We start from the raw sequence: 60,948 nt of genomic DNA, 5'->3' as shown, positions 1-60,948 counted from the left end.
GCTCATGGTGGATTAGATTGAGTGGAGCTTCAGCCTAAGAGACCAGGAAGACAGAACTGGCAATCTCTTCCAAATATTAGCCAGTGAGAATTCTAAGGCTCCCAATGAGATTTTGACCCGCTTGCTTTGGACACATCATCTGGAGGGACCAGTCTCTGGAGGGCCCGTGAAGGCAAGGAGCCCCTGGGCATGGTGTCTGCCACAACAAACCGATGATCATGAGGACAGGGGCTGTCACTGCCATCCAGCTGCCGACTTAGGGTGACCCTGTAGGACAGGGTAGAACTGCCCCTGTGGATTTCCAAGATCAGTATCTTGGAAAGCTCGTTTTACTCCCATGGAGCGGCTGATGGTTTTGAACTGCGGTCCTCGCTGTTGGTTACCTTGTGTTGGCCACGGGGCCTCCAGAGCTTGGCACAGGACCATGTTGCTATACGCGCTATGTAATTCACAAGGTCACCAGGAGATGGAACTAACTCCAAGGCTATGAACCACAGAACTCACAGCCCCCCTCAGCAGTGAGCAGAGCTGTAGGCCATCAGTCCCCTCAGGTTTCCCTTGCCGGGTCCCCACTAGCACATTTGGTCCGTTTGCTCTGGGCACAGAAATGGCGGTGGTGGCGCTGAGGGGCAGCTCTGACAAGTCGGCAGGCACCAGGTGTTTGTGCCAGCTCATTCAGACACCTACCCTTTCCCTCTTGGCCAGAACCACCCTGCCCAGCTCTGCGAGATGAGTGCAGGCCCGCCCCTGGGCACTGGGGCAGGTCACATGGGGATACTCCTATCTTTGTCAGCCAAGCCACATCCAGGCTGCCTCAGCCAGCTCCCCACTGGGGGAGGTGGAGAGGCATTCAATCCACAATTCGAGGCTGAACACTAGTATCAGTTTCTACAAGACTGTGAGGTAGGCAGTTCAGTGCTCTCCAGTCCTTGCCTATGCAGGTACCTGCCCGACCAAAGGTGTACTCGGTACCTCTTCTACTTCCGGGTGTGAATCTGAGGTTTATAATAGAGTGTGTCTCACAGACTGTGTTTTGCTAACACATGCGATCCCACGTATTACAGAGTAGAACTTCCCTAGAGGAATTTCTTGGCTGTAATCTTTACAAGAAAGTAACCCTGGTGCCACTCTTGGACATTGCTAACGGCGATGTTGGTGGTTCAAAACCACCAGCAGCTCCTTGGGAGAAAGATGAGGCTGTCTGCTCCTATAAAACTGTAACAGTCTTGGAAATCTGATATAGGGTCTGAGTTCAATATATGAGTTACATGGCAGTGGTCTGGGGTAACCTTTACAAGAGGGAATTGCCAGGTCTTTATATCATGGACCCACCAGACACTCTAACCATCAATCTTCGGGTTAGCAGCCAAAGCCTTACTCATGAGCCACCATAAACAATATGCCTTATATACTCATGTATATGCCGAGTTTTCAGCACATTTTTATGCCTTTTCTGTGGTGAAATTAGATGCCTCCGCTGAGATTATTCGGTTCAGCTTATACTCGAGGACATATGGTATGTAAAAGCCTTCGAGTCACATCTGGAAGTGCTCATTACATTCAACAGATGGGGAGGGGGTGGGAGGAATCAGGCGCAGAAATGTTCAAGTTGTTCACATTTTAATGGCTCCCAACTCCTTCCATGATCTTCCAAAGCCCTTGGAACTTGGACCTTGATATTCCACCCCCATGATTATCCTCCAGAAACAAGGGCTTCAAAGTGAGCCTTCCCTGTCCAGTCATGACCAATGAAGGACTCCAGAGTGGACCCAGATTGGTAATGTGTGGGCCTACTGGAATGATAATCAGTATGGGACAAACTAGGGCCCCTACTTTGCTATCAACTTAATCTCCCTCTTAGAAGACAAGCAGACAGCAAGCACATTCCCTGATCGGTAGAGTCAGAACAAGGGTGCCTCTCTCAAAGATGTTGGCGATGGCACAGCATTAAATGTGCGTGGTTTTCTATAGTCCTGGCAACCATCTACTCTCCCACACCAGCCTCCGGAAAGGGCAGACTATGCCTCTTCTGAGTTTCCCCTTCCAGGGCTTCGACCCATCATGTTTCCTGTTCTGATTAGCATTCAGGATTCCCCATATTTTAGAAATTCAGATCTGCTCCAATATCACTGTGTTGGCCTGACTGAACTGGTATAGCCAGTTCAAAGCCCTGCAGAAGCCCACAGTAGGCACTTCCCAAGAACAGTGTACTCAATTACCTTTCAGCCCCACCGCCCAGAGGGATCTCATCTGGTCCCAGCAGCAACAGTAGGGGTGCAGAGGCACTTCACAGTGGTTCCTAAATGAGGTGGGGCTCCAACTGACGGAGAGTTGTGAGGTGTAGAAGCCCAGCCATCCTGACTCTTCCCCTGTCAGTGTCCCATAAAGAGGGCGGCAGGATGGTCTGGCCCCATCACGCTGGGGCAAGGCACTGAGGTCATGCAGCAGACCAGCAGGGGGAGCAGAGTGATGAAACCCCCGGGGAATACCGAAAATAGACTTGGGAGACACAGTGTGGCACCCCATCACACTCAACTGGAAAACACTCATAAAGACCTTGAACTATTTACAGGGGTTTCCATTTTTGTCGGTGGCTTTCTTTTTGTTATAGTTATTTTGTTTTTGTTTTTTAGTGTTGTTTTGTTGGTCTTCACTTCCTTTGTTGTTTTATTTTGGCTTTGCCAGGTTTTTGTACTTATTAATATATCTGCATGTCTATCTTGACGGATAAACAATTCGGAGATGAAAAAAACAGGACCAATGGTTCCGGGGGGATATGGAAGAAGGGGAGATGGGAAAAAGGAAGGTGGAGTGGCTACCAACCCAGGGACAAGGGAACAACAAGTGAACTAAAATCAATGGAAGGAAGGTCGTAGGACACCTAGTGGGGCTCAATCAAGGGCAATGTAGCAGTGAGGAATTACTAAACCCGAATGAAGACCAAACATGATGGTGGGACTAGAGGGAAGTAAAAGGAAATAGAGGAAAGAACCAGGAGTCAAAGGACATTTATAGAGACTTAAATGCAGGCTTGTGCATATGTAAATTTATATATAACGAGAGGGGAATAGCATATATACTCATATCTATATGTTAAGAATTAAGGTTGCAGATGAACATTGGGACTCAACTCAAGTACTCCCTTAACACAGACATTTTGTTCTAACAATCTGGTATTCTGTGGTGCTCACCTTCCCGACACGATCACTGAAGACAAAGTGGGTGCATAAGCAAATGTGGTGAAGAAAGCTGATGGTGCCCGGCTATCAAAAGATATAGCATCTGGGGTCTTAAAGGCTTGAAGATAAACTAGCAGCCATCTAACTTAGAAGCAACAAAGCCCACATGGAAGAAGCACACCAGCCTGTGTGATCACAAGGTGTTGAAGGGATCAGATGTGAGGCATTTAAGACCCAGAATAAAACCATACCCAAGGGGAAAGGGGCAGGGGACATGGAGTGGAGACCCAATGCTCATCTGTAGACAATTGAACATCCCCTCACAGAGGGGTCACAGGAAAGAGATGAGCCAGTCAGGGTGCAATATAGCACCTATGAAACACACAACTTTCCTCTAGCTCTTTGATGCTTCCTTCCCCCCACTATCATGATTTCAGTTCTACCTTACAAATCGGTTTAAACCAGCGCATGCACACTGTTACAGATAAGAGTCTGCCACACAGGGAATCCAGGATAGATAAACCCCTCAGGGCCAACAAGGAGAGTAGAGATACCAGGAGGATTAGAGGAGGATGGGAAGAGAGAAGGGGGGAATTGATCACAAGGATCAACCTAGAACCCCCTCTCAGGGGGACAAACAATGGAAAAGTGGGTAAAGGGTGATGGAGGATGATGTAAGATATGGAAAAAATAATCTATAATTTATCAAGGGTTCGTGAGGGAGGGTGGGTGAGGAAGGGAGGGGGAAGAAATAGGGAGCTGATATCAGGGACTCAAGTAGGAAGAGAATGCTTTGAAAATGATGGCGGCATATGTGCAAATGTGCTTGACACATTGGTGGAACATATGGGTTGTGATATGAGATGTAAAAGCCCTCAATAAAAATTTTTTTTAAGAGGGAGGCAGGAGAAAGGAAGGCTCGGTGCTTATGAGATATAGAGCTTCTTCCGTTAAGGATGATGGTATCATTTGGGAACAGATAAGAATAGCAACATGAAGATAAATAAAGCCACTGAATTATACACATAATGATTGCTGAAATGTAGAGATTTTGTTACATAGACATTGACCACAAATTTAAAATTTCAATTTTAAAAGAAGATATCCAGTGAGCATGCCTGACAACCGACCTGAGAGCCTTTTCCTGCTCCTGTGTGATCAGGGCCGCTTCATGCCAGGTATCATCTGCAACTACTCTGAAGGGGGTCACATTAGCAGGTCCTGAAGAGAGTGGGAGAAAAGTGTCAAACAAAACTCCAAATCACAAAAGAGACCAGGCTTCTAGTCAAATAGAGACCAGCAGGACTCTCCAAGAGTATGGCCCTCAGTCACCCTTTAGGTCTGAAACTGAGCTCACCTCGATGACTCCATTTCCAGCCAAACAAGAGACGGGCACCCAAGGGGATGAGAACACTAGGGCGCTCACACTTCCATCGAGGGGCTTGCAACCCACAGGCTCGAACAAGATGAAGATGGTTTATTGAATCTAAACCTGATGATCTGTTCTGTTAACCTTCACCCAACTCATAGCTTTACAAACTAAAACCAAAGGGTCCCGGTGACTTGAGGCTTTATCCTCAGCGAGTGGGCGCACAACACAGACCGGTGGGAGGACGCTCCCCAGTGACATCTCTGATCCTTGAGCAACAGACTTTAAAGGGAGAGTTTTAAAAGAGATTTTAAAGTCATATAATCAAAGGCCTTCAATGTACGAATGAGAAAACTGAGACCCTTAGCAGTTAGAGCAAGGGTTCTCAACCTTCCTAATGTTGCAACCCTTCAATACAGTTCCTCACGTTGTGGTGACCACCCCAACCAAAAAATTATTTCCGTTGCTACTTCATAACTGTCATTTTGCTACTGTTATGAATCGGGCGACCCTGTGAAAGGGCTGTTCGACCCCCAAAGGGGTCGTGACCCACAGGTTGAGAACCACTGAGTTAGAGTATCAATCCCAAATCCTACAGGTGATTCATATTCTAACCGGGAAAGTTGTTATTACAACTCAAACTCACTACTGTTCAGTCGATTCCGACTCATAGTGGCCCTGCAAGGGAGGGTAAAACTGCTCTGTGGGTTTCTGAGGCTGTAATTCTTGATGAAAGTAGAAAGCCTTGGCTTTCTCCCTTGAGGTGGCTGGTGGTTTTGAACTGCTGACCTTGTGGTTAGCAACCCAATGTGTCACCACTACACCACCAGGGCTTAGGTGCCATCAAGTTGGTTCTGACTCATAGCAGTCTACTGATAGCAAACTAAAGCTCTGCCCAGTCCTGCGACAGTCTCACAATGGATGCCACGTTTCAGCCCAATGGGGCAGCCACTGTGCACGCCCATCTCATTGAGGGTCTTCCCCTTCCTCTTTACTCTTTCCTGGAACGTCACTAGCGCTTAGAGAATCTGATTTCTGTGACTCTTCTTCCTACAGCAGTGATTTTCAGATTCAAGCAATGTACAGAGAGCTTAAGAAGAAGTGCAGACCCCCCCAAAGTTGAGATAAATGATGGTATCATGTTACTTCAATATGAACCAAAATAAAACCTGACACAGCCTTACACGACGACTCTACAATCAACTTATAAATTCCATACCACCAAAGAACCAAACCAGTAGCATTCAAACGAATAACTGAATCAGTGGGATGCTGAAAGCTAAGTGCTGCCAATAGCACGAAGATGGTACGGACGGAGGCCACACAGGTGCCTGGGGGGCACTGAGCTCATGGGACAGAGGCAGGCTGCTCAGGTCCCAGTCATTTGGATTAGCATGAAGCATTTACTCAGACTCTGCTCCTAGAGAAAGAGGAAGGCCCTTAATCAGACGGATGGACACAGGGGCTGCATCGACAGACAATGTTTCCTTCTCTGCCCGGTGGGTCTCTATGAGTCAGAACAACCTGACGGCACTTTTGCCTTAATTGAATTGTACATATCACTTGCCTATTAGATCAGACCTGTTTTGTTTTTGTTTTCATTCAATTCATTAAAACCATCCATACGAAGGATCCCTGGTGGCACCGTGTGCTAGGCACCAGGCTGCTAGCCACAAGGTTGGCAGTTCAAACTCACCAGTGGCTTCTTGGGACAAAGATGAGGCTGCGTGCTCCTGAAGAGTGACAGTCTCAGAAACCCTGTACAGGGTTGCTCAGTGTCAGAGTCAACTCAAAGGCAACGGGATTTGTCTTTTGGGGGTTTCAAAATATAGCTGGGAATCCCTGACAAACTATGCTTCTCACTCGAAAGTTGGCAATGTAAGTCCATCTAGAGAAGTGCTTCTCAACCTGTGGGTCGTGACCCCTTTGGGTGTCGAACGACCCATTTACAGGGGTCACCTAAGACCACTGGAAAACACATATTTCCAATGGTCTTAGGAACTGAGACACCGCTCCTCTATCCATCTCCAAGTGGGTCTGCTTGCATGCAGATACGCCCACAGACGAGTACCCAGTGTGAAGACAGTTACCCATGCTACACCATGCTTCAAGACAAAACTTCATTTATTTGTCATTAGAAATAAATATTTCACAATATATAATGACATATTGTTTTATGATTAATCATGATGCTTTAATTATGTTCAATTTGCAACAATGAAAATACATCCTGCATATCAGATATTGACCCAACGATTCATAACAGGAGCAAATTGACAGTGATGAAGTAGCAACGAAAATAATTTTATGATTGGGGGCCACCACAACACGAGGAACTGTATGAAAGGATCGTCACATTAGGAAGGTTGAGAGCCACTGGTCTAGAAGCTCCTCCGGGGAAACAGCTGGCAATCTACTTGTGAAAAACCAGCCACGGAAAACTCCACCGAAGCCAGTTCTCCTCTGAGGCACATGGATCACCACAAGCTGGAATTGACTCCAAGTCCACTGTTGGGTTGACTCTTCTAGACACACAGCTGGTTTCGGGGTAGGGGGTTGGAGGGAAACGTCCCACTTCCACGTGAGAGGCCTGAGTTTGATTCCTGGCACAGCCACCACTCACCTGTCAGCGGAGTGTGTTGCTATCATTCTGCCTTCAAGTTTCAGTGGAGCTTCTACATTAAGATGGAACCGGAAGAAAGGGCTGGTGAACTACTGCTAAAAATCCGTCAAGGAAAACTACAGACGACAACAGTTCAAACCCACATCAGATATTGGGGCAGGTGTGGAGCAGGCATTGTCTATGCCCTGAGGTCACCCCGAGTCGGGGCATCAAGGGCAGCTCGCACCAAACCATAGGGCCATGGGGACCTCAGAGAGCAAGCCAGTGGTGATCCTGCATGTGCGTGTGTGAACTCAAACAGGACCGTGAAATGAAACACAAACATACAGGCCCCAGTGTGTCTCAGAAAACCTGTTCTCAAGAGCCAATTTGAGAAAGTCTGCATTATTGCATTATACAATAGGGCCTGCTCCACCTTGAAGCCTAGGCAGAGGCGGAAACCCCCATTACCTGCTTCTGCCATCTTTTTTTTTTTTGGAAGGGGGCTAAGCCACTTTATTTCCTGGTTAATTTGTTTGTTTCTTTCTCTTTTTTTAATCGTTTTCTTAGGGGCTTATACAACTCTTATCACAGTCCATGCATACATCAATTGTGTAAAGCACATTTGTACATTCATTGCCCTCATCATTGTCAAAACATTTGCTCTCCACTCTGCTTCTGGTATCTGAGCTTTTTCTTTGCTTAAAGCTTTTTTTATATGAGAACAAGACCCCCTGGAAATGGGAAAATACATAAGGAACAAAGAGAAGATAGTTTTTTTTTTCATCAGCAAAAGGCGCGAACAGTCCAAAGACCCACAGCTGCTCCACACACCTGGAAGGGCTCCAGACTCTCAGTAACTGCTCGCTGGCACTGAAAGACCCCACTGCCATGAAGCAGTTCCAACTCACGAGGACCTCGTGTGCTGTCAGGCAGAACTACTTCATAGGTTACTGTCTTAGCTACCATCTCACAGGCGTGCCCGGCCTCTCATCCATGGCACCACTGCCTGAATACCACAAAGTCCCTACACTAAGCAAGGCTTTGTAGTGGTGTCTCGATTTTAGGCCTGTTAGGGGGTTATGCAGGGCACTGATTCTGAAAATTGCATTGTATAGACTGCATCAGCTTTAGGTTCTTAGCCATCAGTTCTATTTTCTTAGATATAGTAGACCACTATATTTTCAGCTATTAAATTCCTTTATTATTGTATCATTCTATAATTGAGAAGAATTTAGACCCACAAATTGCAGGGTAAGACAAAAAAGGTAAGAAATATTGGGGGGGGGGAATAGGTATTAAGGGATTTCCAAGAGAAGCTGCATTTGGACCCACTGGGTTAGTGGGTTATGCACTGAGCTGCCAATCATAAGGCCACTGGTGAAAACCCTGCAGTTACTCTGTAGCCTTTAAAATAATTAAAAGTTTGGAAACCCAAAGGGACAGTTCTTTTCTGTCCTACAGGGGCACTGAGTAAGAATCAATTAGATAGAAGTGGGTGTTTCTTATACAGAGAGAGTCATATACAGAAATATCTAGAGACTACCAAGTCAGATACTGCAAACCCAGAATACAGCTTGCGATGAGTGGAAGACAAAAAAGAAAACTGAAAAGGTGCATCTACGGAGGTGTGCAGGCAATTTAGAGTGCCGAAAATGTAAGACTTCATTGAAATTTTCATAAATATTTAGAAGCTCTAATTTTTTCTTCATCAAACTATGCAGCAAACATTTCAGAGCACATTTTAATATATTGAAGTCGATAGACAATTCCTGTTAAATGTTTCAGAGGTAAGGTGGACTCCAAGCTTCTTCATAAGAAAAATTCTAACATTTTTTTGAAGAGTTTCTGTGTCTTAGACCTAACACTGGGCCATCTAAGTTTTAATAAAGGAGTATGAACTCTGACGGAACCCATTTTGGGCGTCAGGGCATTTGAATCTCTACTCATTGTACCAAAGGCACTACCAGTCCGTCGAATATGACTCATAGCAACCCTGGAAGCCCACGTGCATCCACCTCTGAGCTTGTAAACCCTCCTGGGAGCAGCAAGTCTTGTCTTCCTCCTGCACAAACAGCCGACCTTGTGGCTAGCAGTCAAACACGAAGCCCATGATGCCACCAGAGCTCCTAATTTATTGTACAGTGACTCCTATTTCTTGGCCCCCTTTTAAGATAACAAATTGGAACTGACTGCTGTTCAGTTTGTAATAAAAGTGAAGTCATACTTGGGGAAAATTCCAAGTTCACATAATTTGCACTGTTCAACTATATCTTGGATCAAAGGACACCATGTGAAGTGTAACCTGACTCAAGTATTTAGTAAACACAAATGACTTTAAATAAGCCCAGCATGCATTTCCTCTATCTCAGGCTGTCTAGTACGTTATTTAAATATCCCAGTTTTTTATGGGTGAGCAGAGCGTATCTCAAAACCCAGAACTGATAGGGGATAACGGGCCATTTTTTTGGAGTCAGCGGGTCAAATATATGAAGAAACAAGTCTAACATTTAAGCAGCAAAATGCTTGTTGGCCAGAACGGCCTAACACCGCAATCGATGTGACGCACAAAGCCTTTCTCTGCGAATCTTAATGAGCACCAATGGCGGAGGACGAACGATTAGAACTCCCCAGCTGCTCTGTGGGGAAAATGAGCTGTCTGTTCCCATAGATTGACAGTCTCAGACACTCCATGAACTGCTTGTCCACCCTCTCTGTTAATCCCTAGTGAACATGACTGACATAAGAGGCACAACTAGAACTGCTCGGAGCCTTGTTACCCTAGTGGGTTACCTAGGCTGCTAACCTCAAGGTCAGTAGGCTGAACACCGCCCCCACCCCCAGGGGCTCCGTGGGAAAGATGAAGCTGTCTGCTCCCATGAAGACTGACCACCTCAGAAACCCTGTGAATCAGAACCACTTCCTGGCAGCAGGTTTCGTTGAGTACTTTGCTACGGAGCTCTGGCGGCACAGTGGGCTAAGCGTGAGGGCGCTAACTGAAAGGGCAGTGGTTCGAACCCAACCAGCTGCCGCCAACATGGCAGTCTGCTTCCATGAAGACTGACGTCCTCCGAGCACCGTGAAGCAGTCCTACTCTGCCCTAAGGTCAAGAACCAGCTCCTAAGTAGTGGCTTAGGTGCTTTCCAACGGGACACTCTGGCAAGCACAAGTCTAAGGGTGAGAATTGAAGGCTCATAGAAACATGTCTGAGTGGAAAAAACTTGACACTTCAGTGTGTTCTGTTCTTTGTCTGGAGGTACTAAAATGTCAAATCATAGCAGCAAAGGGAAGTAAGGACACACCACAGGGGCTCTCAGATTGTGCTCCATTTGATGTCATTGTTACCAAACAGCAGAGTCCCAAAAAGAGCAACGTAAAGAACAGTATTCCATGGAATGTTCTCATGCCAAGAGCGGCCTCTGGACTCGTGGGAGCACATGAATCGGGCATCACTGAACTTCTCTGTCTCAACCCTCCAGCCGAGTGGTGGAAAGACACCCTTGGGGCTGGCTTTGACTGTCCATTCTGTGCTTGCAGATCTGTTTTCCATTCAACTCATTTCTGTGGTTACTCACTTGATCAGCTTCTCCTTCGTGTGTCAGAGAGCCATATCAATCTCCCCCCCCCCCCCGCCCCGGTTTGACACCATGCTTAAACAACAGCCTGGGCGCTAACGGAGGCAGCGCTGCTCTGGGGGACAGCAAGGGTCCCCAGCTTGGAAGGAAGAGCCAAGGTTTCAAATCAAGGGACATTTTGAAAAGAGACAGAATTGCTCACCAAGATTTCAACCTCAAAGAGCTAAAAACTAGAAAACATCAAGGTCAACTTTCATGACCTTGGATTTGGCAGTGGATTCTTAGCCTGTAACATCAAAGCAAGGGCCCACATAGCCGAGATCATGAACTGCAGAGAGGCTTGGCCAAAGGCTGAGCAGACTGACGGCTGTAGCCTGTTGGCTGATGTGCGGAAAGCAATGACTATGTCTTTGCTGATTCTGACTTGCTATTAACTCCCTAATAAACCTATTAACTCCCCTAATAAAGCCCCTAAGTGTGAATGTTGTCTGTGAGTTGTGTGTGGCCACTGCAGCAAATTATGGAACCAGCACAGATGTGGGGTGACTGGGAAGAACGGTTGGTGTCGGAATAGGTAAAGGAGGAAAGACCACGGAGGCTTGTGTGACCCCTGCGTTGTGGCAACTGGCAGGCCAGAGCTCAAATGTCAGATATGGCTTCTCTTGCTAGTCATCGAACTTGGACACCAGGGTTCACGTCAGCACTGTTTTCAGTAGCCACAAGGTAGGCAACTTAGTGTCCATCACAGGGAGACTGTCCTTTTCACAGGAGCCAATACGCTCACCTTTTTTGTAGAGAGCCACTGCTGGGTTCACACTGCTGACCTCGTGGCCAGAGAGCAGTCACTTGATCAACAGCGACACTTCAAATGCCAACTTACTTTTAGTAAAAATAACACAACACCCTTGGAATAGGAGTTCACCATCAGTTTACTATCATCTCTAACAGGCTTCATCCTTGAAGACCCAGTTGCCTTTTGCCCAGGTCAAATAAACAAATTACATGGAGGCGCATTAAGAATCAGTTATGTGGATACGTCCAGGAAGAAGGCGACTGAGTGACGCATACCAGAGGGACTCCGCAGAAATCAGCCCAGGAGGGTTACTAAGGGGGAAATTCCACACAGCTGGATCACAGGAGTAGCATCATAAAGATAAAACGGTTTGTTCCTGGATGTGTTCATGCCTTATTGTAGTTTTTAGGTTTCATCAATCAGTTCTGACTGACAGCAATCTTAGGTACAACGGAAATAAACACTGGCAGATCCTGCACCAGGCTCAAAGTCACTGCTGTGATTGATTCCATCTTTGCAGTCACTGTGTCAGTCCGTCTTTCCGAGGGTCTTCTTTCTGGCTGATCCGCTACCAAGCACAATGTCCTTCTCCAGGGACTAACCCTGCCCAATGACATGTCCAAAGCATGCCATCCTCGACACCCCTCAGAAGTCATGCTATCCTCACTTCTAAAGAGTATCCCCATCCAGGACGGATGATCCCCTCAGGACCAGTGGTGAGGGTGGCAATACCGGGAGGGTAGAGGGAAGGTAGGGTTGAAAGGGGGAACTGACTACAAGGATCTACATATATCCTTCTCTCTGGTGTCAGAAAAGTGGGTGAAGGGAGACATCAAACAGTGTAAGCCATGACAAAATAATAATAATTTATAAATTATCAAGGGTTCATAAGGGATGGGGTGGTGGGGAGGGAGGGAGGGAAAAAATGAGGAGCCAATCCCAAGGGCTGAAGTAGAAAGCAAATGTTTTGAGAATGATGATGGCAACAAATGTGCTTTGACACCATGGATGGCTGTGTGGATTGTGATAAGAGTTGTACGAGCCCCAATAAAATATTTTTTTTAAAAGAATCAGTTATGTGGGGAGGGAGTAACAGAACCATAGGTGAATGGATATCTTGGATGGGGTAAGATACGGAAATAAACAAAAATAAAAATGTGTTAAATGTAATTAAAGATTCTTGAGGGTAGGGTGGGGAAGGGAATAAAGGGGACCTGGTATCAAAGAGTTCAAGAAGAAAGAAAATGTTTGGACACTGATTGTGGTAGCAATTGTACAATTATGCTTGATCTAACTGAACCATACTTAATACAGAAATAGGAGCCCTGGTGGCATAGTGGTTGAGTTGGGCTAACCACTGGGGCAGCAGTTCAAAACCACCAGCTGCTCCAAGGGAGAAAGTCAGCTTTCTACTCCTGTACAGTCTGCCCTGTCCTACAGGGTCGATATGAATCAGAATACAGTGGCGATAGAGGAACATTAAATGCCTAAAATGTCAAAAAATGACATGCTTTACAGTTACACTGTCCCTCTACTTATAACTCGGCCATCTAGATTCCCAGGCATCTCTTCCTGTGCTTCTGTGGGTGCCCCGTGCTGAAGTCGCCCCCATCCATCTCTGATTTCTCTGTGGCTCATGCCTGCCACAGTGGGAAGGTATCCATGAACTACTATTTTATAAGGAAAATGTAAAATGCAATCTCTTTTGGAGAGTATGACTTAATTCCTATGAGAGAAGAAAAAGAATAAACCTTATGTAGTGAATGTACTCAAAGGGTGAAAGGGATTATTTACATAAATACATAATTGTATTATGTCAGCTGTTCAAAGTTCTAGGGGTCAAACAGGTACCCTAATCCAAATGACAGCTACTATCCACGGACATTTGAGACCACACCAGGGGCCACCAGTCAGTTCTCATTTATATGAAGTCTACATGTACGTGTCACCTTATCTCTTAAGTAGAAACTGAAACAAAAAGCCCACTTTTTACTTTTGTTTTGTTTCCTAAATCAACCACAATGTTAAGGCAGGCACTCTACCAGCACAGTGAAGTTCACCCAGCCTTGAATGAGAAACAAAGTCCTGACATGGGCCACTGCAGGGATGACCTGCGGAAGCATCGAGCCTGGACGAATTCAGAACATCACAAAGGCCCCCCATCGTTATGAACTCATCTATTGAAACGGGCAGATAGGCAGAAACCAGAGATTTTTAGTGGTTGCCAGGGTTGGAAGGGAGGGGGAAGGAGAAAGGTTTCCTTTCAAGGGCACTGGGTTATGTTGTGTTTCTGTGGAACGGTTTGGAGGAAAGTCGAGAGAGGACAGCGGCACAGTTGAAGACGCGAGGAAGACAAGGATGGGTTGAACATGGCAGGAGGGGATATCCTGGTACCTGTAGGTGAGCTATTGCATTTGGGGAAGGTGTAAGGGGTATTTTTCCGTCAAGTACACACACAGGTTGAGGGTAAAAACCTGAGACGGGTAAGCGGGTCCAGAACAAGGACAAGGGCAATCAAGGTCCCACATCCATAGTGCATCCTGTGCAGGAAAGGCAAGAGGAAGCCCCAAAGCCAACCGTGACAGAGCAACATCTAAAGCCTGGTTACTGTGACTTCCCAATTGTGATGCGCCGTGGTAGCACAAGGGAGAAGTGCTCAGATGCCAACGACCACGCCGGCAGCTCAAGCCCACCTTGGGGCTCCACCAGAGGAAGCCCTGAAAATCTTCTCATGGGGACACAGGGAGGAAGTGGGACAGGTGAGGGTACACCGGAGGGGATGCTCCAGGTCAATCAGAAAGTGTATGAATTACTGCATGTGAACTATGCTCTACTCTGTAAACGTTCACCTGATTCACTATAGAAAGTTAAAAAATAAATCTTCCCTAATGATGACAGCCAAGCGCACCCCAGGGATCAGCTCCACTTTGTGAGAATCGACTGGAGGGAACGTGGCACCGTGGCTACTGGACTCTCCTTTGACGTGTCTGTTGAAATGTTCCTGTGTTTGAAAAGGGGCCTGGTGGTGCTGTGGGTTAGGCACTGGGCTGCCAACTTGTGTATCAGCAGTTCCAACCCACCAACCACTCCCCGGGGGGCGAGGCTGTGTTCCTGCGAAGATCTGCAGCCTCAGACTCTCTCAGGAGCAGTTCGACCCTATCCTGGAGAGCAGGGGTTCTCCACCTTCCTCACGCCGCGACCCTTTCATACAGCTCCTCCTGTTGTAGTGACCCCCAACCATAACGTGATTTTTGTTGCTGTAATCTTGGTACTGTTTTGAATTGGGCGACCCTTGTGAAAGGGTTGTTCCACCCCTCCCCCCACAGGTTGAGAACCGCTGCTGTAGAGCTACTGTACAGAATCAACTCAATCTGAAATAACCACTGATCAGTTTGGGTTGTTATTTATCACTCCAGTTTATTAAATAAATGAAACAAGGCATACATCACATATTCCAATTATTTAAATAAAGAGTTCCACATATAAAGGCTTATGAAAAATGCACACTCTACATAACATGTACTATCTCAAGCATATGAATAAATATGGCGAACAGGAGGCATTTTTTACATACACAGATCAGCAACGTTCAGCATCGATGGTTACACAAACCCACAAGCAAACAATAAAACCATTCACTTCAATGTGAGTATAAAAACGAGAAGCCATATTTAAGCCATATCCAAAAAGGAGTGAGAAAAAGAGTAAATTTATACTCACACCCCTGAAAATAAGAGAATCAATTCTCCTCATGCTAGTAAGTCATTTCTTTATTCAAAGTCCCCAGAATTGTATGTGCTCCTCTGGGAAGCAGAAAAATAAAAGCAAGTTAAGATGTTGTTCTAGATAGTAAGTCTGAAAAATATTTCTCAACCAGATATACGGAAATGCTTTCTTTGGGTTTCAGTTATGAATATATTAATGTCTGGTACTCACTTTTTACCTGGTCTTTCAATTAGCTTGTTTCTACTGTTTTAGAAATTATATATACCCTAAGGAAAAATGAAGTGATTCCTACATTAAACAAAGGATTCATGAACAGCTCTTTAAACTCCAAGAACTCACAAACGAAAGCCTCTTTCTTTCTACACAGCCTTGCAGTGGTCTGTGGAATGTTTGGTTAGGGAACAAACTCTCCCAAGTCAGAACCCGGGTCCGGTGGGTGAGCTCAGCTCTCAGGTGCCGTGAGCCCCTGCCCGTGGTCACTTCTGAAAGGACAGGAAGGCTGGGATCCGGACTCTCCACCCTCAACTCCCAGCAAGGAACACGCCTTTGCCACCCCACGCCCTTCTGCTCTCCTTCCTCTTTTAAATGGCGTTGTCTTAGCTGTGACTTTGAAAGTAAGAATTCGCTGTTTCAGAGGAAACATAGGCAGCCAGGTGAACCTGGCTGTGAGGAACACGGCCTGGTCTCCAAAGCCTGTATTCCTCCTGTCCTGCCTTAATGGCGGAAGGAACGTCAGACTAGTAGCGCACCCTGCCTGCACTGTAGAAAGGAGCCCTGGTGGGAGAGGGGGCTACATGCTGAGCTATGACCCGAAAGGTCAGTGGTTCAATGTCACCAGCCTGCTCTGCAGGAGAAAGATGAGATTTTCTGCTCTGGGTCAGATTAACAGCCTCGGAATCCCATGGGGGCAGTTCTACCCTGTCCTACAGGGCCAGCATGTGGGGATCAACTCGATGGCGGTCTGGCTTTTCCTTGTGAGATACTGTAGCAGTGCTCTGCTACATAAGCTGCAGGCATGTTCTTCTCGGAGGGAAGAACTGAAGGGAGCCAAGGGTCCTGCTGCCTTGGGGCCGCCTTTCTGAGTACCAAGCTCATGGGGGTCTCAGGCCACACCTAAAACCCAAGCCAGTAACCATCGACCCGCGGCAACCCTGAGTGTGTCAGAGTAGAACTGTGCTCCACAGGATTTTCGATGCCGGCTTTTCGGAAGTGGAGGTGCCAGGCCTTTTTCCCAAGGAGCCGCTGGGTAGGCTCAAGCCACCAACCTACTGGTTAGCAGTGAGTGCAAGAAACTGTATGACCCGGCTGCTCTGGGGGCTTCCGAGTCCCCTTTCAATTGATAGCCAAGAAAGCAGGCCAAGATCTCATCTAGCTGGCCCTGCCCAGGAGCCTCAGCGATGGACATGGTGATTCCAGCAGGGACCCTGACAGATGCTCAAGAAGAGAGGACACGGAATGCGGGGGGTGGTGCTAGGACAAGTTGGTGGGAACTGTGATGTGCTATGCAGGTAGCGGCCAGTGCCTTTAGGAGACAGACGAACGAGACCTGTCACGAGGTGGATACACTGACCCAAAACGGCTTTTACGATCTAATCACACACTTCCCATCTAAACCAAGTGCATGGCAGGGTCTATTTTATGTAACATGGCGTGGCCTGAAGCAAACACGGAAAAGCTGGAGAAATGGACGCTCTAGTTCACTGGCCACATTTGGATAGGCGATGCACACGACCATCTCCACGTACCCTGCGCTCTCTTAAACAAGCCCTCTCAGAAAGGGCCACCCTTGTGGTCCCGGCGAGGAAGCCCGTGGGGGACTGCGACTCTTGTGTCCATGCTGCTTCTGGAAGGGGAACAGACGCGGGCGGCGTGATGGAAAGGCGTTCACACGTGACATGAGCTATGTTAACAGCAGAAAAGCGGCAGCACAGTTACTGTGTCCTCCCTTCGAGTGTCTCTACCCCAGTATCCGGGGAGAAACCGACGCAAAAGAGGCCAATAAGCTTTGCTGAAACTCAGAGAATGAGCTACCACCGTTACCTACGGCAAATCCCAGCCTGGTCGAAAGAAAGCACCTGCGGGGCTTTTGCGCCACGTCACACAAATGAGCTTACATCTTAATACTTGGTAGCAATTCCTCACAAAGGCCATGTCTGCAAAGGCTTAAAACACTTATTATAAGTGAGAGATCCTGCCCAAATAGGAAAATAAAGCCCACTGCAGTATTCCAAAGGTGGGTGGGTTTCTGGTATTGTCCACGCGGGGCTGGGAAAGCCCCGTGCCCCGTGTGATGTTTCTTCAGCCAGGCAGGCGCAGAAGGCCTGTGGGGTCACCCGGCTCACACCCGAGTCTCCACCAGGAGCTGCCCTCCTCGGGCAGTGTCCTAGGAGGCTTCTTAGCGGGAACATGCATTTCAGATGTCACCCTGGCTGTGAAGGGCACTTCAATGGGAACGAAGAGTGCTTGGATGTGGCAGTCTGTGTTAGTAAACATTGGATGAGGCCTGGCAATTCCAGTGGGACTCCTCCGTTGCCCTCTGCTGCTCACACCAGGGATCTGGGATGACCCAGCCGTGAGGAGGGCGGGAAGCAGGAAGCTGCGCTGCGGGCGAGGGAAGCGAGCATTTGCAGAGGGCAGCTCGTGCCGGCTGGGTCTTGTCACAAGTCCAACTTCTTCAACTGCTCGTATGTCACGAAGAACTGCAGCGACCGGTTAAGGCCGACAACAAAAATGGCATCACAACAACCCCAACACGCAAAAGCAGGGCCATGGGGAGCCCGTGTGTGAGCAGGTATGGGTGGGCAGATACGAGGCAGGCCCATGGGCAATGCATGACCAAGGGCAATGCATGGCCAGTCTCCCTGCCTACGGCCAGCCAGCTTGCAACAGACACCTCAGAGGCGAGGTCTCAAAATCAGCCAGGACTTGCTCCAGGAGGGGCCCTGCAGGTGCCGGCGCTCACGCAGTGGACTGCGAGCATCAGGGAGCTGTGCAAAGCCCGGGCCACTCCTAGAGAGAAGACGAACCTCCGACGAACCTCCGACAGGACTCACCACCTCGGATTTACAGCCCGACACGGGGCCTCGACAAGCTGCAGTGCTCGCCCACGTGGCAGTGGTTCGGAGCTCTACCGTGAATTGAACACCCAATTTGTAGAAGGCTAGGGGGGACAGTGGGAACCCAAAATCTATCTGCAGACTAGTTAAACCAAGCCTCTGGCAGATCCCCTCTAGCCGCAGGCAAGGGACAGCTTTATTGTCAGACAGAGATTATTGTAAACTCTGATGCCTTCCCTTCATCGTATTTGGATTTTGTTCTTGTCAACTTTGGATCCCACAGGCTGGTGTGCTTCTTCGATGTGGGCTTATTTGACAGCTCACTTAGAGGGCTGCTTGTTTGAATATGAGCCTTTTAGACCCAGACACTATTCCAGGCGATAGTCGAGCGCCGTCTGCCTTCTTCACCACACTACTGGAGCACCTTCTCTTCAGGGATCTCTTCATGAAGGCGAGTATGGAGCAGAGCAGTTACAAGAACTAAAGGCTGTAAATATTAATGAGAGGAGAAAGTCTCGTCCCTCTCCCACAGAGTGGCTAGTGGTGTCAGACAGCTGCTCTTGCGGGCAGCAGCCAACGCATAACGCAATATGGCACCAGGGCTCCCTAGCACCTAAAACGGTTGAAAAGCACTCGGGGCAGCCCGATTTTCCAGTGGAAAGAGTCATAGTGCCTAGCACAGAGACTACATCTCCTGAAAGAGGTTAAGCAGATAATCCATATAACCAGAACTAAAAATATATATATATAAATTATAGTTAATAACATGGCAATTCATAAAATATAGCATTCTTGTGACAAACCAGAAAAGGATACAATGATATTCCAAGGACCAAGCCTCAACCAATTTGGCCAAAATCCTTTATATAGAGCAAAAAAGCCTTCATTCTTCCATGTCTGTTATGAGAAAGAAAGAGTTAACTCCACTTTCAAATGATATCATCAAATTCACTAACAATTAGAGGGTTAAAATAAAACTACCACACAACCCAGTGACCCCAATCATAAGCACACACCCAAAATGACTGGAATGGGGGAAGTAGATGTACCCCGATGTCCACTGCAGCCCCGCTCACGACAGTCAGAGGGAAGGAGAAGTCATGTGTCCCACCACAAATGCAGGGGTCAAGCAGACAAGGTCCCGAGAGAGGGGGGGATTCAGATTCACGCTCCAACGTGGAGAAACCTCAAAAACACTGTACTTGAGTAAAAGGAGTCAGCCAGGAAAAGACAAACGCAACACGACTGCACATACACAAAGGATCTAGCGCAGACGGATGGGCAGAGACCAGGGTGTGTCAGCAGTGTGTCAGGAACAGGAGGCAGAGGGACAGGGGCACCGGGTTTCAGCAATGCCATGCTAACATTGATGGCATAACTCAGAAAGCAAGGGCACGATGGCCGCACAGCCGTCAACAGTGAGCGTAGCCGCTGCCAGTGAACTATCAGTGGAAAACTTACTCAGCAAATACTTTGCCAGGAAGATTCTTGTCACAACAGAAAAGTTCAGAAAACAAAACGCTGAGCCATTCTTCTTGCGAAGAAAATCCTTGCCTGAGATATCATTGACCTCTGTATCTTTTTGTTTTTTTTAAAGGACTATGTATGGCCCCTGTCCAACACGGCCACCCAGAGGATGAAGGGGCTTCTTAAAGTTTGTGGAAAAAGCCAGTATCTTTCCATTTCATTTTCCACGAACTGCCTGAAGCCCTGGAGGTGAGCAGTAGTTGAATGAATGGGAACACAAGGTTGATTCCAATCTCTATGCCATCTAGACTCATAAATGCGAGGACAAGACAAAAACATTGCAACAATGGCTGTGAATCATGCCCCTATGGTTTATTCCAAACAAAACGTTTACTGGCTCTCAGTAATACACGGTCTCATCCAAAACAAACGTCACTGCCATCAAGCCAATGCGGACTCTGTGACCCCCCGAGACAGGGCAGACCTGCCCCGTGGATTCCTGAGACTATGACTCTTTACGGGAGTAGAAAATGCCCTTCTTCCACCCAAGAGTGACTAACCATTTCAAACTGCTGGTCTTGCATACTGCAGCCAACATGTAAACCGCATGCCACCGGGGCTCCTTTAACAAAGGATCCTTTATGTTCCACGGAAAAAACTCAAGGGGGCACCTTCCATGCCACTGGAGCTTTGCAACAATGCTGCCCCACCCAAAAGAGCAGGTTTAGGTGGATCGAGCAGTTTACGGGTTGGGCTGCGATCCACGCGGCTGGCAGCTAGAAACCACCAGCAGCCCCTCGGGAGAAAGGCTGGGCTTTCTACTCCTGGAAGCAGTCAGTCTCGGCAACCCACCGAGGGTCACTAGGGGTCAGCATTGCCTCCGTGGCAGTGGGTTTGTTTGTTTGTAGGAAAGACCAAACAGATGACCCCAGAGAGGGCAGACCATCAACCCTGATGTCCAGAAAGCGGTGGACGAGCACAGAAGAACCATCGATGCGACAGCCAGAGAAACTGGGGTCTCATGTGGTTTGCCATCTTCAAGTTGACGTGAACACCCGACCTCAGATGGGCGCCCAAAGTGCTGCTCAAAGGGCTCATCTTTCCATCAGTCCTGAAGCAAGCTCAAAGCTCATGGAAATGATTGCACAGAACCAACAGTAACTGGGGTTGGATTTACCGGTAGGAACCAGAGATGAAGGCCTAATCAAACAGTGCTTCCACGAGGACCTGCTGGGGCAGTGACACCCGACAGAGGTCCACTCAGAAGGCTACGGTGACTGCTGTGAGGGGGGTTCCAAGGAACCTTGAACATAGGGTGATCGCGGGGCTCATGAGGGAGAAGTTCTAAGAAAGCCGAAACCTGCATTGGTGAGTCGCACTGGCCAGAAAAACGACACTGAAGAATTTTCCATCATGAACGCACCTGAAGGTAGCCAGGGTCGACCTTTGCGAACATTACTGAGAAGCCTGACCCCAACCCGCCTGCAGCCCTGATCTCACCTCTTCAGGCCTCTTCTTTTACTTTCTGCTATCAATACTATTCAACACCATTTTATTAAACAGTACAATAATGCAAAGCATAAAGATAGAAGGAAAAAATAAAATGACTGAATGAAGATATGGCAATTATCTATGCAAATAACCCCAAAGAATCTACAATCTACCCAAAAGTTATTAGAACTAATGCATGAGTTTAGGAAAGTTATAAGATACAGGATCAATTTATAAATATTAATTGTATATATATACAAACTAACAATTAATTAGAAATTGAAATGAACAAAGCAATATCATTTACATTAGCAACAAGCAGGATAAGATACTTAGATATATACTTTATCCGGGTGGTATGGTGGTTCTGCGCTCGGGTGAGATCCACAAGGCAGGCAGTTTGAAACCCGCAGCAGCTCCTCGGGGAAAAGACGGGCTTTCTACTCCCGTACACAGTACCGTCTCGGGAACTCAAGGGGGCAGTTGTGCTGTAAGAGTCGTCATCAACTTGATGGCAGTGAGTTTGTGTACATCTGTGTGTGTGTGTATTTTAGGGCACAAAGGAAGTCTTTTGTTCCCCAAGCGCAAGGGTCACTGAGGCGGAAAAGCACGAGACCCTCGAGTGCTCCAACTGCATCTTGACATGGGGGCAACCAGGGAGCACAACATGCCTCAGCGAAGGGTCACAGTGACTTAAACAGCCTTGATGGGTTTCTACACACCTGAGTGGATGGGGTGTCAAGAAACAAGTTCCATTTTAATATGGTCCTAAGCTGTGTGGGGAGACAGCAAGGACCGGAACCACGGAAGCAGTCCTTGTTCACGGGCTGGTAGCAAGCAGCAGGAAGACAGCCACAGCTTCCACCGCCTGGTGAACAGGGACCCGGTCAGTGAGGCCGAGAATCCCAGCTAGACGGAGGAGCTCGTTCAAGGAGAGACTCCACGGAGGGAGTCACTCCCACAGTCCCACTGACACCTGCAGCCCTCACTCACCGGAGCACAGCAGAGGTGCAAAGAAAACACAACGCTTATTTCTCAATACTCCGTCTAGGTTTCAGAGGCACCAAGGTCAGTGTGGCTTTACTGTGTCACAATAGCGGTCCCTTTAGATACTCTTCAGTCAACTGTACCTATCAGTTTGGGGTTGGGGGCGTTCGCTGATGGAAGCAATCCCCACTGGACACTGAAGGTTCAATAAAACCACTTCCATGTTTCACAACAGCGTGCCTTAGCAACAGCAGTTAACTCTGGAAAGCACGACGCTCACTGCTTCCTAGACATCACCCTTCTCGCCACAAGAGCCCATGAGCGAGATGCCATCACTGCCCTGGCTAAATGATGAGGAGCCTGAGCAACAGGAAGAGCCAGTATCTTCGCCAAAGTCACACACTAAGTGACAGAGTCCAAAGCCTGTGTCCTTAAACTGGGATCAAAGAACAGAGGGCCACGTGCAGGGTGAGGACCAGTGAGGGAGCTCCAAAGCCCGCACAGGGACTCTCTTCCTCACCTGTAGCAGGCAATCCAAGGTCCCCGTGTAGCCAGAGCATCTGCCATCTCGGACGACTCTCTGATTCATCATCCGTGTTCTCACAACATCCACAGGGTTCGAGGCCAGGGCCCCCGCCAGACCACAGGTGAAACTGGAGCTATGAAGGAGAGATCAGGTTCACTCGTAAACTACACCACCACCACCACCAAGGCAGCAGAAAGGCTCCTCCCACAAGACCAATGGGTCGGGGTGAGCGCCAGCTCCAAACATCGACGCCAGCGCTGATCAGTGGCTACAAATTCCAGTCCCAGCTAAGAATACTTTTGAGGTTCTGGAATGCCACCGAAGTATGGCAGTATGGAAGGAACTTCCTCTGAGGACGAGCTATTCCATTTATTATAAACACCAGGAGGCCAGGGGACTGTAGCCAGTTCATAAGCCAAAGGGGAGCAGTTCAAACCCACCCAAAGGCTCTGAGGGTAAAAAAAGGACTGGCAAACAGCCGAGAAAACCCCACAGAGCAGTCTCACTCTGCTCAGGGGCCGCCCTGCCGTACAGCAATGGCTCTGGTTTCTGTTTTTAGGCATTAGAGGAATTCTAGCTATACCATAAGCACATTAATTTTTAAAGATCAGAAACAGTTGTCCTCACTGTAATGCCCCTCCACCCACCCCACCTCCCAGGACTAAACTCTCCGTCTCACAGGACTACCATAGACCACGCTCGGTACACCAAACAACTCAGGACAGGGCTTCTCAACCTTGGCATGACTGACATCCTGGGCCTCCGAAGTCTCTGCTGTGAAGGGCGGACCTGTACTGTATACTGCACACAGGATGGCCTCTAGTCGTAGAGGAAACTTCCCAAGTTGTGACCATCAAAATGGTCTCCAGACCTTGTCCTACGTCCCCTGGAGGACAAACATCTCCTGCCATCCCACTACCATCAAGTCGATGCCGCTCATCGGCCCCCGTTTAGGGTTTCCAAGGCTGTAAATGCTTACAGGATCAAAAAGCCTCATCTTCTCCCTGCAGAGTGGTGGGTGGTTTTGAACTAGCAACCTTGTAATTAGCAACCCAATACCAACCCACAGCGCCACCAGGGCACCTTCAATCTATAGGTAATGGCATGAAAAAGTACCTAGACTGTACTATTACATTTTAAAAAGAAAATGCAAAGCATGATCTCATTTGTGTAATAAACTACACGTAGTAGAACTTTATAGGCACACATTTGTATCTGCACAGAAAATGCCTAGAAGGGACAAATCAAACTGTGAGCAATGGTTATCTGTGCACTGTGTACTTTTACTTTTTTGTAAAAGTGTACTTTTCTGGTACACTTCTGTATTATCAAATATGACAATATAACACTTTTACAACACTGTCCATTTAACTTCATGCATATACGAAACAGTGATTTTTAACCAACCATTGACCTACAGGAAGTGGGTATACACAGTGTCGCCCATCAGGCCAGAGAGAATCAGATGCTTTTTGGTGATGTCATAGACTGGCAGCTCCACGCCGACAACAATAGCCGCCCTCTGAGCAGTGAGGGACACGCCCTGGAAAAACATGAACAATAAAGGTAATTCCAACATTCAGTCATTACTCTCCACAAAACAAAACTCGCAAAACTACAAAAATTCGAATCCACAAACCTGTAACTATTTTCCTGGCTTTCTGCTGGTGGGTGAGAGAAGTGGATTAAAATAGTGGAAACGACCTTTGGGCTAGAAGCCAGAGCTCCTGAGTCTAATTCTGGCTCTGGAAGGAACTGTGTGACCCAGCCAGAACAGGTCACACTTAGAGGCCCGGTGTCCTTTTACATATGGAAAGGACTGCACTGGGTGACCTTTAGGGTCTGTCTGTGAAGTGCTGAATCAGTAGGATACGAAGATGTGGCCCTCCATCCCAGGGCTTGTCCAGTAACACAAGCGTCACTGAAAGGTCAGGACACCAGAGATTTACCCCCAGTCTACCCATGGCCCGCCCAGACGCCTCTCCCACGACAATTTTCAAGAAGAAAAAAAAAGCCAAGCAACAACATAAAGCCACCACTCGGCCTTCACAGAATTTCCTAGACATCAACTGACTGCTTAAAGGGCAGTGGACAATCGCTTCCATTTTACAGACAATTACAGGCAATTAGGGACAGGATAGCTTGTCTTTGTTTGAAACTAGCTGGTTTGTCAGAAGACAATTTACGTCCGTTTCAATTGTACTGTCCCCCCTTTTATAACCACTCTGACCAGTGTTTCAGGAAGGCATCTGGGGAGGTTAAGGCTGTAGCCCTTCTCTCTTTAAATTTTGTTAACTTGCCCCCGTATTTGCGGACTGTAACACACACATACGCACTGTGTGTGCTACAGACATGGATGTACTATATGCAGCAGCTGCACAGCCCCCTAAAACAGTGACAGGACCCCAGGATGCATGCACTTCCTCCTTCTGATTGTCTTCCAGAGCAGACAACGTCACTGCCCTTACTCCATGGTGCCAGGGGAATGGGGAGACAGTGACGAGAGGAACAGGAAAAATAAAAGGTAGAAAGAGGAAGACCCCAGCGAGTCAGCTGACTCATCGCTTGCTCACCTTCCACAGGCCCCGGGTGCCCTCTTGCTGGTAGATGTTCATGAAGTTGTCCACCATTCCTCCTTGGATGGCGCTGCTCTGGGCTTGCATCCGAATCTAGAGCCACACAGGGAGGAAAGGCATGCTTGCCCCTAGAGCACCCCCCAGAACACCACTCCGCCTCTTGTTTATCTGTGACACTAGTACTGGGTAAGGACTGGCTCTCAGTAACTCTGGGGCCTCCAGAAAGCCAAGATCAAGGAGTCCTTCCTGCATACAGGAAGTTAATTAGCTGTCAGAGAGTGTATCTCCTTGTGGGTTACTACATGGGAAACAGACATGAGTCTAGAAATTTCATCAATAGCAGCCCTCGGTGTCCTTGGCAGCACTGAGCATGTGCACCCTTAGTTCTGAGCTACTTCTCCTCAAAGCCACACCCACTGCGGACTCACAGTCAGTCTGTGGGACTGGGTAGAACCGCCCCTGCAGAGTTTCTGTGACTGAGTGTAACTGTCCGGGAGAAAGCCCACCGCTCTCCCACAGAGCAGCTGGTGGTCTTGAGCTGCTGACCTGGCGGTTAGCAGCCCAATGCGTCACCACTCCGTCATCAGGCCCCTCCCCTTTTCTTAAGTTATAATATAATTAATATTCTATCAGTGGATACTTAAGTCATTTCCAGATTTTTTGCCATTATAAAAAAAAAGGCTCAATGTCAGCTGTCTACACATAGATGTGTGTCGTCGTTAGATGCCAACCAGAGCACAAGTATAAGCGGATCCACATACACAGAAACCCAACCAAGCCTATAGGCATCAAGTCGATTCCAACACATGACCCACACGTTAAAAATGCGGCATGTGACTTACTTTCAAAACATCAGTTGGGTTGGCAATAGCTGAGGATATGACTCCAGAGAGAATTCCACACGTAACGTTTATCAGCAGGGTTTCATCTGTACAAAGACACAGATCACACTATCTGCCCTCTGGCATTTACAGAGCTCTTGTAGGCAATCCCAAAGTGTTATCCATTTACATTCTATTTGTTCCCCTTAAAGATAATAAAGAAAGGTACACTTTATGAATCAAGTAATCCTAAAAGGAACTTTGCTGACTAGAGAGATATTGATTAGCCACCTTTCTTCCTCTTTAAAATGATTTTTACAATTGTGAATGGGAAGGCACGTTGTCATGTCAGACTATCACCCCTGTAGCTAACAATTCAAACCATGGCCACCCCCCAAGGCTCGAACGCACCCCCCTCCAAAACGCACTGCCATCGAGTAGACGCTGGCTCCTAGCCACTCCACAGGACAGGGTAAAACTGTCCCCTGGAGTTTCCAAGACAGTAACTGTTAAGGGGCCTAGAAAGCCCATCTCTCTCCTCACTCCGCTCTCCTATCTCTCCCCTCTCGAAGGGAATGCCTGTCCACCCTCTAGTCTGATGCAGCAAGTTTCCTGCTAGCTCTAAAGCCATGTGAGACCGCACAAAGTGAATAGTCATCTACCTGTCTACTTCTGTGTGTAAATTCAGGCCCTCCTAATAACAGGAGGACTATTTGTTAGGAGGGGAAAAAAGCTAAACTTTTCCATAACACAGGACATTTTAAAGCACTTCATGCCTATTTCAAAAAGATGTGAAACAAAAAACACAGCAAACGCTATTCAAGTGCACTTGACACACCTTGGCTCTGACCCTCCTCTCTCACTGGCGGTGTCCTTTCCATTGTGAAAGGGACATCAAGTTCTATGGCTTAAAATAGCCCCAAACCAGCCCACCGGAGAGCATTAGAACAGCGTGTATTAATTCCAAGAAAAATGTACTCATTGCTTTCCTGGAAAATAGGCAACAATTCCCGTGACTCTGGAAGGCTTTCAGTCAGGGAGCTGCAGCCTCGTTATTTGAAAGAAACTCATGCAGACTGCTCCTCGCTGTCCTGACTTCCAGTGCCCAAAATGCAGCCAGGGCAAGTCCTCCTGCCTTCAGCAGCATTCACGGCAGACTTTACATGCCAAGCTCTCCTCATGAGTAAAGCTGGTCATGAATAAAGCTGGAAAAGGCCTGTTTCCAAGCCACTTGGATAAAAGGTTGAACACCCCTCCTCCCGTCTCCAAGGGGACAAAGGGGCCTCAACTCACCTTCTGGCCGTTCAACAAACAATCGCTTCAGGCTCTGGTACGTGCCTATCTTGATGGTGCCGTAGGAAGCCTGGCGCAACATCGCAGGGGCGATTCTGCCAATCCGAATGGACAAAGGGCAGAGAAGCTCATTGGGATGCTCCAAGAGACCCCCCCCCAGAGATGCTGCCATGTGCCCGCCTTCCACAATCACACGCAAGTGCTTGCAACGTCAAAATCCAACAAAAAGACAGGCTCAGTTAATGTGTGCAAGTGACTAGTTCAGTGGGTAACAAAGCAGCCGTTGCTATTTATCCTCAGCGAGATGTAAGCGGACAGAGTTTCAGTCAGACACGCATGTCAAAGCCAATGACCTTCTCTGAGGCACCGGCAGAGCGAAGTGTACCACACGCATCTCCGATTCCTCAGCTGCTGACCCTGTGGTTAGCGCCCAACACTTAATCCACTGCACCACCTGGGCGCCCAAGTAAAGTTAGGAATTTTGCACGGATACAGTGTGGGGATGGGAGAGGAACACGAGAAGGAGCTACAATAGTGGCACTTGTGCCGTGCTATCTTGGTTACATGCTGTACTCCAGAGGCTGCAAACTCGCTTCCGAGCTCCCAAAGGCTTGGTTTTTCTGTTGATCCGTATTTTAAAATTGGGGGGGGGGGGGGGAGACATCAAAATCCAGGGTTTCAACCTCTCAAGGAAATTCAACACCGAGTCTGTCCCTTCTGACGATCGTGGCTGGAGTTCAGGATCCCTCCCTGGATCACCAAGACAAGACCTATACCATTCACACCGCATGCACGTGTGTCGCTAGGCAGCACATTCTCCTGTAGGGGGTCAACCCGTGTGTAAGGGTAGGAAAGGAGACCTGCTGGCCCTGCCGGGTAAGCACTGGAGTGCCAACTGCAAAGTCAATGGTTCAAAGCCACTACCTGCACTGAGGGAGAAAGATGAGGTTATTTGTGTCTGTAAAGAAATCTTATACAAGGCTGCTATGAGTCAGAATCGACTCAATGGCAGTAGGTAGGTGGTTATGATAGTAGTCTCTTGGTGCTGTAAATGATTCACGTGCCCGCTGGCTATTCACCCAAAGCTTGGCAGTTTGAGAGACAGAGGTGCTGCGGAAGAAAGGCCTGGCAGTCCACCTGTGAAAGGAGCCATCTTTGAAGACCCTATGAAGCACTTTACTTTGACATACATGGTACATTCTGGAGTCAAAATAGATACGCTGGCAGTTGGTTTGGGGATGTGTGTGCACGTGCATGCGTGCTTGTGCTGGATAGAAGCCACTGGGGATTTTAAGTAAGCATAAGATGACTGGCTGTCATGTGAACAAAGATTAATAGGTAGATTACACTGGAAGCAGGGCTTTCGAGTAGAAAACAGAATGGTGAGCACCTGAACTGAACTGAGGCCCTGGTCTTGGGGAAGAGGAAAGAGGGAAGTCAGACAACTGTTTAGGGGTGGGGTGGATAGTAAGTACTAAGTAACCTGGGGTATTGAGTCGGGATGGGGGAGACAGACGCACAGCCGAGTTGAGGTTTCTGGTTTGGGACAGTACACAGACAGGTGTCGCACTCCCCAGCCTAGGAAACCACACAGGGATGTGGGTCGACAGCTCCTGCTGCTGAACCCCCAGCTTCCCCGCAGATTTGGCTTTACCCTTCTCTGTCCAGCTCAGTGCTCTGAGAGGCTGATGTCTAGGACTACATCTACAGGGACCGTCACCCAGGCTGCTGAGTGGGATCCAGACAGGATGGAGGACCTATGGAGGGACTGCTCTCCCCCGCCGACTCCTTCCTGGGTCTACACAGCCCTGTCCACAAGTGCCATTGCAAGGGTCCTGCCCTCAGTGGACTCTGGAGACGCACTGCCTGCCCAGCCCACTTGATCCTAGAGCTGGCACTTTCTCAGTGCCTCAGCATAACTTCATTTGTCCCTTAGCCCTGAAGGAGTCCCTTCACTAAAGCCTCTATATTTCAGCCGTCCGAGTGACTCTGTCTCCTGCAGGGCCTGTGGTACCGACGTTCCTGCCCGGCACCTGCAGAAGATCGCCCCTCGCTCACGAGCACTGACAGAAAGCGAAGGAAGTGGCTCACTGAACTCCTGCCATCGCTTCCTTGTGGCAGAGGTATTTGGAATGGCTGCAGGGACGGGCTGTTTTCAAAGGGAAAACAGAAAGATGGGATGATTTAAAGCAAATGTAACTTGTGTGTTGTTGTCTGCACTTAAATATAATAAAGCATTTCACCAAAGACTTACTTAAAAAAAGCGGGGGGGGGGGGGGGGGGAATCAACCTTGCTAACTGCGGTTTCCAAATGCACCTCAAAGGTGTACTTTCCCCTCGTCACGTCTCCTCCGACAGGACCAATCCAAGGAGCAGTGCAGGAAGGTCTACTCACCCCGAGTACAGCGCCTTGAGCCCTTCTTCTCGGCCTATCCGCACCAGCGCGTGCAACATCCCCCGGTACCGGATTTCCTTGAAGTTGGCATCATTTGCCTGGCCTTGAATCTGGAGGCGTGTCTTGGTTAAATCAATTGGAAATGTGCCTTGAAATTGCAAAGGAAGACCGTTAAGAAACCCAAGTCCCACAAGGTAACGGCTGCATGGCGCTGTGTTACTGAGGAAATAGAGACTACAACATCAAACCGAGAAATGGAACGAAGCCATGTCTGGTGCGTCAGTCTTTTTTTTGTTCTTTAAACTCTTTTTAGGAACTCAAATATGACTAGAACCTCAAAAATAAATAAGTATCCACACATGTTCCTGTTGCTGCTTTTAAAACCACATGCCCTGCCTTTTCCTCACAGGGTTCTAGAAGCCTCCACTGCTGTGGAAATGACCCATCCATGGAGGGAGGCAGACAAACAGAAAAGTCCACTAGAAGACAAGTTACTGTTTTTTACCCATATAAAGGCTGGGTTCGATGAAAAAGCGGTTAAAAAAAAACCTGCTCATTTTCTACGTGATTTTGCATGTTTCCAACATCAGCAGTATTTTATAGCTTAAAATCTGACACTGTGTGGGAGAAAGAAAGACTGGGCTTTCTACTCCCGTAAACAGCTCTGGTCTTGGAAACCCACAGCGGGTGGCTGTGCACCAGCCGTGACTCGTGGCAGTTTCATTTAGGAGTTACCCAGGTGTCTCACAGTACCTAACAGACTCGATTAAGTTGGCTGCCCACGAGTGGCGCTCCGCTGGAGAGCTCAGCCCCAGGGTGTGCTCAGGGCAATGGAGGTGCAGCAGAGCCTAGGCTTGTCTTCCTGATGCTGTCTGTGGGTGCCAACCAGCACCCTTAAGTAGTGGCGGAATGGAAACTGTTTGTCCCACCTAGGAACCTGTGGGGCAAACATGGGGCTGCTAACCACAAAGCAAAAAAAACCCAAATTCACCACTACCACTGAGTCAATGCAACTCACACCGAACCCCTGTGGGTTTCCAGGACTGTAACTGTTGATGGGAGGAGAAAACCCAGTCTCTGTCCTGAGGAGCTGCTGGTGGTTTCCAACTGCTGACCACGCGGATGGCAGCCCGAGTCACCACTGCACCACCAGGGCCCGTGGTTCAGAACCAACAGTTGCTCCACAGGAAAAAGCTGAACCTATCTGCTCCCCTACAGATTTATAGCCGCAGAAACCCGAGCAGCGGTTCTCAACCTGTGGGTCGTGAACCCTTGGGGGGGAGGATGTCAAACGACCCTTTCACTGTGGTCACCTAAGACCATCAGAAAACACGTATTTCCGAGGGTCTTCGGAACCGAGACACCGCTCCTCCATCGTCTCCAGGTGGGTCTGCCCACATGCAGATACGCCCACATACAAGTACCCAGCGTGAAGACAGTTACCCATGCTGCACCATGCTTCAAGACAAAATTGCATTTATTTGTCATTAGAAATCAATATTTCAAAAAAGAAATCAATATTTCACATTATATAATTACATATTGTTTTGATTAATCATGCTTTGATTATGTTAAATTTGTAACAATGAAAATACATCCTGCATATCAGTTATTTACATTATAATTCGTAACAGTAGCAAAATTAGTTACGAAATAGCAGTGAAAATAATTTTATGGCTGGGGGTCACAACACGAGGGACTTCATTAAAGGGTCGCAGCATGAGGAAGGTTGAGAACCCCTGCCCTGGAGGGCACTGTTAGTCAGAGTTGACGGGGCGACACTGGGAATGGGTTTTTTGGAGGGATTTAACCAGTCTGAAGCCACCAGTCGCTCCTCAGGACAAAGATGAGGCTTTCTACTCCTGTGAAGAGTTTGTCTCGGAAAGTCGCAGGAGCGGCTCTACCCTGTGCTAGGGCCACTGTCGGTCGGAACCCACCTGATGGCAGTGAGTGTGGTTATTTGAACCTATTTTAAGCCCAACCTCAGAATGCACAGCTGCTGCCCTGTGGCACAGGTGGTCCACTGGCACAGAGGCCTGAGGCGGCAGGTGGGTGGATAATGTGGAGCAATCTCTGAGTCCAGGTTCTCCCTGGCTCCCGACACAGCCCAGGAAGCAAATCACATGCCCAATCCAGTTGCTGAAGGTGAAAGAATCGAGAGGAATACACAAAGGGCCAACGGGGTTCTGGCGCGGGCCCCCTTGAGGATGCAGCCAGGAGGAGAGTGTGCGGACAGAAAAACAGACAGCAGCAGCTCAAAACATCTTCACAGCCAAGTGTGTTGACTGTGGCAGGGCCAGGGAAAGCGGGACTGATGCAATGCAAAACCAAGTCTTGAAACTTCTCCACTTTCCCCCAAATAAAGAACCACCTGTCTTCAAAATCAGGAAGTCTGGGATTGTTTCACAATCACACATTCAGAGTTTGCCCTTACTCACACTCCAAGCCCCCAAGCCCACGATGTGGCCCAGGAGGCGCCCGGCTTACCGCACTCGGCCGTGATGGAGGCCAGCCCGCCGTACACAAAGGGCTTCCAGTTGAGGGCAGACATCCTCACTCGCCGCCCCTCTTTGCTTCACAGACACAGGGCCTCCAGCATGGCGGTTCCTGGACACAAAAGCCAGTCGGTTCAAACTTGTAACTTCTCAGGGGCAGTTTCTTCCCTAACTCTTTTAGTAAAACCCCCTGCAACAATGTACCCTTCAGCCCCTACACAGAAACCCCTTCTTTCCTGCTACAACGGCCCTCTGCACCAAGCCCAAGGGGGCCTTGTCTTGATAAGATAAAGCACCCCTATGCCCTGCACCCCAAGTCGGCGACTACTGCTCTCACAGGGACACACCCGGTGGGTGTGAAGCCCCACCGGCACAGAGGACTGGGACACGTTTCCATACACCACACCACACACCACCCCTCTCCCCTTATCAGTTGTCCTAATTTTCCTGCAGGCCTTCCGAAGGAACCCAATAGGCGGATACCCAAGTATTCAGTGTGGTCCAGTGGAATCTCGTGTCTGGACAATCCATTCTATCTTTTATCTGTTTGGCAGCCCTCAGTAAGTACCCGCTGTCCTGCCACGGTCTGAGAGGCCCTACAGGGAGGCAGTGGAGGCGTGTGCATTGCCATCATGCGGAAGAGGTTTCAGCAGAACATCCAGTCTAAGATCGACTAGGAATAAGAGAAGGCCGACATTCAAGCCACAAAAGCCCTGTGGACCACAGGAGCCAGACTGCGGCCTGTCGTGGAGACGGTGCAGGCTGGGTAGCATGGCGCTCCATTGTGCCAACTCAGAGTGGGCTCCCTCAGTGTGCTGCTGCTGTGAGTGGACCCCGATCCCAAGCCTATGGGCCAGAAGTGTCCCTGAGGGCTTCCAAGGCTGTACAACTTTGCAGAAGCACACTGCCCATGTTCCTCCCAAGGAGCGGCTTGAGAGAGGGTTTCAACAAATCTGTGAGGAAATGCCATTTTCATTACATTTTCCCCACGAACTTGAAGCTCCCTGGTAACCCCATGTGCTTATTTTGCCAAGTTTAGGGAATTCACTAGCCTGCATTTCTCAGGGGAGGCCCATCACAAGGGCCCCATCCCAAGATCAATTCTCACGGCCAAGGGCCTTGCTTCTGCAAGAGAAAGGACTCCAAAGAGGGCCCTGAATACCAGGGGGTCCCCCCAAAAAACCAGAATTACTTCCACCCCAGGTATGTCTTTAATTTTTTAATAAAATGGTCACCTTCAAAGTACTCTCCATTACACCTAATACATTAGTCTAATCTATAATTCCATTCTTGGAAACATTTTTCAAACTCATCTGTTTGGATGGCTGACAGCACCTCCCTTATTTTTTTCTTCACCTCTTCTACATCTTCAAATCACTTTCCTTTCATGTCTCTCTTCATTAGCAGAAACAAAAAGAAGCTGCACTGACCAAGGTCAGGTGCATCAGTTGAATGGGGGCAAGAGAAGCATGTTGTTTTTCACCAAAAACTGGCACACACTGGCTGTGTGAGCGGGTGCATTGTCGTGGTGGCAAAACCAGTCCCTAGTCTGCCACAATCAGGCCTTTTTGGTCACACACTGTTACGTAATGTTTTTAGAACCTATGACTTGAAAGCTTGATTAGCAGTCTGGCCTGGTGGAACAAATGCCAAATGCACTATCCGCCTCACATCAGATCCAGCATTAGGAGTACCCCCTCGTAAACCCACCAATAATGATCCCTGCTTCATAGGATGAGCCACGTGCAGAGCAGCCACAAATGAAGAGGGTGGCAGCCTCCCAAGCAGGGATCTTATGTTCTAATGTTCTTCCGAACTTGAGTCAGTCCTCAACCAACATAAAACAACAACAAAACCCTTTCATCTCCCTATTACCTTTGGAAACATTTACTACCCTACCTAAATTCTTAAACACGCATACACGCACATGCGCGTGGAGTTTATTCCACCTCACGGCGACCCCGGGTGTAACCCAGTGGAAATGTGCTCCATAGGGTTTTCAAGGCTGTGACTTTTTCTAAGCAGAATGCCCGGCCTTTCTTCCGAGGTACCTCTGAGAGTACTTGAACTGCAAACCTCTGGTTAGTAATTAAGCGCCTACCTGTTTGCTCCATCCTGTGACTCCTAATTCTGATTTTATGACCTTAGTAGTTGATTTTGTGGCTAGCATTACAAGTTATGGGTTGTAAGAACACATTACAGGCCAAAGCGGCTCTGGGCTCTGCCCCAGATACAAATACTCATCTGGGGCCCCAAATTGTGGCATTGCCTTCGGATGGTTTGGGACCAGTATTGTTCTGACCTGGTGGCGGTTTGAAGCCACTAGTTACTGGAAAGACAGGTGTGGGAGTCGGCTTCCGTGAAAAACCATAGCCTTAGATACGACGCTGGGTGCAGTTCGACTCCTTCCTAACGGGTCAGTGAAGAGTCAGGACTGACGGACAGCACTGGCTTTAGGCTTGCAATCACATGGGATGGAATCACACGCCTGATTGTTTTTAATTCAGATGCCAGTCACAACAGATTTATCTTGAGTAAGTCAGTGCCTTGGCCTGTATTACTGTGTCTTCAAGTACAATTTTTAAAAGAGGGTGAAAATGGCTTTCTGCCTCTTCTTTTTCCTTTCCCAATGCAAGAATTAGATCCTTCAGCCATGAAGACTATTGGCCCTTCCCACAGTTAATGTTTGTTGAGAGAAAATAATAATTGGGTCAAAGTAGAGCCAGGGGGGCCCAGTGGCTGGTAAAACAGCCAAACATGTTCTAGCTCAGACTGGAATGGGCACCCGGTGCCCGAAGGCTGTCCTGGGCAGAGCAACCTGTGACAGGGCTGTGGTTATTTTAGGCAGGCGACTCTGCACAGTAAACTAAACCAGTATCTGTGCATCTGGGCTCTCTTCTGAGGCGCTCTCCCGACTCAGTCCATAACTTCATCCTAGCTCTAGCTACGGAGGTGTTCCTGGCTGTATTCAGGGCAAGACAGCCAGGGATATCCATGTGTGTGTCCTGAGCTTTCAAGTGTTTGGGGGGGTGGGGGTGGAGGAGGACATCTAAGTCTGACACCAGAAAAGTGAGGACTTTTAGTCCTGATGACTGCACTCTGCTCTAGGATGCTGTGCTCTAGGCCCCACCCCCGACCCCCCAAAAAAGCCATTTGGTCTTTCATGGCAAGTCCATGTGGAGTGGACCAGTAGTCCACAGACTTTGGAGCCAAGAGCAATTGCCAGGGCTTCCAGGGCTTTCTTCTGAGGGCCATCTGCATGAGTAATAACCAGTCAGTCACTCAACCGGCTGTACCAGTCAGAAACTCCTCAGATTACCAGGCTTGTTTTCCTGATCTTTCTTCTGAGGGACCTCCCAGTGGGGGCTCTGAACTGTAACCCTTTCCCCTTGTCGCTTAGCACTTAACTATTTAAAAACGTCAAACTCACTGCCATGGAGTCGGTTAGCTGTTTAAGGCCCACTAAAACAACACCCCACCACCACCCCCCGCCCCCACCCTCCCAACAGTTCTCTGCTGCCTTATGAGCAGTCTGAACCAGAATGTGCGACGTCAGGCATTGTTGTAGGTTTGCTACATTTGGGATTTTAATTCTTGCTCATGGGACCCCATGCACCTGGTGTTTTGTGAACTGAGCAAACACAGGCTCAGAGAGGTAAAGTGGCTTACCTAACATCACACAGCGGCCAAGTTTCGAACTTAAAATTATACACGATGGCCCAACACTGGCATAAAGAATAAATACAGGATTTCCCACAGAGGAAATCCGTCTACTAAAAAACAAAGCGCTTTCAGGGTGGTAGCAGCTGCACAAACTAGGAAGTCCAGAAGTTTCTGTCAACATTTAAGCTATGTGCAAAATTCCAAGTCCTTTCTGCTACATTAACTCTAATATGGTTACACAGCGTGTTCTCTCCTTGCCTCTTTTGCTAAGAGCCCTGGTGGCCTAGTGGTGAAGCTTTGGGCTGATAACTGCAAGATCAGCAGTTCAAAGACAAGGCTGACTACTCCCATAAACAGTTATAGCCTCCAAAACTCACAGGGGCAGTAAGTAGTACCCTGCCCTATAGGGCCACTGTAAATTAGCATCGACCTATGGCAGTGTTCAGTTTCTTGTTTTTCACCTCTCTTGCAGTTACTGCTCGAACTTTCCAAGTTCCTAAATGCTTCCCCAAGATTCTCTTGTACAAATAACCCTAGGTAAACCTGTGCAATTTCACTGTGTTCCCCTCAGTCGGCTGTCTTCAAGTGTTACCAGTCTCTAATAAAAATCTGTGCTCTCAGAAATCTCAGAAATTTCAGAGCTGCCCTTTCCCTAGTTCTTATCCTTTTTAAAAACACAGCACGCCAAATAAGCCTGTCACTGGCAACTGGAATCTTGGCAATCCCATCGAACCCAACCTCTCATTTCACATGAATTAGAGGCCATGCTCCTTGGTGGTGCCAACTGTTTATGCACCTGGCTGCTGGACTAAAACGCTGAAGGTTTGATTCCACCCACAGGGCTCTCGGAAGAAAGGTCTGCCGATCTATTTCTGGGAAAACCAGCCACTGAAGCAGAGTTCACTCATTCTGACCCGCATGGGGTCGCCAAGAGTCGATGCACTCACTCCCCACAGAGTATAGTTTGCGGTTTATAGTCACCAGTTTGGGAGCTGAGCCAAGAACACAATCCACGCCTTTCACCTTTCATCACTAACACGTGGGAGCATCCAGGAGCTGAAGAACAGGCTGGCCATTCCTTTGCTATCGGGGGGCCGGAAGACCAGTGCCGCCCATTGCAACAACTTCACATGAAATACCATAGCCCTAGAAAGACCACGAAATCCTTAACCACCGGCACGGTCGCCTTCCGGCCACGTGAATTCCCGTTATCACAAACTGTCCAGCCGACATCACTCCACGAGCAATTCCACGCATCGCGTCCCCTGCCGCGGCACGAAGCTCGCAGATGCTGCGTCCGCCGGTCCCCTACCAGGAACCACGTACCAGCCCCGGCGAGCAGAACCGGCTGGCGGAAGGCGGCAGCAGCAGACCGAGCGGGGCCCAGTCCCGGAACCTGGCGGCCCGGGCCGGGCCTGCGCGGGACCCGGAGAGCCCCGGCAAGGCTGCCGCTCGCCGCCACGCCGCGTTCGCCGAGCCCGGTACCCCGCACAGCCACCTCCAGCCCGCGGGGGGCAGCAGCCCAGAGCCGCAGCGCCGCCCGCCCGGGCGTGCGGTCCCGCGCCGGCTCCCGGATCCGGGTCGGAGGAGGGGCACACTGGAGCGAGCGCGAAGCAGCCGGCGCAGCCCGGGGCACACAGCACTTACGCGGCGGCGGCGGCGGCGTCCAGTCCCCTGCCCCGAGGGCCTCGGTCTCCACAGCCGGCGGCCGCGCAGCAGGCGGAGAAGAGGCCTCGCAGCGGCGGGGGCGGGCCGAGGCTGCGCGTAGCCCCGCCCTCCAGGGGGCCGCCTGCGCGGGCCCGCCCACTCGCTTGGCGCCTATTGGCGGTCACCCGAAGTCCCCGCCCCCGAAGCCCCGCCCTGGCAACCGGCGTTGGCGTTTGGGGGCGGAGGCGTGGTCCTTAGCACTTCAGCGGGTGTCCTCCTGTCCCGGCCCCGGCGAGCGAGGGAGCCTTCGGGGAGGCAGTGTGAACCCAGGGCCTGCTTCAGGAAAGGGTTCCAGCAGAGGAGGTGGAAGGTGAAGCTGTGCTGTCGGCGGGAAGAAAGCTGCCACCACTCTCTTTACTCCGGCTTTGGGGCTGATGAACTGCTAACTGGGGTCAGTTCTTTCCCTGCGCTGCCAGCACCCATCCGGAAGTACAGGTTTCGGGAGTGCTGTGACGCCCAACAGGTTGTAGTGAAACTTCCAGCTTAAGGCAGGTTAGGAATAAAGGCCAAGCGATCTATTTCTGAAAATCAGTCGATGAGAATCTTAGGAATCTGGAACCGTGAGATAGAAGAACTGAGTGGTGCCCAGCTACCTAGATTATTATTATTTTGGTGGGTTTTTTTAAATCATTTTATTGGGGGCTCTACAACGCTTATCACAATCCATACATACATCCATCGTGTCACGCACATTTGTACATTTGTTGCCATCATTCTCAGAACATTTGCTTTCTACTTGAGTCCTTGGGATTTTTATGTTTTCATAAACGACTCGGTAGATGATTCCTAATCAAGAGGAGGGAAAAAGTGGAGGATTCCGAATTTCTTACCGAAGCCAGGTTTACTAGACCCACGGAGACTGGAGGAACACTGGAATCCATTGCCCTGAGAACCAATGTCTTTGAGCCATGAAACATAACGCTACCTTTCAACAAACTACAAGTTAGCTGAGTTGGTTTAGAATGTTTGGCGTGAGCATTGCATATTATTTTTGATTTTTACATAAAATCTATTTCCTTGGTAGTGAGGTCAACAATGTTTACATATGTGTATTGTTTGTTTATGTTTATTTTCTGTGAATATAGCCTTTACTTATTTTCCTATAAAAATAATCAGATCAAACTGGAATTTAATGGTGGTGAAAAATATGGGGAGATGATTATGTATATAAGCTACTTATTTTCATGAAAAAATTTTTATATAACATATAAAATCATTTGGGCATTTCAATCTGAAATCACAAGACAATGTCTGATTCCCAAAAAAGGGTTCTTTTTGTCTTTACTATTACAGATGTTTCACAGAAATAGCAAACACCTTCAGCTTGCCTTGTACTTAATGGTGAGTGCTCAAAAGGGGAGGGCTGACAGTTGGATTCAGCCCATACTTCTGCTTTTGATTCCAAACCTTTCTGAAGTTGGCATCGACTCGATGGCAATGAGTTTGGTTTGGTTTGGTTTTTTTCCTGGAGTTGTATGTTCCACTAAGAAGGGATTTATCTGCTCTGGCCAATTGAGGAATTGGATGATGAGAAAAGAAGAAAAATCAGGACATTAATAAGATCGCTTAGGCAGAAGAGAGGAGACTGGGATGTAGGGCCTAGGAGCTACACTGTTAAGTGTCTTTTTTTAAAGAGAACTTCTTAGAGAGAGTGAAGGGTAAGGCAGCTCTTGAAAGTTTAGTTTCTCTACCTTCATCCTTGAATGCTCTGCCAACTTGTACTCTTGCCCAACTTAGGTTAGAGTTTTAACTTTTTTTCATAGCCTGTTCTCCGTAGGAGGAACCCTGCAGCTCCCCCGCTGGGCTCTGTGCATGTTTTTAACCACATGATTTTGGTCTGCATGCTTTTCATTCTTCCCTGCTGGGCGCTTGGCCATAATTCGACAGCCATTTTAACCACAGGCTTGATAGTATTGATTTGCCTTGGCTATAAAATAATGGTTTATCTTTTAGATGCAGTGCATGAATATTCATTCAATAAGTACTTACTGGGCACCAACTTGCAATACTGTCATTCGTGATGCAGTTAATATTTTCTTGTTGTCTGCTATATGAAGTAACAAGCATTCAGCTTTCTTTGGTGACATATATATAACTATTAGAGCTTAAATTCTGATGGATGGCAGTGACGGCCAAAATCAAATCCGTGTGCAGAGTCCCCACATGGATTAAGCCTCCATTGAATGCTTGCTAATCATTAACCAAGAATATAAATAAATCTTACCCGCAGGCAGAGTGCCTTGGAAAGATTACCTCCTTGCCTCTCCAACCAGCCCAGGGAGGGGCAGTCCCTCTTAGGACTTTTCTGGTTGTGTCCTTCATGGAGATCACTCCAGCGGTTCTCAACCTGTGGGTGGAGACCCCTTGGGGGGGTCTAACAACTCTTTCACAGGGTCGCCCGATTCATAACAGTAACAAAATTACAGTTATGAAGTAGCAACGAAAATAATTTTATGGTTGGGGGGTCACCACAACATGAGGAGCTGTATTAAAGGTTCATGGAATTAGGAAGGTTGAGAACCATTGCCCTGGATGGATCTCGTAAGCTTTTCTATCTAACATTGTGGTCCAGTCCTGCTTCGTCATCCACCTGTAACTGATGTGTTGATCGGCCACCAGCCATGAATTTGTGAGTTACCTGTGTTCGTTCCGTGCCTTATTTAATGAGCATCTTGGCTGAAGGCACCACGTCCTAATGTCCTCCTCCATCTGGATGATGTATTTTGTCTTTGTGTTGCCGTTGTCCCTTTTAAGACTTAATAAATAGTCTCCTTAAATTATATTTGAGATTAGGGCCTCTTTTTTACCCTAAAATATAAAAACATTTCCTTTTTTTCCCCAGATGAATTTATCAACAGGAACAATTGCTCTGCCAAAATGACAAAGATTTATGTTAAACAGTTTCAGAAAAATTTTTTTAAAAACACATTGTTTCAAATTATAACGATTAACATTGAGCATTTATTACTATGCAGAGCGCTTGAATCCTGGATGGTAAGCCCCTTTGCCCCTAGAGGACTCTGGGGGACATCTGTGGATACCTCCTCATTAGACCCTCAGGGACCCTCATCCACCTTCACGCCCCATCTCCTCAGCTGAGCTTTCACGCCTCATGGTCTTCATAATTCCCTTGTGAATACTTTCAACTCACTTTCTCCATCTCCTTCCATTATACTCATTCGGCAAACAAGCCAACCCAGGCTAAACCCAAGTACCTTTTGGGAGAGGGTGCGAATCTGTACCTGTGTGCACACACACACACACACACACACATTCACACAGTGAAACAGAAGGCATGCATTTTAGCTTCATGATCACAAGTCTCAAATAGTCGGTGTCTAATCCTTCCTACAAGTTCTATACTTTTGGGGGGCATATTTGCTTTTCCATAGGAGCCCTGGTTACATTTTGGACTGCTAACCGTGGTAAGGTCAGCCGTTCAGAACCACCAGCTACTCCACGGGAAGAAAGCAGACTTTCTGCTCTTGTGAAGAGATAACAGTCGTAGAAACCCACAGAGGCAGTTCTGCCTATTCTATGGGGTTACTATGAGTCGGAATGGGCTCTAAGGCACTGCATTTTGAAATTATCTTTGAGATGATGATTTGATTTCTCTGTTACTTTAAAATGTTCCTATCACCTCATTCTCAGCGTAGTCATAGGGTTGTTAACCACAAGTTTGGCAGTTCAAACCCACCAGCTGGTCAGCTGGAGAAAAATGAGGCTGTCTGCTTGTGGTAGTTAGATAATTTCATGTCAATTTGATCAATACGTGGAAGGGTGGAGTCTAGCCTGTCAATCAGGTCACAGCCTGATGATGTCTCCTTGTGGGCCTGGTCTGCTCATGAGCATTCTGGGAACTTCCCCTCTCTCTCCCTGGTGATGGGACCAGCACACAGCCTGAGTTAGCTTGCTCTGCCTCAGCCACGTGCTGTGCAGCCTGTAGGCCAAGCAGGGCTGCTCCACCTGGTAAAGGCAACCTGTGAACTGCAGGGGGACCGAGCCCACGAGCCGCTGTGCTGTGCTGCTGGACTCCAAGACACAGCCCTGACCAGCCCTGTGTGGCAGCTGCCTGGGGCCCCATGGCGGACGCCCAGCCCACCATTTGCATCACTGGCTCAAGGCCAAGGAAGCAGCGGGTGGGAAGCTGAAGTGTGGAGGTGAGGCAGAGGGCAGAGCCACATGGGGAGGCATGTTTTAGTGGAGGCTCACAATGGAACAATGCCTTAAATCTGAAGAGAATTAAGACCAAGCAATAGAACATGTAAAAAGTTAAAAACAAGTAAAATCTTAAGGAATCTCAGACCTGTGCCCTCAGGAAGGTAGTGGAAGGCATCCCCCAAACAGGAATAAACTACATCCTGGTCCAGCAACAGGATCGCCAGTACAGGAGGCCCAGGGAAGGAAGTCCCAGGGTAATGGTGACAAGAACTCTTGGGACAACAACTGAGTAATAACTAACAAGTACAGACTGGAGGAGGAGTACTAACAAGCTCTGGGAGTAGATTGCCAAGGAGAAAGAAATGGAACCAACCTGGTTTTTGTGGAAGCACAGCTAAGAGACGTTCTACTCTAATGACGAATTCAGATTCTCATATCAGAAAAGGAAGCTACAGGTCACTATCCCTTATGACTACAGATGTAAAATTCCTCAACCACAGACGACGTAAGCGGATTCTACTCCAAGACTGAACGGGATTCATTCCAGGAAGGCAAGAGCAGCTCAACTAGAGAAAATTCCATCACATCCTGAGAATGGAGGGCAAAACAAAACACATCTCAACCGATGCAGAAAGGGCACCAGACAACGCAGCACACTCTTCTTTTTTTAAAGGTCGTTTCATTGGGGGTTCTGACAGCTTATAACAGTCCTGTACATCAATGTGTCAAGTACATTTGTACATATGTTGCCATCATTATTTTCTAAACATTTACTTTGTATTTGAACCCTTGGTAGGAACTCTTCATTTTTCTCTCCCTCCCCCTTCCCCGCCTCATGATCCCTTGATAAATTATAAATTATTATTTTTATATCTCACACCCACCGCTGTCTCCCTTCCCCCACAGTTTTTATTGTTCGTCCCCCCCTGGGGGTGGGGGTGGGTTACGTGTCAATCATTGTAATCGGTTCCACCTTCCTCCCCTCGTCCCCCACTTTCCCCCTGCCCTCCTGGTATCGCTGCTCCGATTTCTGTTCCTGGGGGGTGTATCTGACCTGGATTCCGTAGTCACACCCTTTTGTGATTAAAAAAATAACTCAGCAGACTAGACTACAAAGGAAATCTTTCAGTATGAAAAGAGGCATTTATTAAAAACCCACAGCTAACATTACAGCCACTGGGGAAAGACAAACCGCGTATCCAATATCAAGAGGGAGAGAAGGATGCCCACTTTTGCCCTTGCTATTCCACATGGCGCTCGGAGTTGTTGCCAGAGCAAGTGAACAAGAGAAATGAAAGGCATCCAACTTAACAAGGAATAAGTAATTCTCTCTAGTCACACATAGAAGCTATTATCCTATAGCTAGAAACAACAGCGACCAGAAAATTTACTGAGATGATTTAAAAAGGAGAAGAATTATTAACCACAGGGGGAAATCAGAAGTTATTTGAGAATGAACGCATTAGCAAAGCCCCATCACAACTCTTACAAATTCAAAAGAATGAAAACACTATGTATTTATCCAACTAAAAATCATGATGTAATTACAAAGTGTGTTGGCCTAGGAACCCCAAGGTCAGTAGTTCAAACTCATCAGCTGCTCTGCAGAAGGAAGATAAGGCTTAGATTGACAGTCTTGGAAGACCAAAGGGACAGTTGTAGTCTGCCCCTATGCATCCAAATGTACTACATGAAAGTGGGTTTAACTTCTATGTCTCTTTCCGGCATAGTTCCTATTAAAATCTAAAATTATTTTGCTGGTTTGTCTCCCTGTATATTAGTCAGGACTGGTCACGCACTGTATGAGCCAACTCCAGCATCACAATGGCTTCCCAGGGGGAGATGTATCGTTCCCTTGCACCCACACCAATCACAGTAGTTGCTCACTGCTTTGAGTGGATTCTGACACAGGGAGACCCCATGTGCATCCATGTGGAACTGCTCTATGGCATCCTTAAGCCTGTGGCCTTTCAGAAGCAAATTACCAGGCCTGTCTTCTAAGGAGCCTTTTTTTTTTTTTTTTTTTAGTCATACTCAGGCCCCTTCCTTCTTATAACACCATTCATTCACTGTGGGAAACAGAAAGATTTCTCCCAAGTCATCTCCCCCAAATATATGCTAGACTTAGGACACTGCTTGTAGCTAAAGGTAAGTGACTGTCAAGTTACCTCCCTGGAGGCAGTCAGTTGCCAGACTGCTGTCTGGTCCCACCACAAGTAGGGCCCACTCCCTGCTGTAAAAGACAATGGGTTACTTCTCCCTAAAGGCTTGTGACCATTAGTCTGGTCCTTGTAGGTGGGATTTACCCCCTACTGATAATGGTTTCTACAGTGAGTCAGAGAACAGGTCAAACGGGTTCAGTGACATCCAAAGTTAGGCTGCCATCCTGAATCTGGGATCTGCCTATCTTGTCACATGTGTACCCCTATTACCTCGCCTTCCTATTACGTGGATACCCCTAGATCACCCCCCTCCCATTACTGTATTGCCTGTAGCACAACCCTTTCCTGTGACGTATATCTTCACCTGTAATTAGGGGATTGCACGTCCCCAGAGAGTCTAAAAGCCTTGGTTAGCAATAAAGATCCCTCTCTCCACGTGGACCACCAAGTGAGGCTGAGGTGAGCCTGCCACCACAAAATGTGTCTAACTCCATTACTTCAATCTCTCTTCTCTCTCTCATGCTCTCTGTGACTTTACTATAATCTTACTTATTATCGTTGTACAACTGCGCCTACCGGACCCGCGATGATGTGTTAGGGGCTGGTACCCTGACAGTTGCTGGCCTCCGAGGTCTCCAGAAGGAAGGGCGAGGGCATGGAGAAGGCACCTGCTCTTTCTTGACTCTGCTCACAATCCATCCAGCCATTGGCAAGTCACCAAGTTCCATTTAAATTCAAGGATACCAAGATGTGATTTCACTGTATGCCCAAGGGAGGTTGTGGGACTTTCTCTCTTCATCCCACCACTTGGTGGAATGAATACAGGACAGACGTGTTCCATGTTCCCTGAGGCAGATGCTTGGTCATAACTAGTCTTCCATGTCCCCTCTTACTTCTCCATCCCTTCTCCACACACCAGTCAGCATAATCTGGAAAACGTCTTTTTAAGTCTCCCATAGTTTTGCATCCTGCATAGCATAAAGTCCCAGATCGCTGAGATGGCCGAGCAGGCCTGCATGGGCCGCCTCTCCTCTCTCGTTCCTGCACAGTCTGGTCTCCAGTATGGCTGTCTTTCAGTCCCTCACACACACCACGCTCTTCACCGCAGGGGCCGCGCACACCTGGTTCCCTCTAATGGAAAGGCCGCCTGGTCTGCTCCTCCTTTCTTCAACCTGATGTTGACTTGCCCTTTATGCCCCCAGACAAAGCAAGAAATTAAAAGCAAGAACAAATTTAAAATGGGTCCAGGGGAGATCAAATGATAAGGTGTTAAATTGTAACCTAACTGTATCTGCAATAATCTGCTTTCTACTGCATAATAGCAAAGCTATTATGTATATATATTTTTTAACTGAAACAAATGGGTCAAAAGGGAGAAAGAAAAAGAGATTACATTTTAAGCTGCCTACACCTGCCATAACTGACTCTACGAGAGTCTCTGTGTGATTATAAAGCTTTTCACACCCCTGGACGATGGTCTGCGGCGACTCACTGGAAGCTGAGTCCATGTGTGGACGCTGAAAATGGCTTTTGGATTTCCATCATCATCCAGAGCCTTCTGCAAAGCAGGTGTTCACAATTTAAGCTCTGATATCATTTCCTCCTTTGGATTGTATTATTTACAATCCTCGGATCACACAGGCTGGTGTGCTTCTTCCACGTGGATTTAGTTGACTCTTCACTTAGATTTAGGTCACAGTGATTGGATGTGACGAAGATTCAACCTGCCATTGCTGGCTTGGAAGATGGGCACCTTCTACTCTGTTGCTGTAGAGTTCATCCTGACTCCTACTGACCCCTGTGGTACAGACAAGTGCTGCATAGAGTTTTCAATGGCTGTGACCTTTCAGAATTAAAGACGAAGGCCCTTCTTCTGAATGTGCCTCTGGGTAGATATGAACAGCCAACATTTTGGTTAATATCCAAAAGCTTAACCATGTGTAAGACCCAGGGACTCTGGATAAAGCACCTGGATAAAGGAAGAAAAGAGATTCTTATCCAAAATCTTTAGACGGGAATGTAGCCTTGCTTCCATCTTGATTTGAGCCCAGTCAGACTCTGACCTCCGAAACTATAAGACATGTGTGTTGTTTCAAACCAGTGTTTGAGATCATCGGTTAGAGCAACAAGAGGAAATGAACACACCTTTCCTGACTGGCTGACTCCCCCATCTCCCTACCCTGTGAATCCCATCCTGCCTCAGTTTCTCTCACAGCAACATGGGACCTCATGGGACCTCAAACAGGGTCATGGCCTTCCAAGGCCCACTCCTGTCCACCTGACCCTTGTTTCACTTGGCTTCCACTCACACTCAGGAATGTGGCTGCCCCAGCCCCAGGTGAGTGAACTTGCCCAACAGTTAAGCAAGAGGGAGGACCAAAAAGAATCAAGCCCTCTGTGAAAATGTTTAATCTTCATGCAAGAGAGCCTCTCATGCCGGAGTGAATCATCTCCACAGCAAGAGGATGTCTACCAAACAAACAAACAAACACCCTGCTCATCCTAGCAGGGGAAGCTGGAAAAAAATTAGTTATCCTCTTTGTAATTCTCAGTTTCTTTAATTAAATTATCTTCAAAGGATTTCGTCAGAACTAAAGGAAGTGAATGAAATAATTCACCATGGCCAACATATAATAAACATTAATTACTATTGCCATTGTTATCATTTTCATCATCGTCGTCGTCATTCCAAGAATCGCTTTCAGGTCACATATAAGAGACCCACAGGGTTAGGTAAAGCCACTCTGGCTAACTAACCGAACATTAAATTTTAATATAGCTCATAGGGTCTCCCCAGCCCCGAGAGATCTGCTTCTTGTCAGCTGCAGAGACCTGGGGAGAACATGGCCCTGTACCGTCAACAACAGAGACCAGGTTGAGTAGAGCTATGCTAAGTTTATTCTTGCAAGCGAGGACAGAAGGAAACAGTCGGCCGCTTTCTCTGCACTGTTTCAGAGTTCAGTCCCAATCCAGCAAGTTCAATACCTTATGCTGTGTTACAAGAGACAGGCTTTACAATACATCCAGGCCATAATTAAAAGGTTTTTCACAATGATCAGAGGACCAAAGGAAGCAAAATTCACAGGAAACATTGTACAGATAATCCCCAAGGGATTATCAGACCATCCATTGATATAGTCATTCCTCCAGAGCCTACCCGACTCCACTGCAGAAGGTTTTGGATTCCATTGCTTATCTAAATGGCCTTACTTCCCCTTTTCTGAATTAAGAGCATTCTTGAATAATTCACAGAAATTTTGTACTATAAGGGAGAGGGGCTGTTACAATCTGGATCCTTTTTAACAAACTAACTATAAACAAACAAGGTGATATTTCCAGTATTGGGTTACCAGTCGCCAACTCTGTTACTACCCTTTATCATGCACATTACTTTCCATTTGTATTAAACCATGCAGAACCCAGGATGGTCCAAACCCGCCAAAAGCTCAGAGGGAGGAAGAGGAAACTGTCTGCTCCCTTACAAGGTAGGTCACTGTGAGTTGGAATTGACTCCATGGCAAAGGGTTTGGTTCTCTGGTATGGATTGCAGTTTCAAAAATCCAGTGTTTCCAGAAATCAAACTGGCCACTTATTTGTAATTATGCCCACAATAGCTATGTCCAAGTATTTCAACAAGCAGCTAGCGGGTGGGGTGGACAGCACAGCCAAACTGATTCTGGACCAGAAGCTGGACAACTGTGATGAGGTCTGCATTCTCAGTTCTTGGAACTTGCTCTAAGCAGGTTGTCAGGTTTAGGGTTTGCTTCTGCTCAAGGGAGTCCATAGACTTGGCAAAAGGCCCTGACCTTCCATGACATTGCCATGCGGGCACTGTTTGAAGAGCCAGGCAGCAGGCCTGCAGCCCACGATGAAGGAAAGTCGGGGATGACTGATAGGACGACAGCTGTTTGCATCCAGGCTTTCAAATTTGCTAAACTGTAACCCGTACTACAAAGTGCGTTTTATATCATTAGTGAGCACACACGCACACACACACACACACACACTCGCTCACTCAAACATCACCGAGGACAGCATTTCAGGAAGGAATATTTATAAATACAGGGCACTCTGATTATTATGAGTCTTCTCAAATCTATTTCTTGTTTTGTTTGTTTGTTTATACTGTTCATGACGGCTCAATTGAAAAGTTACACTTGGAAAAACACCGATCATAGAAGACAATTCTATAAGATACTCTACCCTTTCTGAGCTATTCTGTAGTCTGGGGGCGCAAATGGCCCCTTTCTCATTCTCTCCATTTAAAGAAAATGTTCTTTTTTTTCCCCTCCCTCCCGGCTCCCCGCTCCTTCATGAAGCCTTGATAATTTGTAAATTATTTTGTCATATCTTGCCCTGAAAGAAATTGTTCTTGTTGTTACCTGCCATGGAGCCGCCCCAGGCTCATGACAACTCCATCACAGTTGGCTGAAATGCCTCCTATGATTGGTGGCTTGACAAGCAGCTCATTGGGCCTGTTTTCCTCAATCCAGCTAAGCCGGGAAGCTTTGCAGAAACCTATGCAGGACTCATGGAAAAATTCCCTTATCTATTCCATTTTCTCATGAACTTATTGAAATCCCCTTCTAGCAATACTCAAGCCTCCACCAGAGAAGGGTAGTGGCCCCAAGGCATGAGGCTTGGCTGGGCATCTGAGTTTGGTCACTGAATCACCACTGCCCCTAGAGAAGGTGTTGCTGTCATGGTTAGGTGCCATGTAGTCAGTTCCAACTCCTAGCAACCCCCCTGGGCCACAGAATGAAGTCCTGCCCTGTGTGCCTGTCCTCATAATGGTGCTCCTGTGTCAGCCCCCGGGGCAATCCACCTCATTAAGGAATGTCCTCTCTTTCACGGACTCTCCGCTGGGCATGGTGTCCTTCTCCAGGGACAGGGTCCTCTTGAAAATAGGTCCAAAGTGTATGACCTCATACACCAATCTTGCTTCTGAGGAGCATTCGAGCTGCATCTCTTTCAAAACAGATCTGTTCCTTCTTCTTGCAATTCATGGCATATGACATATTCTTTGTCAACACCGTAATTCAAACGCACAATTTCTTCTTTGGCATTCTTTAGTCCTGTCTACTTTTTGCATGCAACGAGACAGTTGGAAACGCCATGGCTTTGGTTAAACGTACCTTAGTTTTCAAAGCGACATCTTTGATTGGCAACACTTTAAAGAAGTCTTATACAGCAGATTTGCCAAATAAAACACAGTTTGATTTCTTGGATGCTGTTTCTATGTGTACTGATTAGGAAATCTCTGACAATTTCAATCTTTTCTCCATTTGTCTGTTGGTCCATTGTGAGGACTTCTACGTGTGTGTTGAGTGCAAGTGTCTTCCATACTGAAGACTGCAATCTGTGGTTCCAGTCCTGTTTGCTTTCGGCAAGCAAAGTTGGGTCATCCGCCTATTCTTCTTGGATAGGGTCTAGGATTCTTGGATTATTTGCTTAGCATATACATTAAATAAATACGGTGAAGGGATGCAACTCTGACATTCACCTTTCTGATGGCAAACAATGCAGTATCCCCTGTTTCTGTTTGGATGATTGTCTCTTGGTCTATGTACAAAGTCTGCAGAGCACAATTAAATGTTCCGGAATTTCCATTCTTTGCAGTGTTGCCCATTGTTTTTTATGATTCAGACATCCTTTGCATACTCAATAAAACACAGATATTCTCTGCGTTCAGCCAAGACCCATCGGACATAGCAATAATATTCCTTGCGCCACGTCTTTTTCTGAATTTGGTTTGAATTTCTGGCAACTCCCTGTCAATATATAGCTGCAAACATTTTTTAATTACCATCAACAAAAATCTACTTGCTTGTGATATTAAGGATACAGTTCCATAATTTCTTGCACTCTTGTGGTAGTGTCAACTTGACGGTATTAAGAGCGAAGGGGTGGAGGTTAGTCTGTCAACCAGGCTGCAGTGAAATGACTCTCTGAAGGGCAGTCTTCCTCTCTGCCTTCACCTTCCTATTGACAAGCCACGTGGAGCCATGCTGAGACCTGTGAGAGCCCTAGAGATGCTTCCACCACCACTGGATCCACAAGACTTTGCACCCACGGGTCTATGATATTCCTGCATTTAGCATCATTGCATGTGCTGCATGAATCTGAAGAGGGATTTGTGGACTAGAGTCAGACTTATGGGCTAATATCAGATTTATGGACTTGATCTGGACTGGGCTGGGGGGTTTAGCTGATATATAACTACTCCTGGATATAAAGCTTTCTCTTGCACATATGAGTGTCTCTGGATTTGTTTCTCTAGTCTACCCAGCCTACTACAACTCTGTTAGAACATCTTTCTATAAAATGGGCACAAATATGGATTTCTCCTTGTCAGTTGACCTGGTAGCTGTCTCCCAAATCTCATGGTGTAGACCCATGAGTGCTTCTAGTGAGCGGTAAAGATAGGAAGGTGAGGCTAGGTGAGGTGTAAGGTGTAAGGTGAGGTATAAGGTGTGAATATGCACAAATGCTCTCACAGGCAAGTTCCCACCCTGGGAATAATAAAGGCCTCTGCAAATAAAAGGTATTCTTAAATTTGATTGGCAGGTAACCCCTCTGATAACTTGATAGCTTGAGACCATAACCTGGAAAATTCCACTATCTCTGACTAGACCAAAAGAGGTTACTTTTTCATGTCTGATACTCATGGACTGGACCACAAACTGACCATCTGTTCGCTTAGCTGGTGCGGATTCAGCTGCTATCTAAGCCACCATAAAATGTTTAAATCATCAATCTTCAGCAAACAATAAATGAAACTTCTGCAGGGGAGAGACACTGACCACAGGAGAGCAGCGTTTTGTAGGAACTGGGAAGGTTGTCCGGTAACATTTGGTCAGGAAGAGAGCTTTTTCTTATATAAAGTCATTGAAGAAGAATAATGTGCTAGGCAGGGTTCTCTAGAGAAACTGCCACTTATCATTAGATAGATAGATAGGTTTATACAGCATAAAGAAACATAACAGCTCAGTCCACACAGCAGCATAAAGGGCTCAGTTCAACTCACTTACGTGGAACAGTTCCGGGTCCAAGGTCAAGGAAGCAGACAGCTGAGTCTTCCCTGGAGCAATGCAGGCAGAGTCCGTCCACAGACAGCAAACAGCAGGCAGGTCACCAACAGTCAGCAGCTCAGGAGCTTATCAGAGCAGGCCTGGATGGGAATATCAAACTCAGGCAATGTAAGATGACAGGATCCACCAGCCTCAAGCTCAAGCAATGACTACATCAGTAGCTTGGTGAAGAGGTCTCGAAGGAACTTCAAGCTCTAGCTATACGATCCATGGGTTGGTTGTCCCATAGGTAGTGTAGCTCACAAGTTGAGGCAGAGAACTAGCTAAAGCAGCCACAGGCTGGTCTGACTGCCAAAGAGCAAGAGAGTGGGGGGGGGGCCGGGCTTGCAGAGCCATTTATCTCTTTGCCCTCCAATCAAACTGCACGCTCATTAATCCCACATGTTCCTATTGGCCAGGCTGGCACAAATAAACCTATCACAAGTGGGTTTATGAACCTGTAGCTCCTGGGACCAATCTACCAGGCAGCCTTGACAGGACTTTCAAAAGAGAGGACAAGATCAGACTCCACATTTACAGACCTTTGTTCCAAAGCAAGAGTCGCTGGGGTGGTGCAAATGAATAAAGCTCTCAGCTGCTCCCCAGAAGACTGGAGGTTCACGGTCACTCGGGAAGAAAGGCTGGTGATCCACTTCCGGGGGGGAAAAATAGCCAGTGAAAATCCTCTGGCATCAAGTTCTCCTGTGATGCACGCAGGGTCGCCATGAGTGACAATGGACACAGCAGCAACTGGCTTCACTCAGAAGCACAGAGCAGCGCTTCTCCACCTGGGGTCGTGGTCTCTTTGGGGGTTGAACGACCCATTCACAGGGTTGTCCGATTCATCACAGTAGCAGAATTATAATTATGATGTAGCAATGAAAATAATTTTATGGTTGAGGTCTCCACAACATGCAGAACTGAATTAAAGGGCCGCCGCATTAAGAAGGTTGAGAACCACTGGCATAGAGGAACATATGCCACCAGCGCAAAGAAAATGCAAGTGTTTTCCTTGTTTTGTTTGCTCTGTTTCGCTGGCAGTTTTGGGTTTAAAACAGAAGTTTGGGGGCTTTAACTTGGAACAAGGATCCCTGGTAACTCAATGGTTTTTGGTTGGGTTTTTGGGGGGATGTTAATTTTTGTTTGTTTGTTTTCTTAGGGGCTCATACAACTCTTATCACAGTCCATGCATACATCGATTGTGTAACGCACATCTGTACATTCATTGCCCTCATCGCTCTCAGCTCAATGGTTAAGTGTTTGCTACTAACCAAAAGGTCAGCTGTTTCTACCCACCAGCCCCTCCCCTGAAGAAAGGCTTGGTGAGCCGCTTGCATAAATATTACAGCCTAGGACTCTACTGTGTCCTACAGGGATGCTCCGGAATCCACTCAGCGGCACACAGCAGCCACAGGTTTGACGGACAAGTCTGTAAATAGTAACACGGGCAATGCTGAGCGGGGAAATATCAAATCCCTACTTTTCACTTCTCTGCTGCTTCTGTTCTGACAGCAGCTGCCCAGGTAGCACTTTTTCCTCTGACCCTAACAATCCAGCGTTAACTCGGACCTCACACACTATGATGTACAACTCGCCAGATGCCACGTCTACCCAACACCTGTGATGTCAGCCACAGCTGGGGAAATCCCACATGACCCCCACTCTGACCTACTGGCTACAAATGTAAAGGCTGCTTTATCCATCTCAGGGAGCCCTGGTGGCACAGTGGTTACCAGTTGGGCTGCTAACCACAAGGTCAGCCGTTCGAAACCACTAGCTGATTCATGGGAGAAAGATGGGGTTTTTCTACTCCCGTAAAGACATACAGTCTGGAAACTCACAGGGGAGGTTGTCCTACCTTGTCCAATTTGATGGCAGTAAGTTGGGAGTTTACCCGTGCGAGGACCTCAGCTGTGAGTTCAGAGAAGTCCAGCCCCCACAACTCATCGCGGGTTTGATAGGTGCAATTGTACAGTTGAGATATATAAAGATTATAATAAAATCATAAAGGAAAAGAGAGAAGAAAGATTGAAATAATGGAGTCAGACACATTTCATGGTAACGTACTCACCTCAGCCCCACTCGGTGGTCCACATGGAGATGGGAGATCGTAGGGCAGGAGATAGGGGGAGGGGAAGGAGGACAGGGGAAAGAGAACAGGGGAGCAAGGACCAGGGGAGAGGAAGGGGGAGTGAGCGAGCCCTTTATTGCTAACCCAGGCAGATCCCAGATTCAGGATGACAGCCTAACATTGGATGTCACAGAGCAGGCTTGACCTGTTCCCTGGCTCTCCATGGAAACTGTTATCAGTAGGATGTGAACCCCACCTACAGGGACCAGGCTGATGGTGCCAAACCTTTAGGGAGAAGTAGCCCACTGTCCTTAACAGCAGGGAATGGGCCATACCTGTGGTGGGACCAGACAGTAGTCTGGCAACTGAATGTCTTCAGGGAGAATATCTCTAAGCATTTGACCTCCCACCATGTGCTGGCAAATAGCCTCTAATGTCTGGCATATCTTTGGGGGAGACAAAGCTGGGGGGAAATCTCTTTATAATCCCACACATAGGTACCCAGAGGCCCCTCAAGTCTTTCCTGCTGGATCCCCCTGTCGCCTTTGGTTGGATAATTTGCAGAAACACAGAAGGCATACTACTTAGGATTAGAGTTTCATTAACGAGAAAAGAATTCAAATGAAGAGATGCATAGGGCGAGAATAGGGGGTTCTTAAAACCCTGCTTCAGACCTGCTTTCCTCACCACCCAGGAAGCACCTGAAGCCCCTGTGTTCGGAACCTTCTCTGGGGCCTCCCCACCGAGTGATGCCGCACGGTCAGCTCATCGCCCCTGAGATGCGCTGAGGTCAGCGGGTGGTCTCTCAGGGCTGGCTAGCCCACACTTCAGTCAGCACAGGAGCAGTGGCACACGGGTTGCCTGGAGGCCTCTATAAAACAAAGCCAGAAAACTCCAAGGGTTTTGAGCCATCTCTCAGGAACCAAGGGCAAAAAACCCAACTAATTCAGGCACAGTTCATGAAAATCCCACACCTACGAAAAACAAAAGAAAACAAAATGGACAAATTGACTCAACTCAACATACAACCCAGCACCAAAGACTCTAGGACTAGCTATGGTTTAAGTGCTTTGTCTGAAGTACTTCAGAAAGCCTACATCATCCAAACACTTTCTGCAGGTGACCAAGAATGGCATAATCCATCACTCTAGTCACACTAGAAAAGTATGTGGCCTTTCTTGGTCTGAGGCTTCCTAGAATGAGAACTCTGCCCAACAGGGAGGGACACCTCTGTGAATGGCTATCCAGTCAGGTATACTCTCTCTTTTTAAAACAGTTTCACTGACGTATAATTCATGTACCATGCAATCTAATGGTCTAGACATACATATTTTTTCAAGTGTGCAACCACCGGCACAATTTTAGAACATTATCTTCTTTCTTGTGTCATTTACCACCAGCTCCCCATTGCCTCCCAATCTCTCCTGCTATAACACCATGAAACAGTTAACCTAGTTACTGTCTCTACAGGTTTACCTAGCCTGAATTTCATATAAAGAAAAGCATACCACACACACATACTCACAAATAAATAACAATAACAAGATAAAATACAGAAAATCCAATTGACAGTCGGTGGGCACCAGATGAGTTTTCTTATTTTTCTGTATTCTTTGGGAGTTTTCCAATGTTCTACCCAGTGAGATGAGAGAAATCAGATGGTGATGCTTTAAGAGAAACAACAGGTAGTTAGAGGCTTGCTGATACCAGAGTTGGGCACAAACCATTAATCACCAGAAACGGCAAGAATCTGAGTGGGTGGAATATTAGCCTACTAAGAGCTACTCACCTGGTGGAGATTTCATAACTACAGGGGACAGGTTGAGGGATCCTCTCCGTTTTTTGTCTGCACACATACAACCTGAAGCCACATGAGACTGTATGTTTGACACAATTCTGATGTAAACCTTACCCTATAAAAGAAGCTGAGAAAGCACGAGGGGGCAGACAGCAGACAGAATCTGAATCTGTGGGAATCCTACCCCCTCCCCAACCTCAGCTCTGGCCTAAAGCCTTCTTTCTGTGCTTCACCTCAGCTGCTCTTTATTGGCTCTGACTCACCTGGCAACCAACCCAGCATTTGGCAGGTAACATTACTTACAGTTTTCCTAACTGATAGCAATGATATAAACCTCTGAAGCTTTTATATATATGAATGAGCTTTAATACATGCACATATATAAAAGCTTCAAATACATACATATATAAGCTTGGAATTATGTAATATATATAATTTATTGTAAAAGTAATATATTATCTGTGCTACCAGTTGGGAAAACTGTATATATAGATACACACACACATATATTTATACACACACATATACATATATAAAAGCTTTAAATACATATATAAAAGCTTTAAAATTTATAGTAAAAATATATATTATATAAAAGCATCACAAATGTAAGTGCATGCATGTACTTATGTATATATTTACATGTACACATGTGTTTATATGTATATATGTGAAAATATACACATTTATAAATATTCATTTGTGATGCTTTTATATATGAATATATTTTAAATTAAAATATATGTTAAATAATTAAAATATATTAATTACATGCCTATATACTCCATTATAAGCCAAACCAAATAGCAACCAAGGCACCTAATTTTACCACAAAAACTACATTAAAAATGTGCTAAAAAACTCAGCTTATACATGAGTTACACGGTATATTATGTAAAAGCTTCAAAAATTTGTGAAAAAATGGAATAAAAAGATAATGGAAGGTCAGAGACCCTTGTAATTTCAGCAAGTAGATAAGAAGCTGAAGTTATAAAACTTGTTCAATTACATTGTTTTAATCAATAAAATTGCATGAATAGATTTTTTAAAGTAAATGCAAATTTTCCATGAACTTTTTTAAACCCTCTCATATATACTATAGATTTATAAATTTCTTACATATATAATTTTTTAGCAAATTGCATAGTATTCACACAATATAGCTCAGTCATTCTAACCACTTGTCACAAAATCTCAAGTTCTACGAATGCCAATGAAGGTTTTGTTAATAAGTACATGCATGTCAGAGAGGTCTGCAGGCCCAGTCCCTATCCCAGCTATGTCGACCCCATCCCCTATCCCCACCCCCACCCACCCCCATCACCACCATGCAAAGAATGCACTACAGAGGACAGCACTGAAGATACAGCGTGGGGAAAGGGGCAGGTCTGCCCAGACCACACTGGAGCAAACTAGGAGGGAAAGAGAGAGAGTGGACAGCATCCTGGCCCACCAAACTTTGAGGACAACATTCCTGCTCAGAGCAGCCAATGCAGAGAGGACCATAGGGTTGGCCTCACCATAAAACACAAAGTCCCCTTACTGATCTACAGTGCTACGGGGGGGGGGGGGTGCAGCACTGGAGACACAGTCCAGGAATTATGCCCAATCTGACCCACACACACCAGGACCTAATACGAAGGGAGCAAAGCAACAAAATCCCTGAGGAATTCTGAAAGTAAACTTTGGACTCAAGGGGCAGGGCTTGGCACTGCATCAGACTCAGTTGGAAAACATTGATAAGGGTCAGCAGACAGACTTGGAACTATTCAGAAGCTCTACTCTTTTTAAACCCCCCCCCCCATGTCTACCTATATAAGATAGGCAGGATAAATTATCCTACAAAGAAAACAACAGACTGAAGTTTCCGGGGGACAGGGGAGAGGAAGAGGTAGGAGATAAGGAGGGGCGAGACAACAAACCCAGGGATAAGGGAACAACAAGGGATCTAAAATCAATGTCAAGGAGGGCATAGAATGCCTGGTGGGGTTTGATCTAGTGCAATGTAGCTGAGAGGAAGTACAGAGAGCAGAATGAAGGTCAGACATGATAGTGGAGCAGGAGGAAAGTAAAGAAATAGAAGAAAGAACTAGGTGGCAAGAGACATTTATAGAAGTATAAAGATAGGCATGTACATATGTAACTATATTAATATATAATGAAAGGGATATAGATCTATATAAATATATTTATAGGTTAAGTATTAGGGTAGCAGATGGACATTGGGCCTCTACTCAAGTCCTCCCTCAATGCAAGAACACTTTGTTCTAATAACCTGGCATTCTGTGATGCTCCCCAACAAGATCGCTGAAGACAAAAATTTGCATAAGCAAATGTGGTGAAGAAAGCGACTATTAAAAAGATATAGCATCTGGGGTCTTAAAGGCTTGAAGGTAAACAAGCAGCCATCAAGCTGGAAAGCAACAAAGCCCACATGGAAAAAGCACACCAGCCTGTGTGATCACGAGGTGTCGATGGGATCAGGGATCAGGCATGAGAAGTGTCATGAGAATGAGCAGCGTGATCAATAATTACTTAACGTTCGCTGACATTTTCGAATGCTCGGTTTATTCACGGCAAACACATGTCAAACAATCTAATAATCTTACAATTAACTTAAACTCCTAAGTGTGAGACTATCAGGGCAAGTAGAGTATAAGCACAGCCCACTACACACATCATAAGCCAGCATCATGGGCCCAGTAAGCACTGCCTTCATCAGTGTACTCACCTCGGGTAGAGGTGGAGAGAGCAGGAGTTGATGTCTCCTTGCTTCCTAGCTCTCTGAAAAGTCAGTGTCTCGGGTTTAAATAGGCAGCTTGGCTGGCTCTTTGACGTCCTTATCAGGGTCCTCCAGACTTTCTGGGATGGTTCTTCGGACCATCTGTTGGTTCTTGGCAGCTGTTTCACGGCCTGTCTTTTTATCTGGGCCCCAACGTCACACTTTATTTCTTCTCCATAATGGAGTTTCTCATGTTGCTTTTGTAATGTTGCTCAACGTCTTGCAAGGTAGTTCAATGTATTGCAAGGAAGTTCTACAATGCTCTCATCAAGAAGACCCTAAACAAAGTATCAGATCTATGAGAACAAGGGGGATCGGAGTGGAGACCCAAAGCCCATCTGTGGACAATTGGACATCCCCTCACAGGAGGATCACAAGGAAGGAATAAGTCAGTCAGGATGCAGAATAGGACTGAGGAAACACACAACATTCCTCTAGCTCTTTAATGCTTCTACCCAACCCCCACTATCGTGATCCAGTTCTACCTTACAAATCCGAGTAGATTGGAGCATGTACACTGGTGCAGATAAGAACACTCAACACACAACATCCAGGACAGATAGATCCCTCAGGACCAATAATGAGAATAGGGCTACCATGAGGGCAGGGGGAAGGTTTGGGGAAAAGGGGGACAAAAAGGGATCCTATTGCAAGAATCGACGTATACCCCACCCCTACACACACCAGGAGACCGAACAGAAACATGGGTGAAGGGAGACAGTGGATGGTGTAAAATGTGAAAATAAAAATAATTTCTAAATTATCAAGGGTTCATGAAGGTAGGAGGGTGGTGGAGGGAGGGGAAGAAAGAAGAGCTGATACCAAGGGCTCAAGCAGTAAGAAAATGTTTTGGAAATGAGGATGGCAGCATAACTATGCTTGATATAATCGATGTATGGATTATTATAAGAGCTGTAAGAGTCCCAATAAAATGATTTATTTAAAAAAGAGGAAGACGCATGTTTAGACATGCAGGAGTATGCATTTGCAACTGTGAGTGCTCAGGATCTGCGGCAGCACCTCCAAAGGGAATGGTTTTCCAAAGGAACGTGTCTCCCCTCAAACAGGCCCTGCCTGCATGAGCTGCTCTATGTATGTAGCTCCAGGAAGTCCGTGCGTGAAGACTGGGGTTGCATTTTCAATTAAGCACTGTATGATAGGGAGGTTTATTGTGCTAACCTGGCCAATGAACACACGTGGGAGTAATTGAAGGCCAGTTTAATGGAAGGACAGAGAGATAAATGGCTTGGCAAGCTTCACCTTTCTTGTCTCTTGCTCCTTGATGATCAGACCAGTGTGCAGCTGCCTTAGCTGGTTCTCTGCCTCAACTTGCGAGCTACACTACCTGTAGGACACCCACCCATGGACTGTGTCGCTGTAGTTTGAGATTCCTTCAAAACTTGCTTCGCCACGCTACTGGTGTATACATCACTTGAGCTGGGGACTGTTGGACACTGTCATCTGACTGACTGTTGGTGACCTGCCTTGCTGTTTGCTGCCTGTGGCTGGATTGCCTGAATTGTTCTACAGAGGACTCAGCTGTCTGCTTCCTTGACTTGCACCCAGTAGCCTTCATGACTTGAAGGACCGCCAGTGTATTAGCTGTATTACAGAAGTGAGCTGCACTGAGCCATTTGGACTGCTCTATAGACTAATTAGCTGTTTATTTCTTATGTTGTGTTTATCTATCTGTCTCTATAAAATCATAAGTGTCTTGGTCTTGTTTCTCTAGAAAACCCTAACACACGCTGTTCTTGATAAAATTGTGCTGCCTAAAAATGTGTTGTCAATTCTGAGTTCTTCCTATACCTGTGCTTATAAACCAATTTCAGAATAGGACGTCTTTGCTAGGTAGCTAAAGTAGGGTTTGTGCAGGGTGAGTCTCGAGTTGGCCTCTTTGGAGAAATAAAAGAGATGAAAATCAACCAGGAAGCAGAGACAGGGGAAGAGAAATGCCAAGCCACATGAAGCTTGCTCAGAAGGGACAAGAGCCTTCTTCTAGAGCTGACAAAGAAAGAACGCCTTCCCATACAGGCTGCTCCCTGAAGTCAGACGAGTAGCCTCTTAAACTGGGAGAAAACAAGGCGTGTTTGTGAACGTCCTCTACTTTTATTATTTCTGCTACAGTGGCACTAGGTAATTCAAGTAAGCACACTTTATTATAGCTCGAAGTCGTTAGGTAGCACAAGCCAATTAAACACTCACAAGCCAATTAAACACCTATTGATAGAAAGATTGGCGATTCAAATCTACCCAGAGGGACTTTGGGAAAAGAGGAGTGGGGGATGTGCAACTGAGCTGACCCCACCACACTGAGGCAAAACACTGGGGGCGTGCAATGGAGCGGCAGGGGAAGCAGAGCAAGGAGGTCCCGAGGGAGTATAAAGGATGGACTTTGGGGCCAGGACGTGGCACCTCATCAGACTCATCCGGAAAACATTCCTAAAGGTCAACAAACAGACCTTGAACTACTAACAGGCTTTCTTTTTTTTGGCTGTCTTTTTGTTTTCTTTTTTTTTCTCTTCTTTTAAATTTTGTATGTCAGTGGCTTTTTTGTTTGTTAGCTTGTCGGCGTTGCTGCCGTCAGCGCCATGTTCTTATGTGCCACTTTGGTGCTGTCAAAGCCATCCGCATTTTTATGTACATATTGCTATATCTGCAGGTCCACCTAGATAAGATAGGCAGGACAAACAATGTGAGAAGAAAATAACGGGACCAATGGCTCCAGAGGGGCATGAGAGTGTGGGAGGTAGGGGAAGGGAGGGGTGTTGGCCAACCTAGAGACAAGGGAACACGTGATTGAAAACCAGTGGAGGGAGGGGATGGGAGGACTGGTAGGGAGTGACCAAGGGCCAGGTAACTGAGAGGAATTACTGAAACCAGAATGAAGGCTGAACATGGTAGTGGGACAAGAGGAAAGAGTAAGGAAATAGAGGAAAGGAGTAGGAGACAAAGGGCATCCAGATAAGCCTAAATACAGGCATGTACATATGTAAATATATTTATGATTATGGGAGAATAGACCTATGTGCATATATCTATAGGTTCAGTAGTCGGGTAGCAGGTGCACATTGGGCCTCCTCACGCTCATTCCCTCAATACAAGAGCACCTTGCTCAGCTAAATGGCCATTTCATGTTACCCACTTTCTTGACATGATCGCTAAAGACAGATGTATGCGTAA

General features: G+C 47.1%; 1 protein-coding gene across 1 annotated transcript; it reads right to left on the bottom strand.

Moving 5' to 3' along the window:
- Positions 1-14,915: 14,915 nt before the first annotated feature.
- Positions 14,916-37,767, bottom strand: SLC25A30 (solute carrier family 25 member 30). Its single transcript, XM_075563050.1, has 10 exons — positions 37,662-37,767; positions 32,344-32,463; positions 29,857-30,004; positions 27,462-27,556; positions 26,190-26,275; positions 25,345-25,440; positions 24,190-24,314; positions 22,766-22,904; positions 19,117-19,197; positions 14,916-17,943 (listed from the first exon to the last, which is right to left on the bottom strand). The coding sequence occupies exons 2-10, from the start codon at positions 32,405-32,407 to the stop codon at positions 17,902-17,904; spliced, it is 876 nt and encodes a 291-aa protein (XP_075419165.1). The 5' UTR covers positions 32,408-32,463; positions 37,662-37,767; the 3' UTR covers positions 14,916-17,901.
- Positions 37,768-60,948: the final 23,181 nt, after the last annotated feature.

Source organism: Tenrec ecaudatus, chromosome 11 (assembly GCF_050624435.1).
Source record: "Tenrec ecaudatus isolate mTenEca1 chromosome 11, mTenEca1.hap1, whole genome shotgun sequence".
Classification (NCBI taxonomy): domain Eukaryota; kingdom Metazoa; phylum Chordata; class Mammalia; order Afrosoricida; family Tenrecidae; genus Tenrec; species Tenrec ecaudatus.
Note: the sequence above shows the minus strand (reverse complement) of the source record. Positions and strands in the feature narration are given on the sequence as shown.

Bases quoted from the DNA above. Each gene is read 5' to 3' on its own strand.
- SLC25A30 (XM_075563050.1), bottom strand. From the start codon at position 32,407: ATGTCTGCCCTCAACTGGAAGCCCTTTGTGTACGGCGGGCTGGCCTCC. The intron at 30,005-32,343 runs GTAAGCCGGGCG...TGCAATTTCAAG, and splicing joins CTCCATCACGGCCGAGTGCG to GCACATTTCCAATTGATTTA. The intron at 19,198-22,765 runs GTGAGGAAGAGA...TTCTCATAACAG, and splicing joins CCTTGGATTGCCTGCTACAG to ACATGGAAGAATGAAGGCTT.